The sequence below is a fragment of the Carlito syrichta genome, unplaced genomic scaffold, assembly GCF_000164805.1.
Source record: "Carlito syrichta isolate Samal-C Ts95f unplaced genomic scaffold, Tarsius_syrichta-2.0.1 Scaffold301786, whole genome shotgun sequence".
Taxonomy (NCBI): Eukaryota; Metazoa; Chordata; class Mammalia; order Primates; family Tarsiidae; genus Carlito; species Carlito syrichta.
Window position 1 is genome coordinate 423,417 of NW_007245882.1, and position 72,089 is coordinate 495,505.

At 37.1% G+C, this 72,089-nt stretch overlaps 1 protein-coding gene across 2 annotated transcripts; it reads left to right on the forward strand.

The window, feature by feature from the left end:
- Positions 1-8,082: 8,082 nt before the first annotated feature.
- On the forward strand, positions 8,083-41,158 carry RAB21 (RAB21, member RAS oncogene family). Of its 2 annotated transcripts, XM_008055238.1 has the most exons (8): positions 8,083-8,135; positions 8,228-8,522; positions 21,850-21,909; positions 22,575-22,682; positions 25,579-25,642; positions 34,814-34,868; positions 35,367-35,455; positions 39,566-41,158. In XM_008055238.1, the coding sequence occupies exons 2-8, from the start codon at positions 8,376-8,378 to the stop codon at positions 39,706-39,708; spliced, it is 666 nt and encodes a 221-aa protein (XP_008053429.1). In that variant the 5' UTR covers positions 8,083-8,135; positions 8,228-8,375; the 3' UTR covers positions 39,709-41,158. The 2 variants fall into 2 exon arrangements, with proteins under 2 accessions (XP_008053429.1, XP_021566667.1); XM_021710992.1 differs by having other exon boundaries at positions 8,110-8,522.
- The last annotated feature ends 30,931 nt before the right edge of the window (positions 41,159-72,089 follow it).

The following is a 72,089-nucleotide window of genomic DNA, read 5'->3' on the forward strand; positions in this document are numbered from 1 at the left end:
GCTCATAAGAGAGAGTTTATATGTTCAATATGGAATCTAAAAATGGTGGTGGGTTGTGGGGGAGTATGAGAGAGCTGGAGGTAGGAGGATAGAAAGAGACCAAGAGAGGGCTGTTAGATGGACTGAAGGAGGGTTCACTTAGAAGTTCAAGGAATTGGAAGTTTGTATAAAGGCAAAAAAAAAAAAAAATACTGAAAATGAAGGTAGAAGAGAGTTGGTTCTTTGGTCATTTATTTTCACCTACTATGTTGCAGTAATTATTCTGGACATCGGATATAATGGTGAGCAAAACAGACATCTACTACTATAGAGCTTATAGCATTAGTACTGATAAATAAATAGATAATTATAATGCTCAATGATTCACACTAGGAAGTGCTTAGCAAGGGTTATAGAGAATGGTAAGATTTTAATTGAGACCTTTGCCAAGTAGGAATGAGTAGCCAACTGGAGAACACACTCAAGCAAGTGGTGCATAATGCCATAATCCTCAGTATACATACTTGTACTTACAAACTTCCCATTAGGCCACAGCTATCCAAAAGCACTCCGATCTTAACATCCCAAATCTCCCATAAGAACTCTCAACCAAATTATTTCACTGGGGCAAAGCAACCTCTCTGTTAAGAGGCTTTTCCATTCTCTGATTTATTTCTCAAGAAGACGGAAAAGCATAGTCATTCAGGCCTAGCTTAAGTGGACAAATCTCTTTGGATTTCCAGTTCCATATAACCACTAACATCTAATTTTTAAAAAAAGGACATACTGCAGACTGACTTGGTGAGACTGTTACCATTCTGAACTGGACCTTTTTAATAACTTAAAAATTGGAGAAAGATTGGAATACATTCTGTCGCCAATCATGTCATACGTACACCTCCATCAGATACAATTAGGTAGGCTTCATGCTCTGATTATTTCAAAATGCAGTTTATAAGTACAAATATAAAACAGATTTGGCCCTCCGTATCCATGTGTTCCACATCTGTGGATTCAACCAACTAAGGATAGAAAATATTTGAGGGGGGAGAAAAAGTTTGTATGGAACATGCACACATTATTTCCTAAACAATACAGTATAACAACTACTTACCCAGCATTTACAATGTATTAGGTATTATAAGTTACCTAGAGATGATTAAAGTATGGGAGGATGTACTTGGGTCATATGCAAATACTACACCATTTTATATAACAAACTTGAACGTCATGGACTTTGGTGTCCACTGGGAGTTGTGGAACCAATCCTCCATGGATACCGAGGAAAAACTGTACATATTTACAATTACACAACATTTTTACTTCTTTACTTGTACTCCTTTTTAAACTCTGAAGATGGTATATTTTTAGTAGCAGTGGTAAGACTTAAGCATCTGAATATTTGACTCAAATGCCTTCTTTGACAAGAATACGTAAAATTTCTTAAGATACTTTTAGTTAGCTTCTGTTACTTCAGAGATCAATGTCTTGTGAACTGTACCTTCCTCCATCTTTCATCCAAAAGGCAGGCTTTTGAAATATTTTTTGTTTTCTACAACTCAGAAGAAAATCTCAATAGCTTCCTTCTTTTTAGTGTATGCTGGCCAACCTGGTTAATTTCATCGAGCTGCTAGTGCCTCTTTGTGGCCAGTGCTTGCAATTGCAGCTCATGGTTTTTTTTGGTTTGTTTTTTTCCAGTGAGAGGCATTTGAATTGTTGCTTGAGGTGGAACAAATAGTGAAAACTGCAAAGAACACAGAAAATGAGACTAGAACTGATCTGATAATGTGGGCATGTGGGCTGCAACAGAGAGGGTGCAGTATCTGAGCAGGGATTCTGATTGAAAGGAGAGAGAGGTGTGGATGCTGGGTTGGCCTCAAACATGACCACTCACTATGCATTATTATAAAATTGTTTCTGTGTTGTCTCCCATACTAGAATGCCAGCTCCATAAAGGCAGAGATAACTTGCCTGTCACTAAATAAAGGCTGTTTAGTGATTGAACAAATAAGGGAACAAATGGGATTTATAGAAAGTTCACATTCATTGATAGCTGTTATTCTCTCTGTTGTATATCCTCTCTATTGTATATTACTCTTCTTAGATGCTTAAAATGAAAAATGCTTTGAGTGAATTTTATTTACCAGTGTACCATATGCCCAGGAGCATTTTTCAAACCTTATTTCCAACACACAGCATTTTATTTTATTTTTTGAATCAGAGTCTCACTGTCTTCCAGACTGAAGTATAGTGGCATGATCATAGCTCACAGCAGTCTTCACCTCTTGGGCTTAGGCGATCCTTCTGCCTCAGCCTCCCGAGTAACTGGGACTATAGGCACATGCCACCATATCGGGCTAATTTTTTTTATTTTTTATTTATTTATTTTTTTTGTAGAGACAAGGTCTAGCTATGTTGCCTACGCTGCTCTTAAACTCTTGGACTCAAGTAGTCTTCCCACCTTGGCCTCCCAAAGTGCTGGGATTATAGGCGACAGTCACCATGCCTGGCTGTTTTATTTTATTTCGTATTTTTTTAAGCTTTAAATAAAGGTGGCTTGGGCTTCAGAAAATCAAAATCCCAGAACTAACATCTTTGTTCTACTGTGTTCTGCTATCACAATCTCCCTTGATACATAGGTTGCTTCATGGCACATAGAAATATTAGGAGCAAATACCCATAGAGTAAAATGTCAAATTATCCCACCCCAATTCATGCATCAAATGTTTCTTGCATGACCATTATATGCTGGGCACAATACTAGGCCCAGAAGGCTCAATAGCATACCAGACATCGAAATATCTGGTAGAGCTTATAAACATGGAAACAAACAAATATTAGGAATATGATAAAAAGTATGTAGAAATTAAGGTCACTTTAGAAAATATGGCAAGGTAGTCTCCCCGAAAAAGTGATATTCGAGGTAATATTTGGAGAATATTGAGATTGAGCTAGCTATAAGAAATGCTGACGGTAGAAAATTCCGGATAGAAGGAACCACATTCAAGAGCCCAGAGGTAGAAAAGACTAGGCACGTAAGAGGAGTAGAATGAAGGCAGGTATGACTGGAGTGTAGTGATGGAAGGGGAGGGTAGTATAAGAGTGGAAAGTAGGCAATGTCCTGATCATGTGGGGATGTTGTAGATCATGGTAAGGAATTTGAGTTTTGTGTTTTTTTGTTCTAATCTCTCTGGCAGCTGCTTGGAGAATAGATTGTAATAGGTGCTGGGGCAAAAGTAGAGGCAGGGAGATAAGTTAGAAGGCTATTGTAATAGCCTAGGAAAAAGTTGACAGTGGCTTGGACTAAAGTGAGGGTGGAAATGGGAGTTGATGGATTCAAGATTTATTTTGGAAGTAGAATTGACTGGCATAGTAGTGGATTGGATGTAGGGAGTCAGAGAAAACAGAAAAGATGCTGACTAGGTTTTAGCTGCAGGAAACAGATGCATAATATAATATTTACTGAGATGGGAAAAACCAGGAGAGGAGTAGCTTTTGGAGGAAAATTAGGGAATCCATTCTACATATGATGCTTGAGATATCTATTTTATACCTAAGTGAAGATGTTAAGTGGGCAGTTGCCTGTACATACCTAGAGCTCAGGAGAGAGATTAGGAGTAAAATATGTAAATTTAAAAGTCATTAGCATATAGAGAATATTTTACACCATGGGATTATATGAGATCTTCAAGGGAGAGAATTTCATTGGAGAGACCTGAGCCTGGAATCCCTTTAACATTTAAAGGTTGAGAGCAAGTGGAGGAGACAGCAAAGAGATGGAAAAGACGCAACTGATGAAATAGAAGAAAAGGAGAGGATTGTGATGACCTGGAAACCAAAACAGAGGAGCATGTGCCATGAAGGAGAGAGTGGTCAGCGGAGTCAAATCTGCTGAAGTATTAAAAAAAAAAAAGCATATAAGGAAGCATGTTCATTTGATGAGAGGCACCTTCCTTTGGAAAGGCTGGGTTAGTTGCTGCTCCTATGTGATTCTATTGTTCCAGGTACATGTTCTATAGTATCACTATACTTTATTTATTTATTTATTTATATTTATACTTTATACCACTGTACTTTATTGTAACTGTTTTAATCATCTGTGACTCTCATTAGATTTATAAGCTCCATGAGGACAGGGGCTTTTGTCTGATTGGGCTATGTTTGTAGCATGGTGCCTGGCATATAGTAGAATCTGAATAAATAGTTTTTTAATGGAGAATGAATGAATCAAAGATGTATAAAGGCCATTGGCAATTCTCCTTCCCAAGTGAAAAATAAGAATTATCTTACTCTTCAACTGTAGGCATTCCACCAAAATTGAACAACTGAGGTATCCACATGATGACACTGGAGATCATGAACTTGGTTTTCATTCACAAAAATAGAGCAAGAATGGAGGAGAAAGGAGAAGTCATTCCAAAAACCAGGATTCATATACATTATGAATGGTCCACAAACTCAATCTTACAACCATCACAAAACTAGTGAGGCTGTTCTTCCCAGCCTCTTCTTTTTTTTTTTTAGTTGGAGTCTCACTCTGTCGCCCAGACTGGAGTGCAGTGGCCGCTCCCAGTCACCGCAGCCTTGACCCGCTGGGCTCCGGCGATCCTTCCATCTCAGCCTTCCAAGTAGCTGGAACTACAGGTGCACGCTACCACGACTGGCTAATTTTTTGATTTGTTGTAGAGATGAGGTCTCACCAAGTTGCCCAGGCGGGTCTCGAACCCTCGGGTTCAGGCAGTTCACTCACCTCAGCCTCCCAAAGGTGCAGGATTACCGGCTGAGCCACCAAGCCCAGCTCCCTTCTTATAGAAATAATTGAGCAGTACCTCTTTGCATCAGTTTTTTCTATTTGATATTGAAACATGTTCATTGTTAATTTTATTTCACCTGTACAATTATTCTTGGGTGTTTTTTGGGGGAGCAGCTTGTTTTTGGTGCAAAGGAGCCTAAAGAATTTGCTCCCTCACCCAGTCAGGATTCTATTTAGAGTTATGTACTCCCTGAAGAGTCCTCACATTTTTGCTCTTCTTATCTAAGGAGGAAGTAGAGTTCTAATTCCTTGTGGCATTCTCTACCAAGTTTATACAGACCAATCATAGTTGACTCCAAGATTTGACCTAAATTCTTAACACAGAATCTATTCCAGAATTGGCTGGAATTACTTTCAGTGCTTGGACTAATGCAGGCTACTAGTTTTTTCCCAATACACTTATGTACAGTTTCCTATGGCTGTTATAACAGATTATCACAAAGTTGGTGGCTTAAAACCACACACATTTATTCTCTTCCAGTTCTGGAGATCAGGAGTTCAAACATCAGTTTTATTAGGCCCAAGTCAGTATGTCTACAGGGCTGTTCTCCCTCCAGAGGCTCTAGGTGCTCCTTGTCTTTTCCAGCTCTGGTGGCTGTCAGTCAGCATTCCTTGGCGTATGGCTATGTCACTCAATCTCTGCCTCCATTATCAAATTGCCTTCTCCTCTTCTGGGTGTGAATCATCTTCCTCTGCTTCTCTCTTATAAGGGTTCTGGGATTGAATGTAGTGCTCAGTCAGAATATTCCCCCATCTCATGATTCTTAACATAATCTCACCTAAAAAGATCCCTTTTGGCCTGGTGAAGTGGCTCACACTTGTAATCCCAGCACTATGGGAAGCCCAAGAGGGAGGGTTGCTAGAGCCCAGGCGTTCAAGACCATCCTGGACAACATAGTGAGACCTTGTTTCTACAAAAAAATGAGAAAAAGGTTAGCCAGATAGAGTCCCAGCCTGTAGTCCCAGCTATTCAGAAAGCTCAGGTGGGAGGATTGCTTGAGCCCAAGGAGGTCAAGGCTGTGGTGAGCTGTAAGTATGCCACTGCACTCTAGCCTGGGTGACAGAGTGAGACCCCAACTAAAAATAAAATAAAATAAAAATAAAATAAAGACCCTCCTTTCCCAAACAAAGAAACATTTACGGTCTCCACAGACAAGGATCTGATATTTTGGGGGGCCATTATCAACTCACCACAATTTGCATCTACATTTACTCACTCTATGCTCAAATGTATGCCAATCTACATAGATATGTACAAAATCTATGAAAATTGGCAATACCCCTTAAATCTCAACGTGAGCTAAACATGAAAAATTATTTTAACTTTAAATCTTTTTTTACAGTAAAAAAGTGTAAAAATTGTTTTATTCAGTGATAAATGCAAAGTATTACATGCAGGTTTTAAGAAGATCAAGCTATTAAATGATCTGGGATGCATATAATTTGAACAGTGGTTGAAAGGATTGGTTATATTGAAAAGAGAAGAAAATAGAAGCCTTAAAGGAAGACCATATAGCTTTCTTCATACATTTAAAGATGTTTTCCAGAGACTAGGGATTAGATACATGCTGTATAAATTGAATCAGAAACAACTGGAGAGAGGCATATTTTAATCCAATATGAGGAAGAACTCAGCATGAACAATGGAAAGGGCCCCTCAAAATGAAGTACCTCCTTAGTTCTAGAAGTGTTCATAAATATGCAAAGGCCCTAAGGGAAGAATGCAGAAGGTAGAGGTAGAAACTACATCCTCAGAAAGGATCATGAGGATATTTTGTGAAACATAGAGTCTCTTTAATGGTTGATTCTAAATAAATCTAGGTAATATTATCTTTCTCCAATACACTTTTCAAATCACAGAATGATTTTTAAAAATCAGAGATGATTATGTCAATCCCCTTGATTAAAAGACCCTTTCAGTATTGACCACTGGCTTTCTTGCCATCTCTTCTAGAGTTTTTTTCCTTTATCCATTCTTGTCCCACTTTTAATCGCTTTTTTTCCTTTATCCATTCTTGTCCCACTTTCAATCGCTTTAGATGCTCCTTCCTACTTGAAGTCATTGGACATTTGCTAGCAAAGCTTTCCTCTCCTTCTTGCCTAAGCTACTCCTACCCAAGATAACTTTCTCCAGGAAGGTTTCTCTAGCATGCTAAACCAGTTGGGTTCCCATATATGCTTGCAAAATACTCTGAACTGTTTAAGATGAAAACATTTATTTTGTAATTGACTATGTCTGTCTCCCCTGCTAAAATGTAAGCTCTGTGAGTACAAAGACATTGTATCTTGTTCAGCACAGTGCCTAGTATATGATATGATAGGCATATTCAAGTATTTTTTTGAATGAATGAATGAGCTTTCTTTTTTTGTGAACTGGCTTGAAGTGTGAAAGAAGTCTGATTAAAAAACATATGTATGTGTGTATGTTTGCCTAACTGACACCAGATTTGTAGTTGCAAAATTTCAGAAATACGTTTCTTGGAGGAGTGTAGTTCAAAGGAAGGTGAAGCAGATGAGGAAAAATAGGTAATTCTCAAACAAGCCAGGTTCGTTAAGGTAGAGTCAGTATGGAATGCCAGAATCTTCATGAAAGACAGAAAAACTGAGGAGCCAAAGCATAATGGCTTAGGAGGTGCCGTTTATTCATACAGTCCCAAATATTTAGAGGGGGGTTAGTATATGTGTTTGACACTTGGGCTTGCACAGACCTTGCCCTTAACAAACCCACAGCCTCAAGAGGATAAAGAAATACTTAGCATAGTAATTTCCAGGGCTTGCGGTAAGCCAGTATACCAGTAGTCATGAAATACCTAACTCAGTGGGGAGGTGAAAGGGAGGAAGGCTGGGGATAAGGATTGGGTGATCAGGGAAACCTTTCCGGTTTAAGCTGAGACTTGAAAGATGAATAGTAGACCAGGCGATCGGAGTCGGGGACAACTGAAAGGCGTTCAATAGCTATGATTTGGGATCGTTGAGAAAGAGATGCAAGATTTGGCTTACACTGACCCCTGGTGTGAGAGGTCATTAGTCTTGTGGACATGCCCTGGGCGAGAACCATGATGTTCGGCACTCCATTCCACCAGAGCCGGGCTTGCCTCAAACTCCGGGTTCCCCACTCCCGCAGGCTCCCAGCAACTGCAGAGCGGCGGCAGCTCGCAGACAGCGGGGCTGGAGCCTAAACCGCCCGTCGCGCTCGACTCGCGTCCAACTCCACCCCTGGAAGAGGCCCAGAAGCCCCGCCCACGTCCGGGCAGGCTCTGCTGGGCCGAGTCCCAGGGGCCGCCCGGCCGCGGCGGTCACGTGCCCCGAAGTGTGACGTAGGAGGAAGGAGACGCCATTAGAGGTAGGCGGAGAAGGTTCGCCGTTCGGCTTTCCTGCGGTGCCTGACGTGGTGGCCGGGGCCCTTCATTCTCGGACTTTCCCCGGCCCTTCCAGGCCTCGCCGCGAGGAGAGAGCGGAGACGGCGCTCGGGTCGCTGGGGCCGGCGCGGCTGGGGCTGAGCCTGCCGCTGCTGTGAAGGCGCTGCCGCGGCTCTAGGGAGAGCTGCGCGACTCTCGGACGCGGGCGGCCGGGAAGCGACGGGATGGCTGCGGCCGGCGGCGGGGCGGCGGCGGGCCGAGCCTACTCGTTTAAGGTGGTGCTGCTGGGGGAAGGCTGCGTGGGGAAGACGTCGCTGGTGCTGCGCTACTGCGAGAACAAGTTCAACGACAAGCACATCACCACTCTGCAGGTGCGGACCCCGGGGAGCGGGGGTGGCGTCGCAGGGCCCCTACCCCTCGGGGCTGTGAGGACTTTGCCGCCTCGGCCCCCTGGATCTGGGCTGGCAGACCGCAGGCCTGTCTCCTCCGCCTTCTGATCGCCTTTCCGAACTCGCCCTGGGGACTCGCCGGGTCAGGGCAGCCGGTAAACGTAAGGACAGGCTGTTGGGAGGGCAGTGGAAAGGCCCTGAAAAGTCCCTCCACATCCCCCCTTGGTGACTGCGCACGTCGTGGAGTCCCGGGCCGCGGTCTAGTTTTCCCCCTCTCGATGCGCTTCCGCTTGGGCCCCAGGTTGTCTTCAGCACTCCACTTTCCGAGTGCTAGCCCCTTTTCTTTCTTTCGGGATCAAGAACTTAGCTGCGAATTTGATTTTGCGAACTAGGTGATTTGTAACTTCGGCGCTTGCTGATGACTAAGTGTTTATGCAAGTTCCATTTTGTCCTGTCTTCGAGTCACTGGAACGGCAAAACAGCCGTCTCTGGAGGTTATTTTTTGAAATGACCGCTTGCCGAGCAGAGTTACGCAGTTGCATTGCAGCCTGCGGGGTCAGTCTTTCTGCGAGCTCTGTCGACCCGCGTTGAAACATCATGTGACTGTCGGCCCGGAGTTGGTCCCCAAACTAAACGCTTAGCCTCTGCTGCTGTTCATTTTCTTTACTCGTAATAAAAGGACAGCTTTTTGCTGCCGTTACGTCGGAAAGGTGTCAAAACGTAATCATTAGAATGAAGCCACGCATTTGAGGGAGTTGTTGTCTCCCCACTCTCCCAGAGAAATCAGTTATCATGTGTTAGAAGAAATATGCCCTCCTAATTTGACTTGTTTGGTCAGAGGCAGTAAAGTCTAGTGGATGTTTCAGCCTAATTGTCTAGGTTCGTAGCTCACTTCATCCATTTAACTAGCCGTGTGGTCTTGGGTAAATTACTTAACCTGTCTGTGCCTAAGTTTCCTCTCCTGTTAGAATAACCATAATAGTAGTATCTAGCTCATAGGGTTGTCAGGATAAATGTATGTAAAAGCACTCACGACCTGGTCCAGTGTACACTTTCTATTATTACTGCTTAATTTGCACAGTAGATCTTAATTAGTAATTTTGTGGTGTGCAAGAACATGGACACTTTAGTAGAATGCATAATCTCCTAATTGTTGTGACATTTGATGTTTGATGCTATTATTAAACTACAGAGTCTAGAATTTACAAAGATGCTCTGGTTCTGATTCCATGTTCTATTTTTACTCCTCTTTTCACTCCTATGTGAAACATCTGAAAAAGTGAATGTTAAGAAACTGCATTAAAAAAAATAATTGTACAAGAGCACTTACAAGATTTTAATAGTGACTTGTTATCATTGAGTGTCATTAGTGAGAGCCTTGTGTTTTAGATCAAGGAAATTCATAGGATAAATACTATGATCATTTTGAAGTTTGGAAATTCATTTAGTAAGTAAAAACAATAGCTAACATTTAGTGAATTCTAACTTGCCTTTTGTCATTTAATTCTTATAACAGTCTGTGAAGTGGATAGTTTAGTGGATAGTTAGTCTCATTTTACAGGTGAGGAAACGGGTTTAGTTGAGTAACTTGCTGGTGGTCATGTTGCCAAAAGGCAATGGTACAGTGGTCCCAAGCTCATATTTAGACCCCATCTGCCTTTAGATTTTCAGCAATTAAGTCACACTGCTTCTGGATATTGGTAAACAACCCCTCTAGCATTTTTCTTTGTGCTAAGACATGAGATTAAAGAGAAAACTATTGTAATTGATATCTTGTTACACTTTCACTATACATTTCTAAAACATTCTCAGAGCTAAAAGCAGACTCAAGATTTTAAATATGTGAGAGAAGCCACTGCAATCCCCACAGGAGAGGATGAAGTTATGGTAGATCTCCAGTATTAAAAGCATAGCAGTTCTGATTTTAATAAATAAATGACTCACACAGTCAGTATCTAGTTTATATTACAGACTTGAGGGTTGTTATATATTAACATATGGGAAAAGCACTGTATCTAATCTCTTTCTCTTAGCTGTCCAGTTCATCTCAGCTTAACAATTTTTTCAGAGAAATTTGTGTGACCTGTAAGATACAACCTAGTGTCCTTTAAATTTCCAAATGGGGAGAAGATAATCTCAAGATATGAGAGGGAGCGGTCACCTTTTTTTCTTGTAAACAAACTACCCCTCTTTGTAAAATACTTTGTGTTTTGCAAAACACACTCCCGTGTATTCATATTTCAAAGAATTGCAGAACTGACAGGAACTTAAGATAGTTTGTGGTTCACTATTTCAGTCTTTTGTTCAATAGTTCAGTCAAGTGGTTGCTCACTTTTTTAAGATCTTGGAGGTAAAATGAACTGATGTCGTAGAAAGTGGAAAACTCACTGTGTCCTAAGGTGGCTTATTTCTTTTTTAGACAGGTCTAATTTCTGTTAAGTTTTTCTGTAGTTTCCAGTCCTCTAAATCTTAGTGTCTTGTATTACATTCCTTCTGATAGATGAAGATAGCTATCGCATCCCTTTGAGTCTTGGGTAAACACCTCCAGTTCCTTTAACTGGATCTCTAGTGACATTGTTTTAAATCCTTTCACTATATTGATGTCTCTTCTAGACACTTACCATTTAATAATTGTCCTTCTTTCCTTAAAGTGTGGTGCCTTGAGCTGAAGAAATAATTCCAGGTATGGTCTGAACTATACAGAGAAATGCAGGCCTTCACCCTCCCCTGTTGATAAATCTTTCCCAACACTGAAGTAGAAAAGATGCTATGAGATTTTTTGGCAGCTGTCACATTGATACATGTTGAATTTGCTCTTACTAAAAAATAAAAACAACTTAGTCTTAATTGCTTTTTTTAAAAAGGCATTATATCCTTACAATTCTTTTTTGATTTTGTAGGGTTTTTTGTTCTAATGTACTTAACCCATTAAAGTTGGCTTTAATAGATTTGCTCCAATGGTTAAAGCCTCTTAGTGTCATTTTAAATCTTTTTTCTGTAATTCACGAAACAGTAACTGGGCTTCTGTGGACTAGGCACTGCCTGGGGTCTTGGACATGCAAAGAAGAAAAAGGCATGGGACCTACTGCCTACATTAGCTACTTTTTGACTTTGTCATCTGAAGATTTGGTACCAATGCCTTTTGTGTTCTCATCAGGTCATTAATAAAAACTTTGAAAGAAAAGGGAGAGAGGGTCCAGTTCAAACCTCTGCAGCAAGTCTTGCTGTAGTCCAGTGATGCATGGCCAGAGGTGCATGCAGAATCTTAGGGTGGGTCTTTTTCAGATTATGATGAGCCACAGGCCATCCACTCGTCTTTACCCTTGCTTGAGAAACACAATTTGTTAATGGAATATTGTACATATTAATGCTTTTGATAAAATTTAAACAGTTAACCAGCTTTGCAGTTCTCCTTTTTACCCTAGCCACGTCTGTCTTGCCCACAAGGTTATCATGAGATGCTTTGTCAAATGTTTGTAGTACCCAGATCTATTAGGAGCCCATATGGTGTGGTAGAAGAGAAAGGACTTTGAAGTAGACCTGGATTTGAATTCTGACTGCCACTTCATAGCTTTTGTGATTTTGGCAAGATATTCTAACGTCTTGTTTATAAATGGGCTCCTTATCTATAAACAGGAGTACCTCACTCATAGGACTTTTATGTGGCATATATACGTGGGGGACCCAAAAAGCCCAGAATTTGTTTATAAGAGAATTGTCTATTTGTTCTTAAATGTTAAACTTCAGTTATTTTCAAAGTACTCTTTTTGATGCAGTACCCCTATCGAGATGCTTTTTTCCACTGCTCAAAAAGTTTTTGAACTTGTCAGTTTTGATGCCTTTTTAGTGCTTCTGCTGTTTTTTGTTTCACTTCTTCCATATCAACATAATGTTTCCCTTGAAGGACTTTTTTCATCTGAGAAAACAAAAAAAAAATTGCTTGGGGCGAGATCAGATGAATAGGGAGTATAGCGCACAGGGGTCATGCCATTTTTAGTCAAAAACTGCTGAACATTCAGCAAGGAGTGTGCAGGTATATCACCTATCATGAAATGGGCAAATGCACTGAAAGAATCTCCAAAAAAATTCTCTGAAGTCGAACGCAGCCTCACAATAACACTAGCTATTACACTGATGGCAATGGGTTTGGTTCCAAAAACACCTAGTGGGGGAAGCCTGTACTACAAGGGACCCATCCTTCAAAAGATAATTTTGTTTTTGGGGGGTGTCCTGCTTGTAGATAGCTATCATATATAAAGCTGCTAGTACAAAGCCTGGCACATGTTTGTTTAATAGGTGTTTGCTATTGAATGGACAGATGGTACGTGATTTATGTTTGTTTCTTTCTTCATGATAACACAGTCAAAAAAGTTAATGACTTAATTTGACATTAATTCTTTTGAGACCCCATATTTTTTTTTTAAAAAAATGTTTAATTATTCTAGATTTTTGACTGGGATTGACATTTCTGGAATTCACTTTTCATTTTTTGAAAATTATGATGTTTGCCATACTTTGGTGTTTTAGTACTGCTCTCTTTTTTTCAAAGCTTCTCCAAGGTTACTGGTACTTAAGGAGTAATTTTGTAGGTAAGCTCTCTGAACTTTATATTATATATCGAGTCCCCAAGTTCTCTTGTGTTATTTTCTCGCTTATTTGAGACTTTAGTAAACTTGACAGAAACAAGAAAGACAATTGGAGTAAGATAGTTATTCTGAAGGCAATATGGTTGAATCTAAGCAATTAAATTCAAGAAACATTTATTTTATACCTGTTATATGTCAAAGATCGTACTAGGTGGGGAATGTAAAGATGAGTAAGGTACTTTAACCATCAGTTACCTTTCTTGATTTTATTCTTAAAGGATTGTGCTATTTTGTTGTCACTCCCTTCTGTCTTTGGTGTGTCCTATTTATGCTCCTGGGTGATGTACCTCTTTTTTCCTTATTGAAGGTGTTTATTGAAGATTATACACTCTAAAGTGCCTTCTTTTGCTTTTGACTAATCTCCTCTGTAAAGGGTAACATTTATAATCAGAACCAGCAGTCCTTCTTCCTTTTAGAATTCTAACTGTGAAGTTCTATCAACCTCCTGAAATCTAGGGTAGGTGCCTGGCATTTGATTAGCAAAGTAGTGCTGTAAGGTTGGCAGGGTCAGGTAGTAACTTGACAGTTTGGCAAATGGAGAAACTAAGACTTGGACTAAATTTCTGGATCCCACAAATAGAAATGGTGTACTATTTTTTTCTTAAGCTAAATCTAATTTTTTTTTTTTCTTTAAAAAAAAAAAAAAAGCAACCTTGATTCCGGGCAAGACCTGGTATTCAGGTTCTCTAGTAATTTTACACTTTGTGTCATAGCCTTTGGTCTAGAAATCTTGATAAGATTAATATTTTGAATGTCTGAGATATCTTCTAAGTAACTCTGAAAGCCACATCATTGTTGATTCAGGCAATTTATTACAATATCTGTGTGTGTGTGTGTGTGTGTGTGTGTGTGTGTGTCGAGGTCCACTGTGTTATCTAGTCTGGAGTGCAGTGGCATGATCATGACTGCTCACTCATGGCTCATGGCTGCCTTGACCTGGGTTCAGGTGATCTTTTCACCTCAGCATCCATGGTAGCAGGGACTACAGTTGCCCACCAACACACCCAGCTAATTTAACAAAATTTTTTTTTGTAGAGACAAGTTTTCACTACATTGCCCAGACTGGTTTCGAATTCCTGGGCTCAAGTAATCCACCCGCCTTGGCCTCCCAAAGTACTAGGATTACAGGCATGAGCCACCATGCCCGGCCTATTACAGTATCTTTATACAGTATAATATTTGAAGATTAAAAACAATTTTTTTCCCCTCAGTATTTTACTGGATGCATGTGGGCTATAGAAGGATGGTTTAATTTTTTTTAATAAAAGAATTTTTCTGAATTGTGGTCATAAATCTCTAATACACAGAGGGTGCCCCAAAAGTATACATTTTAAGACAGGAAAAACTGTATTAAAATTGTAATATTCAGCATACACCAAGAACAAAAGATGAATACAAGTCACGTTTGAATTCTGCAGTTACAGGAGGTGCTCAAAGTGGTTACCATCGGCATTCAGATACTTCTGATTATGGCAAACATCTCTTAACATGCATTTTGTGACTGGGTTTGGTGGCTCAGCCTGTAATTCCAGCACTTTGGGAGGCCGAGGCGAGTGGATTGCCTGAGCCTGTGGGTTCGAGACCAGCCCAGGCAACTTGACAAGACCTCATCTCTACAATAAATCAAAAATTAGCCGGGCATGGTAGCACGTGCCTGTAGTTCCGGCTGCTTGGAAGGCTGAGGCGGAAGGATCTCCTGAGCCCATCAGATTGACGCTGCACTCCAGGCTCTGTGACAGAGTGAGACTCCAACACATTTTTTTGACATCCCTGGTATAAGTTTTCCATATCTGACTGGCATTTTCTGCTTTGTGCTTTGAGCTACTCCTTAGAAGTGACTTTTTTTCACTTTCCTTTTGAAAGTCTTTGTTTGGACTTTAAAGTGATTGTAATCCCTCTTTTTAGAAACTAAGAACAGGAAACACAGAACTGTTCACACACCCAGTTTAGTTTTTCTCTATTTTTAGTTTAGTTTTCTGATAGCTAATTTTTATTGTCTTGTTACAGAGGGCTAATTTTATAAATTATATGCCTGAATTCTGTCATGTCTTAAGTCTGGAAAGGATAATAGGTTATTTTTATTATTTTTTAATAATTGTACATTATACTTTAAATACTTAAGTTTGCCCCAGTGTTAGTGATTAGCAAAAATAATGCAACCATTTCTCTCTCTCTCTCTCATACACTCATACACATACATATACTCTTACCCCATTACTGAAAGTTTGGTAGATAATAGATAAAGACAGAAAAGTATTTGTTCACTATTCAGTTATTATATTGCTTTCAACAAATGCCTTATAGTTATATAATACTGCTTTTTAGGTAGTTTGCTTTGCCAGTTACAGTAATTAGCAAGCACAGCAAATGATCTGGCTAACAGAATTTAAAAAAAAATCAGTTAAACAAGTTATAAAAAGTTATAATTTTTTTCTTATTTCTCTTTTATAATACTTTTTTACATTTTTAAATTTGAATTTTTTTCCTCATCCCTGTGATTACCTGGAGATTTTATTAAAAATAGAATTTAAAAAAATGTTTGTTACTACGTTTCGGATAAGATGTTGGGTAACTAAGAATCAGGTACAAATGACAGATGACCTTCTGAGCTAATAAGATTGTTAATTTTTTTAATACCCTAAAGTTTGTAAGATGAACCTCATTGGTATTAAAAGCTGTAATTCAGCATTTGGAAAAGTAGAGTGGAAAACGTGCCATTACTTTGACCCTTGTTATTTTGTGCCTACCCTGAGAATATTTTGGGAGATGAGCTGGTATCCAGGAACACTTACTGTCCCAGTGGAGGAGTGTCCAGTTAAGCAATATGTGTATGATCGAGAATAGGCAGCTCTGTGCAATGGAAAAAGCATTATGGGTTCAGACAGGCTTTCACTTGCTGCAGCACCCGGATGAGTTGACTGACCTTGAGTGAGTCACTGTATTTCTTTAAATCTCAGGTTCACAACTGTAAAATAGTGCTACTTTCCAGAGGTTTTCCAAGTGTTAAATGTGCACAATGCTTGACACATAGTATGTACATTTCCCCCCCCTTCCTATAGTCCTAGAACCTTTTGAATTGCCATTGTTTAATGTCCCTTTCCCTTCTCCCCTTCTTAGACTGGGGGTTCTCTTCTGAGATATTGCCAGGTATTTATAAGTCTCTTGGAAGTGTGTGGAAATTGTTTTTGGTATGTGCATATGAGCAGTTTTTTTTGGCGGGGGGTGGGGGTGAGTAGGTCCATGGCTTTCTTCAGATTCTTAAAGAAGTTCTTGATTACTTTCTTCTCCCACCCCAAGTAACAGAATTAAGAACTATTCCAGTGCCCCAGAGTTAAATATTATAACCACTAATAGCATCTCAATCAATAGTCTGGCCAAATGAAGAGTGCCTGATAACAATGATTAGAAAGTAAAGACAAATTTCAGCCTTTTGATTGTTGGCTGCTATCTTGATATTGTGTTCAGTCTTTCAGCTTTATTCTCAAGTATAGTTATATTTTTAGAAAACAGATTTGTTTACTCTTGAAGAAAATATCTGTCAAATATTAAATACTTAGGATGTAAATAAAATGAGATGCTTTATAATCCATAGACTAGGACTTACTTTTTTATTATGAAGAGGAAAAAGATTTAATGGGATCTTTTGATGATAATGTTTTTCTTGTGCATCACATATTATTTGATTATTTTGATTTGTATTGAAATAATATGATTTATAAGGAAAAATTTAAGAGAACATCTGTTACATAAATCGAGTTGTACGTGCATTGATTTACCTGGGCACATTATAGATGTGTTTATCTACAATAACAATATTTGACTGTCTATTATAGGCAGAGGTACTATTATTCCCCTCTTTTCTTCTACTAAAGAAGTGTTGGAGAGCTCACTTCTTGGTCTGGGAAGTACCATAATATAGTGGTTGTATTTCATACTTGAAACTAGACTGCCTGAATTCAGATCTCACTCTTGTCCCTTATTGTGTGACCTTGGGCAAGATACATATCCTGTTTGTGCCTCTTTCCACATCTGTCATACTTGGATCATAACTATATCTGACTCACAGTGTGTTATTGACACTTGTGAATTAAATGAGTTAATATTTGAGCAGCTCTTGGAATACTACCCATTTCATTGTAAGCACTGTGAAAGTGTTAAATAAAAACGTGTAGTCTAGTTAATAGAATACTTATACCCATGAAAAGATAACTTTACAGTAAAAACAGTACATACTACAGTAAATACAGATTAGGTTTCCCAAAAATTGCAAGTAGATAAATTGCATGTGAATTGTATGTATAATATAAGAAAACTTGAAAATTAAAGGAAGAAGAATATAGTCATGAGCTGGATTTGGATAGGTGAAATTTAGCTAGAGAATACAGAATAGATCCAAATTACAGAGAAATTTTATGTACAGGAGAATTGGAGGGAATATAAATAAGTCATATAAGTTGGAGAATAAGTAAAGAATTATTGGAAGCTATCCTAGTAAAATAGATGTGAACAAATTGTGAAGCTCTTTAGATAAAAAGATGAGGTGTTGAAACTTTTATTTATAGATATGGACTCTTCAACATTTTATAAAGGAGAAGCTTATGAATTATTTTGTAAAACATGCTTAGCACAGTACTTGACTGAAAATAAGCATTCAGTAAATGTTAGCTAGTATTAGCAGTAGTAATAGAAATGACCATGTAGTTTTAGTGCATGGAGAAGTCACATTTGTATTTTTTTATTAATTACCTTTTTTTTTTCTTTTTGAGTCGGAGTCTCTGTTACCCAGGCTGGAGTGCAGAGTGGCACGCTCTCGGCCACCACAGCCTCAACCTGCTGGGCTCTGGTGATTGTTCCGCCTTAGCCTTCCAAGTAGCTGGAACTACAGGCCTGCGCCACCATGCCTGGCTAATTTTTTTATTTATTGTAGTGATGAGGTCTCACCCAGTAGCCCAGGCTGGTCTCAAACCCATGGACTCAGGCAATCCTCTCACCTTAGCCTCTCAAAGTGCTGGAATTATAGACGTCAGCCATTGCGCCTGGCCACTAATTACCTATTGATGAACACTAGGTTATTTTACTGTGTTTGTCTTTCCTTGTTATCAATGCTGTGATGAGTATTCTTTCCATAAAATTTTGTATATCCATGGTTCTTTTTTTTTTAAAGTGAGAAAGCAGGATTTATTGAGAGGACAGAAAAGTTCCCCAAAGGGGTTGCCCTATCCGTGAGAGACTCAATACTGTCCTTTAAACTGGGAGGGGTTGTGATAATTTTCGGGGGGGGGGTAGTAGAAAGAAAATGAGGAAACTTTACCAACTCTCATGCACTCCTCTTTGCTGAGAAATCTCCACAACGTTTCTACCATCAGGGATGTTGTTCAAGCATAAGTATTAAAGCTGACAACCTATTCCTAGGGAACTCTTTTATGGTTGTAGGATTTTTTTTTCCTAAAGCAGGGAAGCTTTCGGAAGATAATTTGGCATGCAAAGCAGAATGTGAGGTGAGACCAGAGGTGTTTACATTATGACATAGTATGAGACTGGTGGCCATAGACCCTCCCCCAGAGGAAATATGAATATGAGGCTTGGTAGGTTTTGTGGGGGGGGGATATGGACAGATGAGGGAGAAAGAAGATATTTCTAAGGTTCTAAACTTCAGTGACTTGGAAAATGTGATCAAAATGCTAAAGTCAGAATGAAATGCCTATTTTGGAAAGAAGATTGGTTGTTTTAAATATATTTGAAAAAGAGAGGCATTTAAATTGACCTATCTATTAAATATTTGGATAGGATTCAGAGTTTGAGTTTCTTTTATATGGCAACGATATTGAAACTGTAAAAATGATTGTGTTCAAGTAAATTACACAGCTCATCATATGTGGCAAAGCTGAGAGTCACATCCAAAGTTCTGTTCTAAAGTTCATATTCTTAGCTGCTATGCTGTAATGAATGAGAAGAGGTCTTTATTCACATTTATTGTCGAGCATATATTTGGCCTTTTTATTTTCCAAGTTATTTATTTTGTCATTTTCCCATTTAATTTTTTTTTTTACCCTTTTCTGTACAATTTTTGTCTTATTTAATACAGTCTCTTAAGTAGTATAGCCTGGGCCTGAGTAGTATTCCTGAGTTTGATCCCAGCTCTGCTATTTATCTGTGGTCTTCTTAGTTAATTGCTAACATCCCATGGCCTTGCTTAGTTCTAATTTTCCTTGGTATGCCCATAGCAAAAAGTCCTTCCTGAAATCTAGGTTTCTTCTCCTTCAGTGATTCATCATCCTAGCCTTTTCTGTTTCACCTTTCTTCTCTGCACTTTCTTCTTCCATATACCTAAATATGGCTACTTCATATATCTCTGAACTCAATTATCTTCCTTTTTAAAACATGGCAGCTGACTGGATTCTGAGAACTTTTCCTCTTCAATAACTCTTAATTCTGTTCTTTCTTTCCTATCTTCATGATCTTACTTCAGGCCTTCTTTGTTTTTCTTTCCAGCTTTGTAATAGCATCCTTTCTCTTAGATCTTATCCTGTCTTTTTTAGTCCAACCTTCCCTCCTATCCCATACTGATTCTCTTAAAATATAGATCTTCTGTTTTCCCACTGCTTAAAACCCTTCAGTGATTCTCTGTTGTCAGTAGTAATATTTCTTAACAGTTATTCTGTAAGATGAATTAGGTATTTCTCCAGGGAAAAAGTTCAGTGCTATACAGAAGAAACTCTGAAAAATAGTTCAAATGAGCTTGGGAAGTGCTTATATAAATGCAGTTAGCTATACTTCTTTTTGGCAGAATCCTATTGTGCAAATGTGAATTGTGAATGTACAAAGAACAATATATAGCATTTCCTAAATGCACCTGACAGTAAAATGTATGTGTGTATTTAAATGCATGTCTACTGTCTTGGAACAGGTTTTATTAGGACCCAGAAGGTAGAGTCCATACTTTTAGACATGGAATTTTAGAACTTTTTATTCGGCCTTTCCCTGATTATGTCCTCTCATCTCTGACATTGACTGTACCAATTTGAACTTTCCCATGGGGCGAGGTTATGTGTTTCAGGCTTTAGTGCCTTCACCATCTATCAGGAAAAGCCCTACTACTCTTAAAGATTAGATCATGGCTGGGCTAAGTGACTCAGCCTGTCATCCCAGCACTTTGGGAGGTCGAGACAAATGGATTACCCGAGTCCACGGTTCAAGACCCACCTGGGCAACTTGGCGAGACCTCATCTCTACAATACATAAAAAAATAGCCAGGTGTGGTAGTGCGCACCTGTAGTTCTGGCTACTCAGAAGGCTGAGGCGGAAGGATGACCACAGCCCAGCAGGTCATTGCTGGGGTGGCTGTGAGTGTGCCACTGTACTCTCGCCTGGGCGACAGAGTGAGACACCAATTCAAAAAAAAAAGAGGCTTCCCTCTGAAGCCTTTTTTTTGACTCATCCAGGCAAGCGTTACACTTTCTTTCTCATTGCTATCCTTATAGTGCACTTCGCAAGACCCTTTATTTTAACACTTATCACGTGGAATTATAATTCTCTTTACATTTTTATTTCTTCAATAGAATAATAAGCTCCTTAAAGACTGGAACCATGCCCTTTCATGTCTGTGACATTTTTACTTAGAATAATTATTGACTATACTACAGGGCCCCCCAAAAAACCCGAAATTATTTATATATATATTTTTGGAGGGTAGGACCCTTTGTAGTACAGGCTTCTCCTACTAGGTGAGTGTTCTAGGAACCTGACAGTACCAGTATACCAGCTAGTGTTGTGAGAAGCTGTATTATGCTTCAGTGAATTTTTTATTGGAGATTCTTTCAACATGTTTGCCGATTTCTTGGTGGGTGATTTATGAGCACACCTGCCCCCACCATGCTAAGTATTCAGTAGTTTTTGACCAAAAATAGCTTGACCCCTATTCCCCACCCTCCTATTCACCTGATCTGCCCCTAGCGACTTTTTTTGTATTCCCAATGAAAAAAAGTCCTCAAAGGGAAACATTTTGCCTTGTGGAAGAGGTGAAACAAAAATGGTGTAAGTGCTAAAAGGTGTCAAAATTAACAAGCTCAAAAACTGTTTTGAGAAGTGGAAGGAAGCATCTCAGTAGGTGTATTGCACCAAGTGAAGAGTAGTTTGAAGGTGACTGAAGCTTAAACATGTAAGAATAAATACACAATTTTTTATAAATAAATTCTGGATTTTTTGGACCCTGCCTCATATGGTAAACAGTTGAGTTATGAAATAAGTGCAGAATTATTTAGAATAATATTTATATTTACACAATAAGTAAACTACTTATTCTAAGTAAAATATTTTTCTTAGAACTCTTTATACTGTTTCTCTAAGTAGATAAAGTGGCGTCAAATTACATGCTCTAGGAAAAATTTTGTTCTACATATATAGAAGAAAAAAAAGAACAAAAAGTACTTACCATATTCTATGTATTTTTCATAATTTGTGTTCATAAAACATTATTTTTTTTAAAGATAAAAATGTAAACAGTGTTCTGTCTTCAAAGAAAGTGATTTTGGTCATTTAAAACTCAGCGATTCCTGTTTCTCCATGATAATTTAAGTTTTACCTTGAGATGACTCATTCATTTATAGTTGTTAAGGAACATTATTTTATGTCAAACATTGTTTAATGTATATTTCTCTTCTTAGGCGTCATTCTTAACAAAGAAGTTAAATATTGGTGGGAAAAGAGTAAACCTTGCTATATGGGTAAGTTAATCTTTCCAACTATGTAAGTGGAGGCCTCTTTTTTTTCTTTTTAGTTAGCTGAAGATATAGCCAAAACTTTTTTTAAAATCTGATTAAGAATTATATCTGGAATACAATTGTGTATCTGAATATTGCTGTCATCACTTTTCAACTAGAGAAGGGTCAACTCAGGGATTCTACTTCAGAGGCAGGACAAGGATGTGGACAGCCTGCCTGGCCTTCCCCCCCCCTCACATCTCCATGTTCCAACCTTCTAAGGGAGTGACTGGTAGAGAATAGATCCCGGGAAATGTAGTAGAATACTTGTTGTAAGGTGGTTTTGAAATATGCTCTCTTTTGCTGTCTTTTCTCCCTGCTTGGGGAACCTAAATTGAGGGTAGGGCCTATTCTGTGCCATTCTGAACCTCTAGCAGTGGAACTTTTTCTTTCAGTGGGGTTGGAGAGTTTGCTGGGAGGGTTAAAGTAACCTTTGTATGATAGTAAAGCATTACGTATTGGTTATAATTTGACTTAAAATTTTGTTCGTAATCTGTTTTGTTTAATGGTGTTTTGGGGTTATCTGACTTTTTATGTCCTACTTTACAATTAATCAAAAGTTCACTGCAGTTTCAATAGCAGATGTGTATTTTTCTTCTGATCTAATAATCATTTGATGTTTTATTTAGGATACAGCAGGTCAAGAGAGATTCCATGCATTGGGTCCAATTTACTACAGAGATTCAAATGGAGCTATTTTAGTTTATGATATAACAGATGAAGATTCTTTTCAGAAGGTATTCTATTTAATTTATGGGTAGATTCCTTAATCAGAAGGACAACACTGATTTTTCAAGTCTTCATTAATATGCCTTTGTTCACTAATGTGATCAGTTTTGTTTTTAAAAGTAAAGTATATACTTTGTGTATAAATGGTGACTAATATTTTTTTCCGTTTTATTTTTGCATTCATATTAAATGAAGTATTTAATTCATATTAAATTGTCTTGGAATTATTAATGGTTTATTGTATGACTTTCTAAAACATTAGGAAAGGAAAATATATGAAGGTAGGCTTCAGAAAAATATAGGGGCTTTGTTCTTACCTCTTAAAAATCACATTTCTTTGATTTTATACATATTGGGCATCTGAAAACTTGGTGAGGCTACATGGGCTACCTTATTGTGAAGAGAAAAAAGGAAGAGCAGAATCACATTTAAGCTCTTTCTCCTTACTAAATATCCTGGAAGATATCACATAAAATTTAAAAGGACAATCCAATGTTTATTTTAAAACTCCTTAATTTTTTTTTTTTACTCCTCTTCAAACATACACTACCAACATAAGATTTTAAAAGTTGTTTGGGACCAATAATGAGTTAACATTAAACTTGCCTCTGAATTCTCATTACAGTCAGGATAGGTTACTTATTTGAACTTTCTTCCTAAAGCATTTCTTAGAATAAATCTTTCAGCAATGTGTAACTAAAGGGAGTAATTTCCAAGGCAGAAACTTCTCTTGCTTTAAATTATAAGTTTGTTCTTGTTGAAATTACTTGCCTTATTAGTTTAGCTTTTTTTCTCTTCATTTTTTCCCAGTTAAATCTGATGAAGCAGATTCTCAGCCCTTGGATTATTAATGATATGTGGAAAAACTTCATTCAAGGAGTAGGAAAATGAAATGATAGGTAGCTTACAGATTTAATGATTTTTAAAAGTTATTTTGGGGCTGCTGTTTGGTGCTATTTGTTTTTCTACCCAGGCTTTTTGCATAAAAAGAAATTATTTATTGATTAAGAGAAGATTGAGTATTTTAGGTTGAAAAGTGGGCAGTTACCTATTGGAACATTAAAAATCTCCCCAAAACTTGGTGACTCAAAACAACAGTTCATTGTTTCTCATGATTCTGTGGGTTGACCAGGCAGGTTTTCTGCTCTCTGTGGTGTCAGTGGAGTCACTCATGCAGCTGCATTGAACTGGGAATTTGGCTGGTCCTGGATCTGAGAAGGCCTAGTTTTCCTCCACATGGTTTCTCACTGTATCTGTTGTCCTGTCCTCCAGTACTCTCTCCACATGCTCTCACAGTATTCTGTACTCTAGCCTAAGCTATTTATGTGACAACTGGATCCCAAGAGTTAAAAGTAGAAGCTACCAGGCCAATATAAGGCTTAAATCTGGGACTGACACAGCATTGCTTCTACTGCGTTCTCTTGGTCAAAGCAAGTTACAAGGCCGGCCCAAATTCAAAGAGTAGAGAATCCAATTTTACCACTTGATGGAAGGATTGACAAAGAATTTGTGACTATCTTTAGCTTACCACAAAATATATGGGGGTAAGGAGTAGGATACATGTGGAGTGTATCTAATTGGAGAAGAAAGACAAAGTTTTTAACAATTGATTTGATTAGTAGGTTGTGATGCTGTGTGTGCAGGGAGTAGAGTAATGCATAATTGGATTCTGGCATGTTTCTTTTGAGGTTGATAAAGATGTATGTTTTATGCCAATACTGTCAATTTTTCTTAAGTGAAATCAACTTAAGAGTGGAAGTTATATGCTTTGAGAACTATGCATTTATGTGAATGAAACAAAAGGATGGAGTTGTACTGAGAAAAGGGGTTCATTGCTGTTCAGTGCTTTTATAAGTATGTTGGGTTTGTTAAAGGCAGTTCCTCTGCATTCTTGCAGAGAATAGGATGTGGAACTCTTGTACCATAGAACCAGATGCACAGTAAGTGCTTACTTCATATCTAAAGTAATTTTTGTAACTTACAGACGTGTGTATATTTTTAAAGGAAAGTATGTACGTTCTGTGTGATTTGATACAGAAAGCAGGTATCCAAATTTGTTTTTTTATCCTTTTTTAATTGTAAGCAACATATTTAAAGTTATAAGTTCAAAATATTAATTTACTTAATTTAAGTTTACTCCCAACTGTGCGTATTGCTATGCTTCATTCATAGCGGAGAATCAGTTTGTAACTGGAGTCATTGTATACCAATGGTTCTCTACCAGGGGATGGCAATGTTTGGTTGTCACAGCTGAAGGGAGCTACTGTCATCTAGTGAGTAGAAAGACGAGGATGCTGCTAAACTTATATTGCACAGTACAGTTCCCTACAACAAAGAATTATCTGAGCCAAAGTGTCAGTATTGCCAAGGTTGAAAAACTCTGTCATGTACTAAATAAACAAAATTTAGTTTACCACTCTCTTTTTTTTTTTGTGCCCATTACATTTTTTTTTCTCCTTTAAGTGTATGACACAGAATCTCCCATGCCCTCTATTTAGGAACCAATTAGGGTATAAAAGATTATTTTAAGCCCTTGTATTCATAAGTCTAATGTTTCAACGCTATTTCTGTTATAAAGCATCCATTATCAGAAGCTGGAGTTGACATTGCTCCTGCAAATAGCTTTACTTGGATCTATGGGAGATTGATGAAAATTTGTAACTAGAGATGCTTCTGTGTATACCCATGTGTCGATATTGAGAGCATTCCTTCCATTGTATGTTTATGTGCATGAGGTTTGCAATAAACCTGGCAACAAATGATTCTTCAGTGAATCATTTCTAGTAATAACTAAATATATGCACTCTTAGAATCTTGAGGTATTTTGACAGTGTTGAGTTTTTCGGTGTTATAGTAGTAATTCTAACAGGAATTGTTTTAATATGTGCTCTTTTGTATACACAGGTGAAAAATTGGGTCAAAGAATTACGGAAAATGTTGGGAAATGAAATCTGTTTATGTATAGTAGGTAAGCATCATTTTAAAAAGTTCCTTTGTTTCCTTAATATTTTAGTAAAGACATAATAAACAAGTAATTTTTGTTTTAAAGTTATATGGGAAAGGAGGAAGAATGGCAGTTTCCATATTAAATATTTTATAATAATTTAGGGCTTTGGGAGGCTGAGGTGAGAGGATTGCCTGAGCCCAAGGGTTCGAGACCAACCTGGGCAACTTGATGAGACCTCATTTCTACAATAAATCAAAAATTAGCCAGACCTGGTGGCCCATGCCTGTAGTTCCAGCTACTTGGAAGGCTGAGGCGGAAGGATCTCCTGAGCCCAGCAGGTCAAGGCTGCAGTGACTGTGAGTGTGCCACTGCACTCCAGCCTGGGCAACAGAGCGAGACTCCAACTCAAAATATTAATATTAATAATAATATTTTATTATTATTATTATTATTATTTAGGGCTTAGAAGGAACTTTTCTGGAAACTCTGTGCTTCAAGAAATACCTTGGGGAGCTAGTGGAAAACTTAACACATGAGACTTCAAGTTTCCCAACCTTGCTTTCATTTGACCTTTTTCACCATGAGATTTTGTTTAGGAAAAAAGTTTAGGAACCACTACTAAAGCCAGTGTTCATGTTCTATATATTTAACTATATACATTTTTAAGTAAAGGGCGGTTATTTTTTTTAAAAATTTTTTTCAGTGGCTTTAGGGGAGTACAAACAATTTTTGGTTACATGAGTGCGTTGTATAATGGTGAAGAAGTCTGGGCTTTAAGTATACCCTCCACTCCTTTGTGTACGTTGTACCCAAGAGGTAATTTTTCATCCTTATACCCCCCTTCTTTTTTTTTTTTTGAGTTGTAGTCTCACTCTGTTGCCCAGACTAGAGTGCAGTGGCATGCTTCCGGCCACCGCAGCCTCCACCTTGGGCTCCAGGGATCTTTCCACCTCAGCTTTCCAAGTAGCCGAAACTACAGGCGTGTACTACCACACCTGGGTAATTTTTGACTTATTGTAGAGATGAGGTCTTACCAAGTTGCCCGGGTGGGTCTCGAACCTGCGGGCTCTGGCAGTCCACTTGCCTTGGCCTCCCAAAGTGCTGGGATTACAGGCTGTGCCACTGAGCCCAACCTGTACCCCTTTTCTAAGTCTTCAGTGTCGTTATGCTGTTCTTATGCCTTTGCAGTTCTAAAAGGCAAATCTGGCAGCAATAATACAAGCAGATCATGATTCTGAGGTGGAGGAATATTCTTAATGAGTAAAGTTAAGGAACTATAGTACTTACTCTTAGACTTCTGGAATTTCTCCTTGGTTCCCTTTTTCTTTAGGTTATTGCTACGGTATCACAATTAATAATGAAGCAATGAAAGTATACTAGACACTGCTGTGTACTCAATAGATATTATCTCATGTATTCCTTATAACCCTATAAGAGCTTTATAGAGGAAGCTGAGTCCTGGAGATACTAATAACTTGAACAATGTCAGGCAGCTATGAGAGATTGTATTTGAACTTAAGTCATTCTGACTCTTATGCTTATGTTATTAATCCTTATGATGTATAGCTGCGTGCTGTTTTCTCTCTCCCTTTCTACATAGCTGGTAATAATTTAGAATGACCTGGGAGAAATCAGGTTAATTTTAGTGGAGGACAAAGCTGGTATTTTGGGAAACAAAAGAACAGAGTGGTCAACATGGAAAAATTCTGCTTATTTTATTTTATTTTATTATTTATTTATTTTTTATTTTTTTGAGTTGGAGTCTCACTCTGTCACCCAGACTGGAGTGCAGTGGCACACTCCCGGCCACCGCAGCCTCAACCTACTGGGCTCCAGCAATCCTTACACTTCAGCCTTCCAAGTAGCCCGAACTACAGGCGTGTACTACCACGCCTGGCTAATTTTTTGATTTACTGTAGAGATGAAGTCTCGCCAAGTTGCCCAGGAGGGTCTCGAACCTATGGGCTCAGGCAGTCCACTCACCTCGGTCTCCCAAAGTGCTGGGATTACAGGCTGAGCCACCAAGCCCGGCTGCTTTTTTTATTTTCAAGAAATTTTTTTTTAAACTTTAGTTTATATTTCTCGTATCTTGCTGCCATTAGATTGGTAACTTTACAGTCCCAGATCAGGATGCAAGTCTGGGGGAAGAGGTCAATTAGATGTTATCTCCTGCTTTTTGGTCTAGATACTAGATATTAGGCAAGATGGCAGGAATATTTCCGCCCTAAACTCTGGAGTAGTAGACTACATGGGAGTTTGGGGCCAAAGCTGCAGTTAGTCATTATTTAGTTTTGTGTGGCACTTGAGACTTACTAGGATGGAAGTGGTTACAGTAAATGATTGACTGAAAATTTAATCTTTTGAGATTCAGGTCATCTTCTGAAGACAGAAAGAAATTACTGACATTATATAAGCTTGTTACTTGACTGAGCTTACAAAGTGACATTTAAAAAAAATCAGCTGAGTCCAATATGCTTAAGATTAGTTTCTTTAAACTGTGTATTTTTCATGTTCATGTTTTAAGAAGGTTTAGGAATTTGGGTCTGGTAGCTTTCTGCTTCAAATAGGGTCAAATATTCCTCATTTAATATTATATAGTGTCTTTTAGTGATTAGTATAAAAAGCTTTCACTCTTCTATTGGAAGTATGACATCGAATTTTAGTTGTAATTCAGAGTTAGGAGAATCTTGAAATCCCTTTTACTATTTGTTTTAAATCTATATTTGATTGCTTGATTGAGTTGGAATCTTATTCTGTCGCCCAGGCTGGAGTGCAGAGGCACACTCACGGCCACCCCAGCATCGACCTGCTGGGCTCCGGCGATCCTTCTGCCTCAGCCTTCCAAGTAACTGGAGCTACAGGCATGCGTGCTACCACACCCAGATAATTTTTGATTTATTGTAGAGACAAGGTCTTACCAAGTTGCCCGGGCTGGTCTCGAACTTGCGGACTCAAGCAATCCTCTCGCCTCGATCTCCCAAAGTGCTGGGCTTATAGGCTGGAGCCACAATGCCCAACAGGCCTAGAATTTTTTTAAGTAAGTTTCTCAGTCCTCATTTCAGGATGGGACTAGGAATTAATTCCCTCTTTTTGCCTGACTTTTTTTCTTCTACGGATATTTTTGAGTGGCTCCTTTGTGCTAGGCATTGTGCTGTTATTTCTGATGTGGGTGACTGGAAACAACTTATCAATTCTGACACAATGCAAGAATCTAATTTAGATCATCATGTTACTGCTGTATGAAGACTTATAACTCTGTGCTCTTATCAGAAAGGCAACTACTTTTTTTATACTAATTTTGACAGCTTTTTTTCTCACAATCTGAAATCATACTTCCTTAAGTCTTCACTTACTCATTTTTTGAAGTGAACTTTTAATTAAAATATGTATACAGAAGAGTGTACCAATCTTTGTAACAATTTTCATAAAATGAAAATTTCACAAAGTATAAACAGTATTCTAGAAGTTCTGTTTGTGCTTCTTTTTCATCCCAGTACTATCAGAGTTGCCATCCCCCAACCCCAGCCATTATTTTGACTTTTTACTGTAAGAATTAGTTTTCTTTTGAATTTCATATAAATGGAAACATATAATATGAACTTTTTTGTGTCTGGCTTTTTTGGCTTTATGTTTACAAGGATCCTCTTTGTTGTTGTATATGGTTGTAGTTCATTTTGGAGTTCTTTTGCTATCTAATACTTTATTCTAGGGGTATTCCACCATTTATCCATTTTGCTGCTGATGGCCACTTGCATTATTTTTTTCTTCTTGATTTTATTCTGTTCTCTGTGGTAGTATATCCATGTTCTGTTTTATAAATAACTTTGAAATTATACTACCTCATAGAATTGTGATGATTTCTTTATTTTTATTTTTTGGTCAGATTTTTACTCTGTCACCCAGGCTGGAGTGCAGTGGTACGCTCACAGCTACTGAATCCTCAAACTGCTGGGCTCAGGCAGTCCTTCCACCTCAGCCTTCCAAGTAGCGGGAACTACAGGCATGCACCACCACACCCAGCTAATTTTTTAAAAAATTTATTGTAGAGGCGAGGTCTCACCAAGTTGCCCCGGCTGTTCTCGAACCTCTGAGCTCAGGCAATCCTCTTGCCTCTGCCTCCCAAGATGCTGGAATTACAGGCGTGAACCATTGCACCTGGCATAGGATTGTGATGATTATATAATGATTTGGAAAACATTTGGCATAGAGATAGGCATTTATATAAAACAACCTTCAAGCATTGAAGCCTACTTGAGCAGTTCACTGATACTCTTGTACTCGCCAGATCTTCAACTTTTTCATGTGACCTGCCTTCCAGACATTCTCATCATCCAAACCATTCTCCTATGTTTATTCTAGTGTATCACTGTGTCTCCAACACTGGGAAGTAAACACCAGAATCCAAATACACTTATAGACCCTCTCTCCTCACACTGGTTTTTTTTGTTTTTTTGAGTCGGAGTCTCACTTTGTCACCCAGACTAAATTGATTGCAGTGGCACACTGCTCACCACACTGGTCTTCTATCAAGATTGCCTAAGATTGCATAAACTTTTTAGCAGCCATGACAACTGTAGTCTCATTTATATAGATCAGTGGTCTCCAACCTTTTCGGCATCAGGGACTGGTTTTACGGAAGACAATTTTTCCACAGGGGTGAGGGGGTGGTTTTGGGATGAGTCAAATGCGTTATATTTATTGTGTATTTTATTATTGTTACATTGTAATATATAATGAAATAATTACAAAACTCACCACAATGCAACATCAGTGGGAGTCCTGAACTTGTTTTCCTGCAACCATGTGGTCTGGGGGGTGATGGGAGACAGCTAGCATTATCGCCTCAGATCCACCTCAGGTCATCAGGCATTTGATTCTCATAAGGAGCGTGCAACCCAGATCCCTCCCATGTGTGATTCACAATAGGATTCACACTCCTGTGAGAATCAAATGCTGCTTCTGATCTGACAGGAGGTGGAGCTCAGGCAGTCATGTAATGGCTGGGGAGCGACTATAAATACAGATGAAGCTTCATTTGCTCACCCTCCGCTCACCTCTTGCTGTGTGCAGCCCGGTTATTAACAGGCCAGGGACCAGTATATAAACCCCTGATATAGATTATAATGAGCAGAAATCTGAATTTCATTTTTGTGGGTAATTGCTGTTCAATCAAGTTTTTCCCAGTTCTTATGTAATTAAGTTATTTAAACCTAAGTATAGAAACTTCAACTTGTCACATGTTTTTGAATTTTTATGTTTGATATACAGTCTATTAATATTTTCATGTGTAAATTGAATACTTAACCTTCCAGGTCCTCATCTAAGCTACTGATAACCAAATGCTAACCAGTAACAGAGAGCCCCGTAACTTCACTAGCAGAGGCTTTTCCCTCTAGGTTGTCATTAGTCTATTGATCAGCACTCTTGGTTATGGTTGTTATACTTGCTAGTATTCTGTGCCTCATCTGTCCTTAACTTTTCTATGTTTGTTAAACAGATATTTATTAATCATAGTTACCATTTACTGAATGCCAGGCACTGTTCTAAGAACTGCACATTTATTGTTCATTTAAACCTTTGGCAGTGCTTCAGGAAGACCATTTTTCCATTGTGTAGATGAGGAAATGGGCTTAGAGAGCTAGATACTTCCCAAAGTCACAAAGCTAGTTAGAAGTAGACCTGGGATTTTAACTCTGGTCTTCAAGCCACTTCAAACCCATATCCTTAATAAGCACTATATGTTGCTTACTGTATACCAGGCTTTGAGAATAGTGTAGTGATTAAGTAAACACATTAGATCTGTTCCTTGTCCTCCCAGAGCTCTTTGTGTAGAGAGAGAAAAAAACAAGCTACTATTAATATAGTTATGATAATGCTATGAAAAGGGAAGTATAGAATACAGTACAGTGAAAGCACAAAAGCAAACCTAACTAGATTTGGGGGGTGGGCAGTGGGGGGAGAGGGGAGTTGGGAATAAGGAAAGATTTATTTAAGTAAGTGTTGGATAAACTAAATTAGCTAGATGAACCAGCAGGATGAAAATAGAAAGTAAGTTACCTATCATGAACTTTAATTCTCATAATAATATGATTTTTCCATCTGATCGTTCACTGTAATGAATATGGCTTATATTTTTGACTGCTCTTTATTGAGTGTGTACTACTTGCTAGGCCTTTTACATATACCTTATTTTCTCATCTACCTCATGAAGTTATTTGTTATATTTGCACAAAATGAGACTAAAAGAGGTTAAATAATTTCCCCCAAGTCTTACAGTGATGAAGTGAGCCAGGACTTAACATGTTTTATTTAAAAACTTTTTGAAAGCTTCTTTCCACTGTGCCCCACAGCCACAGTCTAAGCAAAGATATATTCTAGCTTTTTAATCACTGTTAGACCATCTGCCCTTAGCAGTGAGCATCTCCCTTTTGTGCTCTTAATTGAAATATGTATTTAGAGAAAATTTTTACTTAGAGGATGACTTTGTTCTTTTTTCCTTTATAGTACTGCTACTTTGGTGATTGTCTTTGTTTTGAGGCATTTTAAACCTATTAGAAAGTTCTCTACAAAGCTGCCTATTAGTGTTGAAGCAGATATGAGCCTCAAAACCTTACTTCCTTAGCTGTCTTGCTTTTCAAAGAATATAAGAACTGAAAGGTTTTTGAGCTTTGGAAAGATGTATCACTACTAGCAGACAGGTTTTTTGCAGTATATTTTGTGCTATTCATTGTGAACACTGTTCGAAGTAGTGGTTATTTAGTAGAGATATTTCAAATTTTTTAAATTTAAAATATTAGGTTATTAAAATAGTTTTAATAATGACCTGATTTATTAAATTTGGCAGGTTTAAAATATTATTAAATAATAAAGCAGTGTCTGAATAATTTCCTCTAAATGTTCATTGAGACTAATTGATTGTCACCTTCCCTGTTCTTCCTTATTTATTTCTTTATTTATTTTTTGAGTCAGGCTCTCACTCTCTTGCCCAGACTGGAGTGCTGTGGCGTGATCACTGCTCACCGCAGCCTTGACCTCCTGCACTTCCAGGTGCATGCCACCACACCCAGATGATTTTTTGATGTTTTGTAGAGATGAGGTCTCACCATATTGCCTAGGCTGGTCTCCAACTCCTGGGATCAAGCAGTCCTTCTGCCTTGGCCTCCCAAAGTGCTGAGATTACAGGTGTGACCCATTGTACCCAGCCTCTATCCTTACTCTTTTTTATAGGTGTTGGTGACTCTGGTGGAATTTAGAAAGTGAGACTTTTTGGTTTTTTTGACCATATTAATTTTTCTTTTGAAGATGTGGGTTCCAATTGAGGGTTATGTATACAAATGCATAATGTACCCTTGTTGATGAGGTGGTCCTCCCTCCCCCGGCAGTTTCCAATTACTGCCAGTCCCTTTCTTACAGTATTATGATAATTGAAAATGAGACTTTAAAGATCTAGAAAAAAAATTCTATAGGGTTTTAGTTCATTGGAACATAAGTCATATTGCTAGGGGACTATCCTGTTTTATCTTTTTAGGTAGAGGCTGTATCTTGTGCCTGTTTGTTGGTGCCATGGCCACAAGATGGTGCTTCTTGCTTACTTTGTAGAATAAAACAACTTGTTTGTTCCTCTGGTTACTGTCAGATATATTGACTATAATATTCAGCACGTTAAAAAATATAGTGTAGGAAATCAGAGCTAACATGAAACTTCTTGATAAGGTAGACAGATAACTGTTCAAAGAAGGAAGCGCTTGTTACTGATTATGTTAGTACTCATTGACCTTTAAATATTGTCCACCTCTCTCTCTCATCCTTAGGCTATGGTAGCAGACAGTTTTTTGCAGCGTCCAGCAATTACGTGCTTAGATTATTTGAGATTCTCAATATACAGAACCTCTGGATTTAATACTTCTTAGTGCTAGACATTGCATCTTTCATTGGATGTTTACTGCAGTGCTTTATCTGAAATTGTCTTCTAGACTCGGAAAGGTCCAAGAAAAAATGACCTTGTTTATAAGGTTTTCTTTTTTCTTTCTAAAAATTATAATAGAAGAAATGAAAATATTTGTTTGGAGAGTTCTTCTTTAGGGTATTTTTCCACATTCCTATCTATTGTTTCTATTACCTTTAGTATTGTATGTGTCTAGCCAACTCATCTTACTTTCTCTCTTGTACTCAAAAAGGAATCTGCATTTTTCAGTTCATTTTTGTTCTGGTGGCTTTTTAGCAGAATCTCAATTTGGTTCCATTGTTTAAGGAGAGCTGACCTTATTTTTAATAATTTTAATCTGCATGACATACATATATTAAGTTCTAATAAGTCACTAAAATTCTTTTTTAAACAAACAACACAGTTTTGCCCCATAGTTGTGGAATACTTAAAGATCTATACATTTTAATTTTTATCATCTAGAAAACTAAAGTACTCATAGGGTTAAAGAAACTGGCCTCATATATTTTAGTAAACACAAAGATAGCCGTACTTGATTATCTACTGACTCTAAGTTGTTGTTACTGTTTTGTTTTGTTTTGTTTTGTTTTGAGTTGGGATTTCACTCTTTCACCTAGGCTAGAGTGCAGTGGCACACTCACGGCTTACCACAGCCTCAAACTCCTGGGCTCAGGCGATCCTTCCACCTCAGCCTCCCAAGTAGCTGGAACCACAGGTGCTTACAACCATGCCCAGCTAACTTTTTCTTGAATTTTTGTAGAGACTAGGTCTGGCTATGTTACCCAGGCTGGTCTCAAACACCTGGGCTCAAGCAATCCTCCTGCTGGGCCTCCCGAAGTGCTGGTATTAATTACAGATGTGAGCCACTGCACTCAACCTTGCTCTTATTTCTGATCACTTATACTTGGTTAGGTCATAGGTTTATTTCTAGATTCCCTAGAGAATATTAATCCCTGGTATACCCCAAATCAAAGAAGAATGCCCATGTCTTTGGAAAAGTTGTGTTCTCTGACAGAGGCTGCAGATTCAGGAAGATATGCATTGAGCCATTTGAGGGAGGATGAGGTATGATGCAGCCCTCACATCTCTGGTGTTAACCTTATGATTTCAAGACACTTAGAAGTCTTGTGGGGATTTGTATTATTTTTGCAAGTAATTAAAATGGCATTTGTATATTTAGAATTGGCTTAATTTTGTTATAACAATGAATCATTATTAAAGATTAGTATTTACTTTTCTCAAATTAGGTAATAAAATAGACTTGGAAAAGGAGAGACATGTTTCTGTTCAAGAAGCAGAATCGTAAGTGTTGTGCCCTCCCCACCTTCACTCTTCCCCAGTAGAAGTCTTTCTCTTTGTACAGCGATCTTTACCATTTAGGTATTATTCAAACCTCTTAATGTAGATTGAGCTATTGGATTCTATGAGGCATGTTTACATAGTAATTTCTGAATTGGGGGCAGGAAAGCTTTTGCACACTCATTTCCCTTTTTGATGTCAGTTAAAAAAATAAGAATATTGTAAAAGAAAATTGTCATGATCAAATAGTGTATAACAAAAACTTTTCAAATAATGTATTTCTAAATTAATCTATTAAAATGTAAAGTCTTGTTATATTTGTGTTATTTAAAATTTGATTAAATGTATATAGAAAGGCTAAACAGCTGTGTAACCTTAATTTCACTAAACTTGGGTAAATAAGTCACTAAAATTGTTACTGTAAAAAGGTTCAAATAGTAGTTATGACAAAAATCATGAAAAATATTTTATATCAATCACTGATTTTTTTTTTTTTTTAAGATATGCAGATTCGGTGGGAGCAAAACATTATCACACTTCAGCCAAACAGAACAAAGGAATTGAGGAACTCTTTCTTGACCTTTGTAAAAGTAGGTATATTCAAATTTAATATGTTTGGGAATGCTGCTTTCCTTTTTTTGTTTTTTTTTTTAGTCGGAGTCTCACTCTGTCACCCAGACTGGAGTGCAGTGGCTGCTCCCAGCCACTGCAGCCTCATTCTGCTGGGCTCCAGCCATCCTTCCGCCTCAGCCTTCCAAGTAGCTGGAACTACAGGCGCGTGCTACCACACCCGGCTAATTTTTGATTTATTGTAGAGATGCGGTCTCGCCAAGTTGCCCAGGCGGGTCTCGAACCCGCAGGCTCAGGCAATCCACTCACCTCAGCCTCCCAAGGCGCGGGATTACAGGCTGAGCCACTGAGCCCAGCTGGAATGCTGCTTTCTTAAACTGTTGGCAATATTTCTAAAGTGCTTTTTTACCAATCTCTGTTAATGACCACATTGATAATTTGTCACATCTACACATGCTATCATTTGCTTAATATTTTTTAATTCATTTTTTTAAAGCTTAAACAGAGCTTTAGCTCTGTTTCAAGTGGAAATTAATGGTTATGAAATCATATGTGTGGTATGGGCTTAATGCCTTTTAACTCTTTGCGTTCAGATGTTCCCCCCTCGGGGGACATAAAGAAATATAGCAAACCACTCAGATATCCCCTCTCGGGGGACAGAAATTGCTGGTGATTTTGCAGGACAGACCTATGCCAGCAGAAATTTTTCAAAAATGTATGTTTACTTGAAGTTTTCCATTCAGATTGCACAAAAAAGCAAATAAAGAGTTGGAATATATACTGAGATATATGTTTTTAAAAAAACAGGCATTACATAGTAAGAAAATGTGCTCCACATCATCTTCAAACAACAGACTGAACAATAAGTTATAATATTAATAATGTAGGAGGAAGAAAACGAGATTGCATTGTGTGATTGAAAAACACCAGGTGGGGCGGGCGCAGTGGCTCAATCCTGTAATCCCAGCACCTTGGGAGGCCGAGGTGAGAGGGTTGCCTGAGCCCATGAGTTCAAGAACAACCTGGCCAATTTGGTGAGACCTCATCTCTACAATAAATCTAAAAATTATCTGAATGTGGTAGCACACCCCTGTAGTTCAGGCTACTTGGAAGGCTGAGTCAAAAGGATCGCCTGAGCCCAACAGGTCGATGCTGGGGTGACTGTGAGTGTGCCACTGCACTCCAGCCTGGACAACAGAGTGAGACTCCTACTCAAGAAAAATACCAGGTGGAAGATGTCAAATTACTATTGCACAACATGTATCAATGAACCTGCAGTGCATGTTGGTGACTGTTTCACACATTGCTACACATTAGAAAAATATAAGATATACAATTTTTATTTTTTGTCATAAGTAAATTCCTCACTTTCTAAAATTCCATTATAAGCCAAATATCATTACAGTAAAGTAATTGATCCCAGTGCTATACTATTTAATATGAAGTGATTCGTTTTTCACTATTTTGTAAAAATGTGCAGTCAAGTCGCTGGTAGGTGATCCGCAAGATGTCTCTGATTGCAAAGAGTTAAAGATATATGTGTAACTCAAAAAGTTAAAATGGAAGGGGAATTTACATGCTAAAACAGATTTAAGACCTGTAACAGCCTATGCAGTGAATGGACCTTATTGATTTGACAAACTAGTGAAAAAGAACATTTGTGAAGCAATTGGGAATTCACTGGATTTTATATTAAGATTATATGGTATTGTGGTTATGTTTTATAAAATTAGTTCTTTCAGAGGCACATATTAAAATAATTTGTGAATAAAATTATGGGTCTGGGATTTGATTAAAAATAATGGTAAGGAATGCTTGGAGTATGGATAAAATTGGATGATAATTTTCATTATGCTGTTTTTCCTTTTTTTGTATGGGTTTGAAATTTTCCATATTAAAAAGTTTCTTTAAAAGAGAAAGGAAAATAAGTTTATTTATACATAATGTGAATGTCATTGCTCATATCACCAATAGAATGCATATGCATACTACGTTTAGGAAAACTCTAATCTATAGAATAATAGATGGAAATTGCTTTGTCAAATTGTATTCCTTGTATTTGTGGACCTCAGATTTGAGAATTTGTTAAAACTTTTTTCTGCCTAGAAAAATACATGCACAGACTTTGTATATATGTTTTATGAAACCTGTATACACTTATATGTAGGTTGTATATATGTTTTATGAAACCTATAATAGTTTTATGAAACCATGAAGCCATTCATAATTCTTGTAGAATAGTGATTATCTAAGTTATGTCCTCTGATCAGCAGCATCAGCATCATTTGAGAATGTGTTAGAAATACAGATTCTTGGTTTCTATTCCATACCTACTGAATCAGAATCTCTAGATATGTTGCCCAGAATCTATGTTTTAACAAGCTCTTCATATGATTTTTACACACACACCAAAATGTGAAAGCCAATGCTGTCCATAAGCACATGAAGATCTTGTTAAAATGCATGTTTTGCTGTAACAGGTTTGGGGTGGCTTGGGGTCCTCATTTCTGTGAGCACCCAAGTGGTGATGATGCTACTCCCCAGAATATACTTTGGTAGCAAGGCTCTGGATCAGTGACTTACAAATGTTATGAGTCTCACATCTTCAACATTTTTGAGTATTCTCCATATATTTATTTAAAAATTATATAAATATTAATACATGTAAATACTAAGGTATTTTGTACATTTAAAAATATACCTAAAAGATAGAAATTTTGAAAGGTGGAGAAAAATAAACAGAAATAGAATTTGTAATATTTTCTTATTTCGTCTTGGTGGACTGTCCCACATACCTCAGTTTGGAAACCATTGTTCAGGTTTGGTCTCTGGACCCAAATTTCAGAACCCTTGTTCTGTTTCCAGAACTCCCTCTTTTCCTCCTTCATCTTGTCAGATATGTGTTTTGTGAGTATTTTCTCCTGGTCTTGTGTTTTGTATTTTCATTTTTCTCAAAGAGCAGAATTTTAAAATTTTACTGAAGTCTAATTTATCAGTTTTTCTTTTATGATTCATGTTTTTTGTCTTAATATGAGAAATCTTGGTTTAAGCCAAAGTCATAAAAATTCTATAAAGATTTTTCTCCTATGTTTTCTACTGGAAATTTTGTTTCACATTTTGCATTTAAGACTATAATTCATTTTTCATTGGTTTTTGCGTATGGTGTTAAGGTGTTTATTTTTTACATATAGATGTCTAATTCTAGTCCTGTTTCTTGGGAACATTGTTGTTTCTTTATTGAATACCCTTGGCACATATGTCAAAAATTAAGAGACCATATATGTGAGAGCCTATTTCTAGATTCTCTTTTCTGTTCAATTGATCTCTGTTTTTCTCCTATCATCTCGCTGTCTTGATTAATGTAGCTTTATTTTATATCTTTAAATCAGATAGTGTGTGTCTTCTAGCTTTTTTCTTCAAAGTTCTCTCATTTTAAACTCTGTTATTCTTTCAACTATCACTTGCTTTAAAGTATTACATTTCTAATTAAAGAGTAAATTCTGAACCATAACTATCACTTGGACTTGGAACAATTTAAATTTTTTGGACATATTTATTTTTTATATATATGCAACTTTATTTTATTATAGAGATGTGGGGTACAAGTCAGGATAAGGTTGATAAGTAATCTATATGCAGGTGAAGTTTGGACCTCCAACTGGTCCTCACTTCCCCTGGTTTAGGACCAGGTACCCTTTGTATTGTTATGTTCCCCCTCCCTCTACCACCTGACAGTGTCCTGCAGCGGCCGATACCTCCCTTGTGCTATTGTGATTAATATTCAGGTCTCACTTATGAGTGAGAAAAAATATTTACTAATTGGGTATCTGACAAAGGCCTAACATCCAGAACTTTTTGACATATTTCTAAGTATGTTTGGAAAATCTTAAGGGTTATACTTGTACACAATTATTTGTTCTAAGTCAAAAAACTTTTTTTGTTGATGTCACTCTAGCCATTATATCCCTGTATAAATATGCTTGCTACTTGATATTTTTTTAAAACTTACAGATAAAGCTGTTTTAGTAAGCTGACACAATGGTCATTATATTTGTTTTCAAGTGTTATACTGAAATTATAGAAAACTCAAAGATTGTCGTCCTAATAATTTTTGCTTTTTCCTCTTCTAGGGATGATAGAAACAGCACAGGTGGATGAGAGGGCAAAAGGCAATGGATCTAGTCAACCAGGAGCTGCAAGGCGAGGTGTACAAATTATCGATGATGAACCTCAAGCCCAGAGTGGTGGTGGAGGGTGCTGTTCTTCTGGATAACTGTTCACGCCTAAGAAATTGAAAATCAAAACAAAACTGTGGATCATTGCCCTCAACATGAAGACTGCCATATTCCAAGTCACATTATTTTACCAATGGAGTTATAGAATTAACAGTATTTTAAATTACGTTTATAACACTGCAGAGACCTTAAGTGCTATACTTAGTGAAGTTTGTGACCAGAGAATTGGCATTTTCTACAAATGTTAACAAAGCAATTACCAATGGCCTTTTTACATATTTTTTCTTTAATGAGGAATAATATGCATGTAGAAAAGACCTACTTAAAGCCTTCATTTATATTCTTTTAAATCAAATCTTTATTTAATAACTTATATATGTTGTTGGAATGGTATACATTTTTGCAGCCCTTTGTATTTTGTGGTAGTTTGAATTGTATCACTTATAAACAGCAAACTATTTTATTTGTTTTGTTTTTTTTTAATTAGCAGATACCTGAAGTACTATTTTTGCAGGGTTTGCACAGGCCCCTAACTGTCTACTACTTTGATATAATCTGTATACATCCTGTATGCTGAGCTGGTAAAATACATTGTAAATTACATATTAAATATTTTATCTGCTTTTACAAGCGCAAGGTGCAAAAATATATACAGTAGACTCATTGATGACTGTAAAGTGAATTAACATTTGGTGATAATGCCTAAGCTTTTTGACTCTGATATAAAGATCATAGGTCCCCTTCACTTTTGTCTTAACTTGAACATGGCGTGTTTAAATTTTCATACGTACTTTACTTGAATTATTGCTGTTGTCACATATTTTGCCTCTGTGAGTCCACCTGATGATTGAGCAGCAGCATTTGCCTTTGGTTTGGGGTTTTGTTCTTATAAAAGAGATGACTTCTGCTGATCTTGCTTTAGAATGGTTACCTTAAAAGAATTTGAGTGGAGCATGCGGTTTCTCTTCTGCAATAGCTTTTGTTTTCTCTTAGGTTTTATATGAGATGGGTTCGCTGGTGTAAAGAGAGGAAGAGATCCAGATGATAGCCACTCACCAAGATTCATTCATGTAGCACATTAGTGGTAGTATGTGTTCCTGAGGCAGCGCTTTTAGATCCTTTGTGAGCAAGTTGTATTTGTTCATTGCTTGCCAGAGATGAACACAGAATATTCTGTTTTGTTTTATAAGAACTATCCTTCTGAATTTCTGTGGAGGGAAACATGACATGTAATGCAGTTATAGCGAACACTGGAAAGATTTATTGTAGAATTATATTCTTGTATACTTTAAATTAGTTCCTCATTAGATTTTTTTTAAGCATAGGGCTGAACTTTAAATTTGTTAATTTTAATAGAATCAGGTGCTGCTCACAGAAGGGACACAGATTGTGGAATTAACATAAATTGTTCTTGTTCTAATATATATATTTTTTCATTTCTGTCATGCCTGGAAAACTAGTAAATGTTATGTCTAAGATAAAATGGAATGGCCCCTGGATTTACTTCTTATAAGAAGCAGTAATATACAATAAAACTATTAGCATGAGCAACTAAGAGGATATATAGAGGTATAGTTACCGAGGGAGTACTGCCATATTTTTACGTTAATAGCTTAAACCTTCCCACGTGGGTTAAAGCTTGAATGAATTGACACTTTGATGTTATGATGTTAGAGTTTTAACATATTATTAAGTGGTCTGTGAGCCTTCACCTTAACTTCTTTATTATCCTTGCCAAACTCAACACACTGACCTCTCTGTTATATGTGTTTGAAGAGGGTGGGGTGGGAAGAGTCAGGGCGATAAAGCTAAAATTGCCTTCTATGGGATAATTGTACTCTGTATAATCTCTTGGTTTCCTGTGAAGTTAGTGTTTATGTGGGAGTGGGGGAGACATTGGGGATCTGGAGTATCACAGGATAATTTGTTTTTGCCTTCCTGGCTCTTTCAGAGTGAGAAAAGAAAGCTTTGCTAGTCTTACTGTTGTAGATGGGAAATAAGATATTCTAACTGGAGTGAAATATGTTTTTAAAACTAGTTAGAGTAGTTGAGCATGGTTGTGTGCACCTATAGTTCCAGTTACTTTGGAGGTTGAAGTGGAAGGTCACTTGAGCCTAGGCATTTGAATTCACCCTGTGTAACATAGTAAGATCCTGTCTCTGAAAACAAACAAACAAAAAACCTTCCAAAAACAAAACTAGTTAGAGATTAAATTGAGCTTTGTTCCAAAAAATTTTTATAAAACCTGATAATAGGAGAGCTGTACTTCTACTTTGACCCCACTTTAATGGTATAAAGTCCAGATAGGAACCTCTTCTCCAGAGTTGCCCAGATGCTAATTGGTAGGGTATTACTTTCTCCATATTAGTATTTCTTTATGCTTCCTTAGTTTCTGTGTATCTTTTTTAACTTCATACATTTAATTCTCCCCCTCCTTTTTTTTTTGCTTGTAATTTAGACTAATTCAGCAGCAACAATAGATTACATGATATGCCTATTGTTGCTTTAAAGACCAAAAGGTCTTTAAGTAGGAATAGGGTGAAAGTGTAATGAAAGAGTACCAGTCAACTGCAGTATGTATACAAAGGAAAGATAAAGACATGATAAGCCAAGGCACAGGATATTTTTCTGATACTGTCTTCATCTCTTAATCTTTTGTGTTCCTATTCTGATAACTGTGCTGTTAGGAAGAAGACACAAGTTACCGTGTTGTGTATTTAAAGTAGTAGGTAGAAACAAACATTTTTTCCAACTAGTAAGCATATACACTTAACATATATAAAAATTGGTTTAAGATAGTCTTTAAAAAAAACCTGAATATTATTATGTTAAAAGTATACAATCATTGTTTCTGTAATGGTGGGTATTCTGCTTCTTGTTTTACTTTGTGATTACAGGGCAAGATTATTGTTTTTAAAAATGTATATTGCAATGCTTTGGGGGTAAACAGTAATCTGAAAAGAAAAAAGCATCATGTTATTGTATGAAATATGATCGTTCTAATTTGTTTTGTCTGGGGTATCTCCAAAAATACCCTAAAGTTGTGGCTGTTACTGCATTGAAACCTTTTTTCTTTTTTTTGACTTGTTATTAGTGGAGTACTTTTTATTTGACATTAAAGTAAGGAAGAAGAATGACAGTTCATTTTTAGATTTTTAGTAATAAAAGAAGAGGGAAAAGTAGAATGGAAGTCAAGTAGATATAAAATTCTACAATCCGACAATTTTAAATCACTTTGAAAATGACATTACTTTTATCAAAGACTTTCTAAATAAGGCAACCTATTTATTATGCTAAATATTTAGAACATTTTTAAAAAGTAGATTGTGATACTTTTTATTTCTTTTACTATATAATTTGCAATCTTTTGGAAGTACTACCAAGAATCTAAGTCACTGATCTTATATAATATCTTCAGATAATATGGTTTGCCCTTATAATTACCAGTTATGTAATCTCTAAAAGTAGTTTCATCTGTGCTCTTAACTTCCTGAATTTATCTTTTGACTTCTGTTTGTAGAGTTTTCACAGTTTTCTTTGTAGATACAGTGTGACAGAGGGAATACATGATTTCTTACCATTTAAGTTCTTGAGATTTTTCTGGAAAAGGATGTAATTAGTGACAGGAGAGCCTCACAGTAATGTTTAAAGATATAGAGACTGAGCTGATCCTTAAGTACTCTTTCTAAATTACAAAATGCATTACCTAGATTTTAATAATTAAAAGCTGGAATTCCTTTGAATTGCATTGATTACACAATAGGCATTGATTTAAGTATGTTGCAGTTCTGTTACTTATAATCAACTATAACAGAGTAATATATTGGGTTTTGTGAACCAAAATTCATGCTACACATATCTATAACTTTGGTGGCCTTTTCCTTCTCAAGAAAACAATTACAATATTGAGCAAACTTTTCCTAAATATATTTTAGTAGCATCATATTTAATGAAAAATATTAGAAATACTCTTAAGAGTTTTCAGTTTTAAGCAGAAATACTTCTCTTCAAAACAAACACTACTTCAGTGTGATAGATCTTTAGCACTGATTGTGCTGTCCCGGATTTGTATACTATGTCTTTTCTGAAAAACTGTGCTTTTTGTATGCTGACCTTTCTACTGCAACATTTTTTTCTTCAGTGGATGAGTAAACATGACAAGTTAATGTTTCACAGCACACCTGTTTAGACTCTTAAAGCATCTTTTCCTCTTTATAAGTCCATAATGTTTTCAAATGTATCACAATAACACCAAAAGTCAAGAGATAGTTGCCTATTTAAATAGCCTTTATTCCCACTGTAACAGTTTTCACTCTTGATTTTGGTACTCCTGGCAACTGTGTCATCTCTTCATTATCAAGTACTTAAGAAAAAGCGAACATGATTTCCTTAAATTGAACATGTGTAGAGCAATAAGAGAAAAGTGAGAGATAGCAAGGATAAAGTTTGATGATGTTGAAAAATAGAAAACAGTGGTATTTGCTAAACTGTACCTTCAGTAGCAAGTTATTTTAAGGAAACTGTCATATGTAGTACTTCCTAGAAGTGTGAAAGTTTCTCGTTTTGTGTTTAATTATGTAAGACTATGTTCTAGGAAAAAGAATAAAAAATACAGTTATTGTCAAAGTGCCTCTTGGGTGCCCCCTCCCAAATGGTGACTATTACACTCTAGTATATACTCTTTAAATGCCTTTTTGCCATACATTAATATACCTATATATTTACATATAGAAATGCATGGTCTTGTGGGTTTTAAATTTTTACATAAATTGTGTCTTACTTTGCATATATTTCACAACTTGCCTTGTCTCTTACCAACATGTCTAGGAGGTCTTCAGTAAATACAGACTTTTTCATTTTATTTTCTCCCACATCTCTTTGGTTATGTTTTGCCTTTTCTAAAAAAAATAGCTTCTGACTCACCCTGAAACCTTCTAAAAAGGAATCTGGTCAATTAGGTGGATCTCCGTAGTATATAGAATTTAAATGCAAGCCAGTGCTTAGACAGAATCTCGGTTTTTTTAAAGAATGTGAATCGGGGAACTAGAAAGGCATCTTAAAATTCATTTGAAGTTCATTACTTTTGACCTGTGACTGACTGATTAGTATATAAAAGCTAATCGCTAACTTAGCAGACTCACTACTCAGAATACATTTTCATTTGAAGGAACAAAGAAAAAAGGAAAGGTATAGTTGATGGGGAAGGAATACAGAGCAAATGAAAGAAGTCTGTATGACTCTGAGTAGTAATCCTGTAGCATAAGACTTCGTACTGCCAAAAATTTAAACTTATGTTTGATCTGTGCCTTTAATATAGAGTAAAAATGGAAAGTCCCTTTTAGATCTTCCTTCTCTTACCATCCCACATCCCTCTTTAGAAGTAACCATTGTGAGCAATTTGTGTCTGTATCTCTGTTATAGATATCTCTAAATTTATATTTGGCCTTATTCATTTTCAGTTTCCTGAATGCAACTTCTACCCTATGTCAAATTTGATCCTCAACCGAGCAGCTTACCGTGAACAAATTGGAATCACACTTATTTAAATAAAGTTAAATCAGACCAGGCATGGTGGCTCATGCCTATAATCCCAGCTCTTTGGGAGGCTGAGGCGAAAGGATCGCTTGAGGCCAGAAGTTTGAGATCATTCTCGGCAATGTAGTGAGACCCTCTCTACAAATTAAATTATTAAAAGTGTGCCTTGCATAGTGACACGTGTCTGTAGTCCCAGCTGCTCAGGATGCTGTGGTGGAAGGATTGGAACCGTTGCTTGTACCCAGGAGTTCGTGGCTGTGCCACTGTACTTCAGCATGAGCGAGAGTGACACACTGTCTCAAAAAAAAAAAAAAAGTGGTTCTGGAACTAGAAGTTAATTACCTGATTCTTAAGATGCTTTATGTTTATCATAAATCAAGCTTAAGAACCAACTGTAGCATTCTGGGAAAATAAAATCAAATTTGGTTTCTAACCCCTGTGGAAATAGAGTTGGCAAAGAGTGTGCAAGTCCAAGCTCATTAATACCCATGTAACTCTGGGTTGGGCTCATTCTCTTGGTGTATATTCCTACTTGAGGAGCTTCTTTGCACTATCAAGGCTATAGCTTAGCAAATGAGTGTAGTGACTCAAGGTTAAACAAATTTATTCATATTTGACTTGAAAATTTGGGGGGCAGTTTAAGCACAAGCTTATGTAAGTTTAATAATTGTTTCTGTATGGTCTTATAAAGAATTTAAAACACATTCAGCTCTTTATGACTGTTCTATCAATCTTGCCTACTTGTTGAGCGCCTGCTTCATGCACATACAGCAGGGGGACCAGATAGCCAAAGTGCCTTACTTTTTAGTTGCAGCTTAGAGAATGGGTACTGGTGACCATCACCCATAGTCCAAGATACAAGGGGGGACCCCCAAAATTCTGGAATCTGTTTATAAAACATCGTGTATTCTTAATGTTTAAACTTCAGTCACCTTTGAAGTATTCTTCATTTGATGCAATACATCTAGTGAGACTTTCCACTGCTCAAAACAGTTTTTGAGCCCATCAGTTTTGATTCCTTTGAGTGCTTCTGCTGTTTACTGTTTCACCTCTTCCACAGCAAAAACATTTCCTTTTGAGGACTTTTTTTCATCTAGGGAAACAACAAGTGGCTCAGTGCAAGATTGGGTGAATAGGGAGGGTGGGGCATGAGGGTCATGCTGCTTTTGGTCAAAAACTGCTGAACACTCAATGTGGTGTGGGCAAGTGTGCTGGTAAATCACCTATCGTGAAGTCGGCAAACTGGAAAAAAATATCAAAAGAAAAATTCACTGAAACTGAACGCAGCCTCTCACAGTGCTAGCTAGTACACTGATGACATGGGTTCCTAGAACACTTACCTAGCAGGGGAAGCCTAGGTATTACGAGGGGCCTGCCCTCCAAACAATAATTCCTGGTTTTGGGACGTCCCCCATCACACAGGTAGTTTATCTGTGGATACGAAGTCACTCATGCACACATGTTCACATTCTCTATTTGATCAGATTGTTACCAAACTTCTGGAGTGAGATCAATAGAATGGACAGTAGTTGAAGTTGACAGTGAATTTGAGGTAAAGCTGGTCAGGATGTTTTTGAGTCTTGCAAATAATGCATTTTCAAGTCAGATTAAAATTGGATAACACATTTTCTTGCTTCAAGGGAGTAATTTAAGTGATCCTATAGCCCAAATTGCTTTTCCAAATACTGGGGATGACACTGTTATTCATCTTGTCCCAAAACTACAATGTAAACTTCTCATCCTGAATTCCATATTGATCTTTTTAAACCTGAAATTGTTCTTTAATTGAAGAAGTGGCATGAATAACTCCTCCCCATCAAAAGATTTTAGCCAATAGTGGCACAAAAATTTATGAAAGATGTAATTTTGGGTGAACTTTATTGAAGATGGTCAGGTAGGACATTATTAGGGGAAGGAGAGGTAGATTCTGGGTTCTTGGTTCTAGGCTAACAACTTACTGAATACTTATCTTTGGTAGGTTACCTTGAGGCTGACATTTGACAGTTCTTATTCTTCAACATTTGGTTTGCTGCTTTGCCAGGACTAAACTTGACTTTTTCCAATCAGAAATGTTAAAAGTTGTTAACTGGACATAGAATTGTTTGCAAAGTATTACCATGAAGCAATTCTCACCTATGAAATGTTTGACAAGGATAAGATTATAAAAAAAATTGAGGGGAATCTTCTTAAATGCAAACTGAGAGCTAAAGCTTAAGAGTGCAGTGTTGATTGAGGATGCAGGTCCATCTGATAAGTGGGTTTTATTTTTCCTTTTCTGTTGATGATTTCTGTAATATGGATAGGTTTCATTAGAGAAATAAAAATGAGCAAGAGTTTTGATTCAGAATCTTATAAGGTGAGAATCCAAAAGTAACCATTTAAAAATATTGTCAAAGGATCATAGTATATGTAGTGGAGCTAAAAAAAAAATCTGTATTTATAGAAAATGGAGACATTTGGGGATGTTCTTAGTGTAATAATGACATTATCTAAAGTCAACTTAAACATCATTAAGAAAAGTTAAGACTGATTCTATGACCTTTAGTCACTTAAGATTAATATCACTTTTTTGACCAAAAAAAAAAAGCATTTCTCTGTGCTTAATAAATTACACAAAAGCTTCTAGCTACCTAGTATTTGTATGAAGAATTCTGAATTTTTCATATGACATAATTTTTACTAATACTGTCCTTGAATTCTCTTACCATCTCTGTTCTGTGTTTTTTCCTAAAACTCATTAGAATGATACTTGTTATCTTTTGGAAACCCTAGAACTAGAGAACCAGAGCTATTTGCTACCATTATTGCCACATTGTTGAAAACTGAGTAGAATTTAGTGTCCCAAAACTCTTAGTCTCTGATAGAAATGTAAAAAATACATGTAAAGTTTTTAATTCTTCAGTTTTTCAAGATAATTTTGCTGTGTTTGTTTTCTGGTTTCTTTGCAATTAGAAGCTGCATGTGCCTAGTCAGGCATGGTGGCACACGCCTGTAATCCCAGCACTTCAGGAGGCCAAGGTGGGAAAATCACTTAAGACCAGGAGTATGAGACCAGCCTGAGCAAATAGTGAGACCTCATCTCTAAAAATAAAATAGCTGGGCATGGTGATGTGCAGGCTGAGGTGGAAGGATCATCTGAGCCCGTGGGGTTGCAGCTACAGTGAGCCATGATGGTGTCACTGTACTCCAGCCTGGGGAATAGTGACCCCAACTCAAAAAAAAAAAAAAATTTTTACATGCCAATTACTGATAGTTTAATGTATTTAAGGAGCGATTTAAAGCAAATCTTTACAATTACCCTATAAGCTCAAATGAATTTTTATGGCATTTTAAAATACATGCTTGCCAGAAATGATAGAAGGAAACTCTGTAGTGCCTGAATGTGCACTTGAACTGAGAATTAAACAGGGAGGAGACAGGAAAAAAAGACAAAGCATAAAATAACTTTAAGACATAACCCAGGTTCTCAAACACTGGTTAGCCTTGTAGATAGACTTTATTTATTCAAGTAAATAATTAAAAATACTTTTGCTTATTTGAGTACAGTGGTCAGGATTTACATCCTGGTGTGATCATGAACTCAGGTTAGACCTCTAAATCTCAGTTATCTGCCTTTGATGAACTAATGGTAATCTTAAAATATTAGCATACTTAGAAATGGATACCTCATTTTTTGAGAGTTGGGAGTGTGGTATGCGCATAGTCAATATAAAGTCCAAGGAAGAATTGGTATTGAAGTAGTGAAAGAATCTCACCATGTGATTTAAGAACTTTAGAGTTACTTGCAAGAGTATCCCATGGCCCTACCAGGGAAATCTACAAATATTTATCCATTTTGCTGGGCCATTTGTGAGCAACTTTGTACTTTTCCTGAATTTTCATCATCTTTCTAGCTTTTACTTCATCTTAGGAAAGGTTAATTCTGAGATTAGAATTTTTACAATTTTGAAAATGGCCTGGGGGAAAACTGCTTTATCAAAGTGGAATTTCTGGTTTTATCTAGTATTTTTTTTTTTACTATTTCAAAATATAGAGATGATGCCTTGCTATGTTGCCCAGGCTGGTCTTGAACTCCTGGCTTCAAGCAATTCTCCCTCCTTGGCCTCTCAAAGTGTTGGGATTGCAGGTGTGAACCACTGTGCCTATCCTTATGTAGTATTTTAAAGATGGACATATGGTTGGTTTATTTTTCCTACTTAGATAACTGATGTAGTTTGGAAATACTTTAATATAAAATACCTAACTATAAAGTAAGAAAATTGATATTGTTGTATAGTTTATAGCAATCTTCTATTTTAATGTTTGGTTTTGATCTATTTGATTTTAAGCTTTACTAATTATCCCTCTGACATTATAACTAATAAGTTTGTAGTTTTAAAATGAAATCCTACATAATTTCAGGAAGACTGCTAGGAACAATGAATGAATATCACCTAAAATGTTGAAGCAAATCTGAGTACTAAAAACTTTAGTTTTTGCCTACAATATCATATATAAATCCAAGAAAAATACACTATAAAGATCTGTTGTAAAAGAAAAAAATATACAATACTTTAAAAACTTGGTTTTGAGAGGAAAAAATAATTAGGTACTATAAAGAAACAGAATTGATTAATCTCTTTTTAGAAGAAAACCATTTCATTTGTGGGTGGTACTTACAAAAAGTAGTTTAAATAAGTAAATCGGGCAGATTCGTAATTTAGCAGGCACTTTGTGTTTCCATTTTCATAATAGGAGTTAGTCATAAACCATTATACGCAGAACATATTACCAGTGCCCTGAAAGGTATACAAAATACAGTATTATAATTTGTGTCCTCAAGAAACTTAAAATCATAGGAAAGAATTATTTAACAAATGTGAGAGAATGTGGAGTCATTAAGAATAAAGGAGGAGGTAAAGTTAGTATTTGTAGATAATAATGCAAAGCTTAAGAGAATCAACTGAACATCTCTTTGTTTTAGAGACTGGATATTGCTCTGTCACCCAGGCTGGAGTGCAGTGGTGCAGCCTCAACATCCTAGGCTCAAGTGACCCTCCAGCCCTAGCTTCCTGAGTAGCTGGGTATTATAGGTGTGTGCCACCATGCCTGGCTAATATATATATATATTTTAAGAGATTGGGTTTTGCTATGTTGCTCAGGCTGACCTTGAACTCCTGGCCTCAAGTGATCCTACTACCTCAGATTCCCAAAGTGCTGGAGATTACAGGTGTAGCCACTGCACCTAGCTTGAAAGTCTCTGAAAACTAATATAGTCACTGGGTATAAAATTAATTGCAGATACCGAGAGCTTTCATTTTATGTAAACAACAGCCAGTTATATCTTGGTAGAAGAAAAGGACCCATTTGAAGTAAAAACAAAGGAGAGAAAATACCTAGGAATAAATAATATGCAAGATCACAGAAACAAAACTTTGTATTTCACTTGAAAAGAAGGCTCAAACACATGGAAAGGCATATCATAGTCTTGGATAGGGTGACTTATTATACACATTTCTTGTTCTGCAAACTTCATACAATCCCAATAAAAATAACAGAACTTAAAAAAAAGACAGACCATTCCAAAGTTTCTTTGAAAAAGAAGACTAGCCAGGAAAACACTGAAAAACAATGAGGGCAAACTCTCCTTATGAAATATTAAATAGCTCAAATAATTAAAAGTTTGATAATGGCATATGACTAGATGGACTATTAGAACAGAAGAAAAATGTCAAAAATAGACTCAGATATGGGAATTTAGTACAGGATAAAGATGACATTTCCACTATGGGGGAAAATATGGTTTATTCATTAAAAGGTGGTAGGACACTGGGTAGTTCTAAAAAACAAAGTTGGGTTCATACCACATATACCAAAGTAAATTCCAGTTTTAGATGTGAAAACTGGCTAGATGTGGTGGCTTATGCCTGTAATCCTAGCACTTTGGGTGGCTGAGGTAGGAGGATTACTTAAGCCTAGGCATTCAAGGCCAGCCTGGGCAACATAGCATGATACCACCTCTACAAAAGTAAAAATAAATTTGAAAAATAAATGTGAAAAAATGTTATTAAAGTCTTCAAAGAGGCCATCAGAGAATTTTTAAAGATTTTTGTGTGGTAAAGCCTTTTCCAAATCTAAAATCCACAATAAAAATGATAATGTTTCACCATAAATCTATAGCAATACATTATATCACCATATAAACTACTCTTGACAAAAAACAAACAAACAAAAAAAAAACCCTGAGCATAGTCGGAAGAAATATGACAAATTTGGAAAAAATAATTGCAAATTAAATATTATGTATTTCTTAATATATAAAGAACACATAATTCAATAAGAAAAACTCAACAATCCAAAAGTAAAAAACCCGAAACTATAAACAGAATTTTCACAGAAAAAGAGTAAAATGACTTACACACTGGGGAAAAAAAGTTCAACTTCACCATTAAGAAAAATATAAAACTATACTGAGATACTGATTTTTCACCTATTTGATCAATAAAATTTTTAAAATTTTGTAAAACAGTCATATGTTAGATATTTTTGGTAAGAATGAGGAGACCAAGTATATTTGCTGATAGAGGGTAAATTGGAACAATCTCTAAGAAGGGTGTGCCATGAGTTATGGATTTACTGATGTGACCACCAATTAACCCTTCTTCAAGTTGGAGAGGTTGGAAAATAAGTACTATATCTTTCAGAATTGTTTTATGTAGGTGGAGTCCTGAATGCTTATGAGGTTTTCCCGATTATATACTCTCCCTTCATGATTTGAAAGGCAGGTGTGAAGCAGAGTCCATCTTTAAGTTTTTTTGTTTTTTTTTTTTAAGTTGGAGTCTCACTCTGTCGTCCCGACTGGAGTGCAGTGGCACGCTCCTGGCCACCGCAGCCTCGACTTGGTGGACTCCGGGGATCCTTCCGCCTCAGCCTTCCAAGGAGCCAGAACTACAGGCGTGCGCTACCACGCCCAGCTAATTTTTTGATTTATTGTAGAGATGAGGTCTCGCCAAGTTGCCCAGGCAGGTCAGGAACCCTCGGGCTCAGGCAGTCCACTCACCTCGGCCTCCCAAAGCACGGGATTACAGGCTGAGCCGCCGAACCCGGCTTCTTTAAATTCTTGAATGTTGCAAGGTAGTGAGAAATGTATGCAAGCAGCAGCGATCAAGTGTCCTTCCTCCAGCTTCCTGAATATAGAGAAGCAGTAGTGATGACAGCAGCTTCTTAGTCTGATGTTTTTGGAGTGAGAGGTTGTAGTGGTTGCCTTCTGCCTTCCAGCATGGCTCCATGATGATCCCAGAGATTGTAGTTCCCCCTAGTGAATTATTTCTGTGTCCCTGTGGGATTCCTTCTTGTGGGCTCAACTTAGATTGCTAAACCCTGCTCCTTCCACCTTTCCAATGACCCTATAAACACCAAATTCTCTATAAAAAGTGACTTCCTGTTTAAAACATCTATGATAGTTTCTGTTCCCTCAATTGAAAACTGATTTATCTAGGACAATTTGGCAATAGCAATCAAAATTGTAAATGTACTTTTTTTTTTAAAACTTATACTTCCAGGAAAATACTTGTATCCTGTAGATATGCTTGTATATGAAGGAGATGAGTTTGTATGAAGTTTTTCAATGCTGCATTATTTGTAAATTGACATCAGTAGGGGAATAGTAAAATTAAATATTATGCATATATATAATAGAATTCTAGATAGCTATTTCAAAAGAATGAGAAAGCTTTGTATATTTAAAAGAAACAGTCAAGAAGCATACTAAGTTTTTTTTTTAATGTCTAGGGAAATCAGTGTGTATACTAATCTTAAAATTTTAACAAGACTTGTTGAAGTATAATATACCTAAAATTAATTGCACATACTTTAAGTGTACAGTTTGACCAGTTTGACTTGTGAAACCACCATCACAGGGCAGATAATTAAAATATCCATCATCACCCAAAGTTGCCTTATACGTTTTAAACCTCCTCCTCCCTCCAATTCCTGCTTTCTTTTATTATAGATTAGCTTGAATTTTCTGAATTTTGTATGAGTAGAATCATATAGTGTGTGTGCTTTTGAGCCTGGCTTCTTTCACTCTGCATAATTATGTTAAGATGTATTCACGTTGTTGCGTATATTGATAGTTCATTCCTTATTATTGCCAAGTAATTTCCCTTTGTATGAATTAATTTTTATTTATCTCATTCCCTTGTTGATGGACACATCTGTGTAGTTTTCCATTCAAATAAAGCTACTGAAAACTTTTGTATACACATCTTTGTAAAGGCAGTTGTTTTATTTCTCTTGGGTAACTAGGAGTAGAATGGCAGGATTATTTGGTGGGTGTATGTTTACCTTTTCAAGGAAATACCAAAGTGTTTTCCAAAGTGGTTGTGTACCATTTTACATTTCCACTCACGGTATATGAGAGTTTTGATTCATTCACATTCTCACCAGCACTTGATATGGTCAATCTTTTAAATTATATCCATTCTAATAACAGTCTTATTAATTATAACTAGGTATCATTGTACTTTTAATTTGCATTTTTTAATTAGCAAATGATGTTGAACTTTTTCATGTGTTTATTTGATTTTTGTATATCTTCTCAGTGACATGTCTGTTTAAATCTTTTGTCCATTATTATTGGGTTGATTTTGAAAGTTATATAATTGTGAGACTTCTTTATATATTTTGGATATAAGTTCTTTACCAGACATATGATTTGTACATATTTAATTTTGATGAGGTCCAACTTAATCTTTATCTTTATGAATTGTGCTTTGGTGTTGTTTGTAAGAAACCTTTGTTTAGCTCATAGTCATAATAATTTTTTCCTATGTATTCTTTTATAAGTTTTACAGTTTTAGGTCTTACAATTAGGTTTATGATTCATTTGGAATTATTTTTTTAATATGGTACAAGGTAACAATTAAAATTCATTTTTTTGTTCCAGCACCATTTATTAGAAAGACCATCTTTTCTCTATATTGCTTTTGCACCTTAAAAAAAAAATCAGTTGTCCATATGAGTGGTTCTATTTCTGAATAATATTCTATTCTATTGATTTGTTTGCCTGTCTTGATGCCAGTATCACACCATCCTGATTACCGTAGCTTTTTTTTTGAGTTGGGGTCTTGCTCTGTCACCCAGGATGGAGTGCAGTGACACTGTTACAGCTCACTGCAGTCTTGACCTCCTGGGCTCAGGTAATCCTTCCACCACAGCTTCCATAGTAACTGGAACTGCAGGCACACACCACCTTGCCCAGCTAATTTTTAAATTTTTTTGCAGAGACAACGTCTACCTATATTGCCCAGGCTGGTCTTGAACTCTTGAGCTCAAGCAATCCTCCCACCCCAGCCTCTCAAAGTGCTAGGATTATAGGTATAAGCCACCATGCCTGGCCTACTGTAGCTTTATAGTTGATTTTGACATCAAGTTGTGTTAATCCTCCACCTTTGTTCTTCTTCAAAGTATTTTTAGTTAATCTAGGTTATTTTCATTTTCTTATGCATTTTAGAGCCAGATTAATTTCTATAAAATAATTTAAAAAGGGCTGCTAGCACTTTCATTAGGATTGCATTGAGTCTATAGATCAATTTGGGAAGAGTTAACATCCAATAATATTGTGTCTTATCCATGAAGATAGTATAACTTGCCACTTATTTGGGTCCTTTAAAATGTGTCTTAGCAAGGTTTTGTGCTTTTTTAGTGACAAGTCTTGCACATCTTTTGCCTGATACATTTCTAAGTATTTCATGCTTTGATGTTATTATAAATGGTATTTTAAAATTTTGACTTTCAATTGTTCATTGCTAGCATGAAAAATATAATTTAGGGAGCTTAAGATGGTAACTAAACAGGTTGGACTGTCTCGGAGAGTCTCCACCAAGGCAAGTGTCCATAAAGACTCTCTATGTGTATAGGTGTACGATGGTGGGAGAGTGAAAGTGTGTCTGAGGGGACACTCAGGTTCATGCACCTGCCCCTCCCTCCCCCATGAGGGCAACTGCAAACCCTCACTGCCCTGAGATAGGAGTGCAGGCATGCTTGCAAGATCATCAGCTACTTGTAGGACTCTCCTGCTGAATCATTGCCTGACACCTGACCTGTAATAGTGGATCAGCTGGAGCCCTGGATGTGATCAGTGGAGAAAGAGGATCAGGGAGAACCAGAGAAGTGCTCCATGTTTGGTGAGGAAATGCCTACCACAGCCATTTTCTCTTTCCCAGGACCAGGCAGAGACTTGCATTGCCCTGCCCAGCTTAGCCCAGCCTCCAACTTGGGACCTAAGGTAATCTCATCAAACTGGGGGAGACAAAAGCCCCTCCCCCATGTTGGATGGGACACAGACAGGTCAGATCTGAGTGGTAGACTTGACAGGCAACAAGCTGGCTGAGTCCAGATCTGATCCACCCTCCTTCCAAAGTAGACCTGGGCCATTGGACCCAAGCTGTGAGCAACACTATCTGCTTGCTCTGAGAGCAGAGGAGAGGGGCTGGAGATCAGAGCTGAAAGGACATTGGACTTATAGGAATGACCTCAGAGTGAGTTTGGTTCCTTGTTTTTATTTTTATTTTTTGAATGTTTGTTTTGCTCATTTCTGTTTGTTTTTGGTTTTAGTTTTTTTCTCTTTCTGATTTTGATAATGGTTTCATACTTGCTTTGTTTCTGTTGTTATATGGATTCTTTCTTTATTCTTTAGACATCCTGTTTGTGTATGGGAGGAATATATCAATAGGCTGATTTTTGTTGGACGGTGTGTTTGTATGATTATCTGTATGTTTTGGTTATTTTTTCTTTTTACTTTTCTTTTGTGTCACTTTTCATTTGTTAGTTGGTACATCTGTCTGTTTTTCCTCTTACTCTTTTCTCTCTCCATCTTCCTCTTGCCCCACCTTCTTTGTTCCATTCTTTTCCTTTTTCTTACCTCATTTTGCTTCCAGGGAGTGAGAAGTGGGTTCTGGGGTGCCCATACACCTGTCAGTGGGTACTGGGATCTGCAGATATATTTTGAATCACAGCCCCCCCCCAATTAAACTGCAAAAAGTACAGCCCCAAAACCACAGTCCAGCTTCAGAATTGAACAAAGCCAGAGGGTCCACATAAGAAAGACTAGGAGACTGAGCAAACAGAAGTAAAAGCAACCCCACAATCCCTGAACAACAGAATTAAAGAAGAGGGGGGAAAAAGGTGGGAGGCAGGAAAATCTACACAAATGAAGAAAAACCAAAAGAATATGGGTCTCACACAGATTCCTGGGAGGTCAGACACTGAGAAAACAGACTTCAGAACACAAATATTGAAGAGCCCCAAGTATAACTGGTCTCAAACTACAAACCCAGATATCAAGACATTAATAGAGAGAATAAAAAGGACTGAAGAGAGACAAGAGGAAAATAGGAAAGAGTTGGTAACTGAGATAACAGTAGTAAAGAATACTGTGAATGAAATAAATAACAAACTGATAAGCATGGAAAGCAGAATTAGCCAAGCAGAAGAAAGAATCTCCGAACTTGAGGACCAAAATAAAGAACTAACCCAAACTGTCAAAAACAAAAAGACCAAACCTAAGAGTATTTTGGACTTCCTGAGGCAGAAAGAGAGACAAAGACTACCCTGGAACAAACATTCCATGAAATTATTCAAGAAAACTTCCCTCATCTTATCAGTGGATACAACCATTCAAACACAAGAGATTCAGAGAACCCCTGCAAGACAACAAATGAGAAGACCAACTCCTAGACACGTAGTAATTTGCCTAAACAAAGTAGGTATAAAAGAAAAAATATTAATGGCAGCAAGAGAAAAAGGTCAGACTACTTACTGGGGATGACCAATTAGAATAGCAGCAGATTTATCTACAGAAACACTTCAGGTTAGGAGAGCTTGGAGTCCAATCTTCAAAGTTCTCAAAGATAAACAATTTCAACCAAGAATAATCTACCCAGCTAAGCCAAACTTTATCGGTGAGGGAGAATTAAAATCTTTCCCAGATATTCAATCCCTAAGAACTTAACGCTGCCTCTAGACCACCTCTACAAGAAACACTTAAGAAAGAATTGCCAGGCTCGGTGACTCAGCCTGTAATTCCACACCTTGGGAGACTGAGGTGTGTGGGTTGCCTGAGCCCACGGGTTCAAGACCCACCTGGGTAACTTGGCGAGACCTCATCTCTACAATAAATCAAAAAATTAGCTGAGCGTGCGCCTGTAGTTCCAGCTACTTGGAAGGCTGAGGCGGAAGGATCTCCAGAGCCCAGCGGGTCGAGGCTGCGGTGGCTGGGAGCAGCCATGGCACTCCAGTTGGGGCGACAGAGTGAGACTCCAACTCAAAAAAAAAAAAAAAAAAAAAGAAAGTATTAAACACAGAAAAAAGGGAAGAAAGAACAATGTTCTTCACAAGAGTGTAAGAAAAAGATTGAAAACAAACATAAATCAACCCAGAAATCAAAAGAAAGACAACAAACAGGAACTGTTATGACCAAGTAAGTGAGAAGAAGCTACGCCAGCAAGCTGAGTTTAATTAATTATGAATTTATTAAATGTGCAGGTCAAGAGTAGGCAAATGCCAGAAAAACTCTTGGCAAATTCGTGCAGTTTGCAACAAGCTTTTATAGGTAAAATTTGCAGCATTGGAAACATAGCAACATAGTGACCATAGCAACTATTAGCTAACAACTTGGCAACAAAAATGGGAACTTTGATTGTTAGGGAACTTTGATTAATTTCATGTCAGGTAGGTATAGCCAGTGCCCAGAAAGTCCCTGGAGTTCTGCCATTAAGATATAGCTTAAGGTAGTTACATAGAGACAAGGAAGAAGAATTATTATACAATGAAGTTACCTTGGTTAGGTCACTAACAGAATATAAGGACAAACTATGAAAATGTCAAAGTGTAACATTTGATTTCAGTTAACAAAGCATACAATTACATGGAAGCTATGGCGAAGGAGTTCTGTAAAGGTCAGCAGGCAATGGTCAGCATAAACTGCCCAAAGGAGACAAAGCTGGGGTCTGTGGTCATGGGAACATTACTGTAATCACACGTAGGCATTGATTCTTAGGTAAGATAGGTAACTAAGATGAAAGTTTTAAACAAAATGGAGTAAGCTGGTTAATATTATTACTTTGCTAGCAATTGGATTTTATTAACTGATTTAGCTTATTTCAGAATAACAACAACTCTATAAGAACTTCATGATAGGATAAACTCTCACATTTCAATAATTAGCTTGAATGTGAAAGAATTAAATGTACCACTGAAAAGACATAGAATGGCAAAATGGATAAAATATCATGAGGCAACAATATACTGTCTCCAAGAGGCTCATCTCACCAGAAAGGACACTCACAGACTCAAGTAAGAGGATGGAAAGAAAATTTCAGGCAAACAGAACACAAAAGAAAGCAGGAGTTGCAATCTTTCTATCAGACAAAATACTCTTTAAGCTATCAAAAATTTAAAAAGATACAGAAGCTCACCATATAATGATAAAAGATTCAATCCATCAACAAGAAATATCCATCCTAAACATATATGCACCCAACATAGGAGCACCAACTTTCATAAAGCAACTTCTAGGCAAACTTAAAAAAATATTGACTCTAGCACTATCATAGCTGGGGACCTTAATACCCCACTCACAACCCTAGACAGACCATTGAGACAAAATGTCAGCAAGGAGATCTGGAACCTCAATGTGACTCTTGACCAAATGGACTTAATTGATACCTACAGAACACTCCACCCAACGATCACAGAATATGCATTCTACTCATCACCACATTGAATGTACTCTAAGATTGAACACATCCTTGGCCATAAACAAAACATAAACAAATTTCATACAATTGAAATTTTGCCATGCACCTTCTCAGACCACAGTGGAGTAAGAATAAATATCAACACCAACAAAGTTCTCCCCAAACCCACAAAGACATGGACACTAAACAGCATATTGCTAAGCAACTCCTGGGTCAGTATGGAAATCAAAACAGAGATTAAAAAATACCTGGAAACAAATGAAAATGAAGAAACATCTTACCAAACCCTCTGGGATGCCATGAAATCAGTAGTAAGAGGGAATTCATATCTCTATAAACACACATGAAGAAAATGGAAAGATCAAAAGTTAACAACCTAACAAATCACCTAAGGAAGCTGGAAAAGCAAGACCACCAAAACCCTAACTTCAGCAGAAGAATCCAGATCAGCAAATAAAAGCCCAAATCCAGGACAGGGAAGACAAAAAGATAACACAAAAAAAGATCAATGAAACAAAAAGCTGGTTCTTTGAAAGATTGATGGTCCCCTAGCTAGACTGACCAAGAAAAAGAGAGAAAAAACCCAAATAAACACAATCAGAAACACAAAAGATGAAGCCACAACTTACCCTGAAGAAATACAAAAGATTATTAGAGACCACCGTGTATACTTGTATGGAAACAAACTTGAAAACCTAAAGGAAATGGAGAACTTTCTGACATCACACAACCTCCCCAGGTTGAAGCAAGAAGAAATTGAGACCTTAAATAGACCAGTAATAATCCAGAACAATTGAACAGAACAATCGACTATGTCATAAGAAAACTACCTACAAAAAAAAAAAAACCCTGGACCAGAAGGCTTTCCAGCAGAATTCTATAAAACATACAAGGAGGAACTGATACCAATCCTATTGAAAATATTCCAGGCAACTGAGAAAGATGGAACTCTCCCCAAATCATTTTATGAAGCTAACATCACATTGATACCCAATCCAGGTAAATATCCAACAAAGAAAGGGAACTACAGTCCAACATACTTGATGAACATAGATGCTAAAATTCTCAACAAGATCCCAGCAAACTGGATTCAACAACATATATCAAAAATCATCCACCATGACCAAGTAGGCTTCATCCCTGGGATGCAAGGCTGGTTCAACATTCATAAGACCATTAACGTAATTAAATACATCAACAGACATAAAAACAAAACCACATAATTATATTATTAGATGAAGAAAAAGCTTTTGATAAAATCCAGCACCACTTGTAAAAAACCCTCAAACATCTAAGCATAAATGGAGCATACCTCAAAATATTAAGAGCCATCTACAAGAAACCCACGGCCAGCATACTGCTAAACAGACAGAAATTGGAACCATTTCCCCCTGAAAACTGGAACAAGACAAGGATGCCCACTCTCACTCCTCTTGTTCAACATAACTTTGGAAGCTCTAGCTAGAGCAATCAGAGAAGAGAAGGTGATTAGGGGTGTCCACATAAAAAAAGGGGAAATCAAGTTATCCTTCTTTGCAGATGACATGATTCTGTAGCTCAAAAACCCAAGAGAATCTGTCATAAACCTCCCTGTGCTAATAAAGGACTTTGGCAGTCTCAGGGTATAAAATCAATGTGCAAAAGACAATTGCATTTCTGTACACTGGTAATAAACAAACAGAAACCCAAATAAAAAGCACAATTCCATTCACAATAACCACAAAAGATTAAATACCTTGGCATCCTCCTAATCAGAGATGTGCAAGAGTGTTACAATGAAAACTACAAAACACTACTCAAAGAAATCAAAGATAACACAAACAAGTGGAAAAATATTCCTTGATCATGTTTTGGAAGAATCAGCATTGTTAAGATGTCCATTCTACCAAAGGCAATCTACAGATTTAATGCAATACCCATCAAATTACCAGCAACATTCTTCTCAGACCTAGAAACAACCATATAGGAATTCATATGGAAACATAAACAACCATGAATAGCCAAAACAATCCTCAGCAAAAAAAGAAAAAACAAACAAACAAAGCAGGAGGTATCACACTCCCAGACTTTAAACTTTATTATAAAGCTACAATAATCAAAACAGCCTGGTATTGGTACAGGAACAGGCATATAGACCGATGGAATAGAACTGAGATTTCAGAAGCAAAACCTCAATTTCTCAGCCAACTCATCTTCAACAAAGCCTCCACCACCTACCACAGGGAGAGGAGATCCTACTCAGTAAGTGGTACTGGGAAAACTGGCTGGCTACATGCAAAAGATTGAAACAGGACCCCTACCTATCTCCATACACAAAACTCTAAATGGATCAGAAACTTAAACGTAAAACCTCAAACTGTAAGAACCTTAGAAAAGACACTCTTATGGAAACTGGAACTGGCAACCAATTCGTGATCAAAACCCCAGGTGCCCATGCCAACAGAGATAAGATAGACAAGTGGGACCTTATCAAACTGACAAGCTTCTGCAAAGCCAAAGAAACCATCAAGAGAGCAGGAAGACAGCCCCCAGACTGGGAAAAAATATTTGGCAACTCTATATCTGACAAAAACCTAACATCTAAGATCTACAAGGAACTCAAAGTGCTGAAAAGAAAAAGACAATCCGCCCCATTACAAAGTGGGAAAAAGCTATGAATAGACTTCTCAAAAGAAGACATACGAGCAGCCAACAGGTACATGAAAAAATGTTCAGCCTCACTAGTCATCAAAGAAATGCAAATTAAAACTACACTGAGATACCACCTAACTCTGGTCAGAATGGTCATCATCAATAACTCAAAAAATAACAGATGCTGGAGAGGATGTGGTGAAACAGGAACACTTCAACACTGTGGATGGGAATGTAAACTAGTACAGCCTCTGTGGAAAACAGTGTGGCGATTCCTAAAAGTTCTAAAAATCAACCTTCCATATGACCCCGCAATGCCCCTACTGGGAATATACCCAGAAGAACTCAAGTCACTCTATAAAAAAGATACCTCACATGTATGTTTATTGCAGCATTGTTCACAATAGCAAGAACATGGAACCAACTGTGCTGCCCATCAAAAGAGGACACAATGGAATATTACATAGCCATAGAAAAGAACAAAATCATGAACTTCGCAGCAACCTGGATGGACTTAGAGTCTATAATACTGAGTGATCTCTCACAGAAACAAAGAACTGAGTATTGCATGTTCTCACTCATAAGTGGACCTTGAACAACTATCGTAATACTATAAGAAAAGGATTGACAGTAGTGGGAAACTGTAGGGGTGTGGTAGGACAGTGAGGTGAGATCGGCAAGAGTGGGAAACTGCCTGGGGAAGGGGGAGCACACCTCATCAACAAGAGTACCTGCACAATGAATATTTGTATACCTAACCCTGAATTGTATCCCACAATTTTAAAATAAAAATAAAAAAGAAAATAATAAAAAAAGAAAAATGTAATTTATATTGTTCTTGCACCTTACAACTTAGTTACACTGTCTTATTAGTTCTAGTAACTTCTTTGTAGAGTGCATATAATTTTCTATATAAATGATTATGTCATCAATTAATACAGACAGTATGATTTATTTATTTATTTCTAATTTGCATGTGTTTTACTTATTTGTCTTGCCTTGCTGCAGTGGTTATAACCTCCAGTATGCTGTTGAACAGAAGTGGTGAGAATTGATGTCCTTATTTTATTTCTGATTTTTTTTTGCTGTTGAAAAAGAAAAAAAAGAAAATATGTAAGACCTGTAATATCTTCACAAAGATACATAAGAAACAGGTGATATTGGTTGCCTCTGAGAAGAGAAAGTAGGTGTAATAAGGGAAGTGGTAGGAAGCAAGCCTCTCACTGGATACCTTTTTGTTTTTTTAAAGAGGGATGCAATGTGTTGCCTATTCCACAAAAATAAACACAAATATATAAAACTTAAGAAAGCATAGATATATAAGCAGCATATACTTAAAACCTAAATATTTCTCAAAACAACAACAATGAAATAGTGAATTCAGAAATAAAGCCAAACTGATCTTCAACAAAGCAGACAAAAAACAGACACTGGGGAAAAGACATTTTATTCAACAAATGGTGCTGGGAAAATTGGAAGCCACATGCAGAAAAATAAAACTGGATCCTTACCTCTCACCATATACAAAAATTAAATCAAGATGGATTAAAGACTTAAATGTAAGACCTGAAATCATAAAAATCCTAGACAAAAGCCTAGGAAAAACTCTTTTGGACATTGGTCTAGGTAAATAATTTATGGCTAAGATCCCCAAAACAAATGCAACAGAAACAAAAATAAGCGGAACTTAAACTAAAAAGCTTATGCACAGCAAAAGAAATAATCAGCAGAGTAAATAGGCAACCTACAGAATGGGATAAAATATTGGCAAGCTATACAGCCAAAAAAGGACTCAAATCAGCAAGAAAAAAGCAAATGACCTCATTAAAAAGTGGGCAAATGACATGAACAGACAGCTCTCAGAAGAAGATATATAAATGGTCAACAAACATATGCAAAAAATGCTCAACATCTCTCCTCATCAGGTAAGTGCAAATTAAAACCACAGTGAGATACCACCTTAACCAGTCAGAATGGCCATTATTTAAAAAATTAATAAATGATAGATGCTGGCATTGATGCAGTGAAAAGGGAATATTGTTGGTGAGAATATAAATTAGTACAACCTTTATGGCTATCGGTATGGAGATTTCTCAAATAACTAAAAGTAGATTTGCCATTTGACCCACCAATCCCACTACTAATCCCAAAGGAAAAAGAGATTGTTATACAAAAAAAGACACCTGCACTTGCATGTTGATTGCAGCACAATTTATAATAATAAAGAAGTAAAATCCTAAATGCCCATCAACTGATCAATAGATAAAGAAAATATGTTATATACTGTGGAATACTATTCAGCAATAAAAATGAGCAAAATAATGGGTTTTTTTTGTAGCAACTTAGATGGAATTGGATGTCATTTTCCTAAGTGAAGTAACCCAGGAATGGAAAACCAAATACCGCATGTTCTCATTTATAATCGGGAGCTAAGCTAAGGGTCTGCAAAGACATATAGAATGGTATGATGGACATTAGAAACTCAGAAAGGAAAGGGTAGGAAGAGAATGAGGGATAAAAGAATCACCTATTGGGTACAATGTACACTGTGGGGTGACATATACACTTAAAGCTTAGACTTCTTCACCACTATACAATGCATTATTGTAGCCAAAACCCAATTGCACCCCTAAAGCTTTGAAATAAAAAACAAAACTAAAACAAACAAAAACAATAGAACTCACACAAAAATATCACCAAGTAAAAAATACAAAAATAGATTTAATCGTTCAAGAGATCTTGAGATTTGCAATGGACTTTGAAACAAGGGAGACCTGAATCGAAGGTAAAGCAGACATTTTAAGAGGAAGATATATGCAAAGGCATAATAATGAAAAACTAAATTTTATCAAGCAAAATAATTTGGTTGGGGCATTGGTCCCATTAAGGAAAATAAAAAGGACAGGTAAAATGGGTGAGTGCTTTGCAGAAGAATAAAATCTAACTCAAATTGCAATTTCATATGGTTCAACCCATATCTCAGATACATATTTACCTTCAATTTTCTTAAGTCAGCCAACAAGCATTTAATAACTGCCTATTCTCTATGTCCAGTGCCACGTGTTTCCTGTGTTTATAATGGTGAACGAAATGGACTTGATACCTATCCTAATGGAGCTTTCAGTCTAGTGGGCACTTCTGGGCCCTGACAAAATGAGCCACCTCTATATTTCCTTTTGTTTCACAATCCTGGTTATGCCTTCAGCCTTACACTTTCTTTGAAAATCACTAACTCTTTGTCCATTCTTAAACACCTTCATCTATGTAAAATTCAAGCCATTCCTCAAACTCCTTGAACTCCTTCCTCCTCTCTCCTTTCTCTCTTATCAGTGGTGGATAGAAATTGAGACTGCGGACTCTGAGGCCAGATGCCTGGTTTGAAATTTTATTCTGCATTTTTCTGTATAGTAGGGCAATTAACAGTCTTTGTCTCAGTGTCTTCGCTTATAAAATGGGGATAATTTACCTCAGAGGTTGCTGAGAACATTAAATGAGTTATTACATATAAAGTGATAAAGTGTTTAGAACACCTTGACATATGGTAAGCTTTTAATAAATATTGGTAATTGTTACTATTAGCAGAGAGTTTGCTTATGTCATTCTTCCCCCTAGGACTAATACTCCCCATGACCTCCATTCTACCCCCTCTTTCACCTGGTGGTCTTTTTGTAGATGATTCCATTTTTTTCACAGTATATTGAACAACAGTCTCTCCAATGGCCCTTTTCCTAGAATTGTAAACATGGTCAAGTTCCTCCACTAAAAACAAAATTCAGATGGGTGCGGTGGTTCATGCCTGTAATCCCAGTACTTTGGGAGGCAAAGGTGAGAGGATTGCCTGAGCCCAGGGATTCGAGACCAACCTGGGCAATTTGGTAAGACCTCATCTCTACAATAAATCAAAAAATTAGGCAGGTATGGTGGCATGTGCCTGTAGTTCCAGTTACTTGAAAGACTGAGGCAGAAGGATTGCCTAGCCCAGAAGGTCTAGGCTGCGGTGGACCTGAGCATGCTGTTGCACTTCAACCTGGGCAACAGAGTGAGACGCTGACTCAAAAAACAAAATTCATCCTTTGGGAGCCTCTCTTCTTGTTTCCTGTTTTATAGCTAAATTTATTGAAAGTCTACACTGGTTCCTCCCTGTTCTCCTGCTCCCTTCATTTCTCAACTTATTCTAACTTTTGATCTGATCCCATAACTCCAAAAAATTGCTTTTACCTAGGTCAAACACAATACAACATTTTCAAGATGTCTCTCCTGTGTCTTTTCATTGAATGCTATGACTTCCTATTCATCTTTTTTAAATTAAAAACTTCTTCACCACTTCCTATTCCTTCCAACGTAGTGTAATTTGTGGTCATTTTTTTTATGTCTGTTTTCCCTGGTTAGAATATAAAATCAGAGAGGATAGAAATTTTGTCTACTCTGTTTACTGCTATATCCCAAGCATCTACAATAACGCCAAGCACATCATAGGCACTCACTAAATGTTTGTTGAATAAACATTAACTTGTGATGGTTTTCTTGTCTTTTACATTGGAGCAGAAACTTCTTTGAAGACTGGAACTGTTGTTCTTGTCTCGGCTTAGAGTCTGCCCCATAGCTGAACATGAGTAATGAGTGCATGGGGAAATCAATATGTTGCCAGTATTTTTTGTAAATGCGTCCAGATAATACTCAAAGGCCTGAGAGAGTGGTTTTTAAATTCCACTCTACAGCCTTAGAGTTCCAAAGATGTGATCCTAGGATTTTGCAAACTATGGTAATATAAAAAAACTTGTTATCCCTTAAAATTCTATTATTTATTGAGATTCCTTCAAACAAGTTCTGCTAAAGTAAGCTTGAAATGATAGACCTAAACAAAAGACAGGAGAGGAAAAGTACAAAGAAAAAAAAAGAAAGCATAGTTCTCAACCTTGGAGGAGCACATTAGAATCATTGGGTGCTCAACACAAGAGCACTAGCATTTATAAAGCAACTACTAAGTAAACCAAAAAAAGATATTGATTCTAACACTATTATAGCAGGGAACTTTAATACCCCACTAACAGACCTAGATAGATCATTGAGGCAAAAAATCAATAAGAAGATCCAGAACCTAATCTTGACACTTGGCCAAATGGACTTAATAGATACCTACAGATTATTCCACCCAACAACCACAGAATATACATTCTACTCATCACCACATGGCATGTACTCTAAGATCAATCACATCCTTGGCCATAAATCAAGCATAAACAAATTCCATAAGGTTGAAATCTTGCCATGCACATTTTCAGACCACAGTGGAATAAAAATAAATATCAACACCAACAAAATTTCCCCAAAGCCCACAAAGACATGGACACTAAATGGCATGATGCTGAACAACTATGGGGTCAACACTGAAATCAAAGCAGAAATTAAAAGATTCCTGGAGCCCGGCTTGGTGGCTCAGCCTGTAATCCCGCGCCTTTGGGAGGCTGAGGTGAGTGGATTGACTGAGCCCGCGGGTTCGAGACCCGCCTGGGCAGCAAGACCTCATCTCTACAATAAATAAAAAAATCAGCCGGGTGTGGTAGTGCGTGCCTGTAATTCCGGCTACTTGGAAGGCAGAGGCGGAAGGATCGCCGGAGCCCAGCAGGTCGAGGCTGCGGTGGCCGGGAGCGGCCACTGCACTCCAGTCTGGGCGACAGAGTGAGACTCCAACTCAAAAAAAAAAAAATTCCTGGAAACAAATGAAAATGAAGAAACATCTTACAAAACCTCTGGGATTTCATGAAAACAGTTCTAAGAGGGGAATTATCTCTACGAGCACACATTAAGAAAATGGAAAGATCACAAGTTGAGAACCTAACAAATCACCTAAAGGAGGTGGAAAGAGAAGACCACCAAAACCTCAACGTTAGCAGAAGAATCAAAATCATCAAAATAAGAGCCCAAATACGAGACATAAAAGACAGAAGTATTATAGAAAACAACAACAAAACAAAAACCTGGTTCTTTGAAAGAATTAACAAGATTGATGGACCCCTAGCCAGAATGACCAAGAAAAAAGAGAGAAAAAGCCCAAATAAACACAATCAGAAGAACAAAAGATCAAATCACAACTGACCCCAAAGAAATACAAAAGATTATAAGAGATTACTATGTACACCTATATGGAAGCACATTTGATAACCTAAATGAAATGGAGGACTTTCTGACATCACACAAACTCCCCAGGTTGAAACAAGAAGACATTGAGACACTAAATTGACAAATAACAACCCAGGAAATTGACTCTGTCATACAAAAACTACCTACAAAAAAAAAAAAAAAAGCCCTGAACCAGATGATTTTCCAGCAGAATTATACAAAATATACAAGGAGGAGCTGATTCAATCCTATTGAAAGTATTCCAGGCAATTGAGAAAGATGGAATTCTCCCCAAATCATTTTACGAAGCTAATATCACACTGATACCCAAACTGGGTAAAGACCTAACAAAAAAAAGAGAACTACAGGCCAATATCCCTTATGAATATAGATGCAAAAGTCCTCAACAAGATTCTAGAAAATCAGATCCAAAAACACATCTCAAAAATCATCCACCATGACCAAGTAGTCTTCATCCCCAGGATGCAGGGCTGGTTCAACTTTTGCAAGACCATAAATGTAATTAAATACATCAACAGATGTAAAAACAAAAATCACATGATTATCTCATTAGATGCAGAAACAGCTTTTGATAAAATCCAGCATCCCTTCTTGATAAAAATCCTCAAACACCTAAGTATGGAAGGAATATACCTCAAAATAGTAAGTGCCATCTATAATAAACCCACAGCTAACGTGTTGCTAAATGGACAGAAACTGGAAACATTTCCCCTGAAAACTGAAACAAGACAAGGCTGCCCACTCTCACTCCTCTTGGTCAACATTGTGTGGGAAGTCCTAGCTAGGGCAATTAGAAAAGAGAAGGAAATCAGGGGTATCCAAATAGGAAAAGAGGAACTCAAGTTATCCTTCTTTGCTGATGATAAGATCCTATATCTTGAATATCCAAAAGAATTTGTCAAAACCTGCTTGCACTGATAAAGGATTTCAGCAAAGTATCAGGGTACAAAATAAATGTACAAAAGACAGTTGCATTCCTATACACCAAAGAAAAGCAAGCAGAGACCCAAATTCAAAGCACAATTCCATTCACAATAGCCACACAAAAAATGAAATACCTCGGCATCTTCCTGAGAGAAGTGAAAGACCTTTACAATGAGAACTACAAAATACTGCTCAAAGAAATTCAAGAAGACACAAACAAATGGAAAAATACTCCATGCTCATAGATCGGAAGAATCGACATTGTTAAAATGCCCATCCTACCAAAGGCAATCTACAGATTCAATGCAATACCCATTAAGTCACCAACATCATTCTTCTCAGACTTGGAAGTGACAATACAGAAGTTCATATGGAAAGATAAACGACCACAAATAGCCAAAACAATCCTCAGCAAAAGAAACAAAGCAGGAGGTATCACACTTTCAGTCTTCAAACTTTACTATAAGGTTACAGTAATCAAAACAGCCTGGTATTGGTACAAGAACAGGCACATAGACCAATGGAACAGGATAGAGATTTCAGAAGCAAAGCCTCAATTTCTCAACAACTCATCTTTGACAAAGCCTCCAATAACCACCGAGGAAAGGAGAACCTGTTCAGTAAATGGTGCTGGGGAAACTGGCTGACCACATGCAGAAGATTGAAACAGGCCTACCTGTTACCATACACAAAAATTAACTCTGAATGAATCAATGACCTAAATGTAAAACCTCAAACTATAAGAATCTTAGAAAATGCAGGAGACACCCTTGTGGAAGTTGGAACTGGCAACCAGTTACTGATCAGAGCCCTAAATGCCCATACCTTAAGAAATAAGGTAGGGGAATCACCTCTAATCCCCTTCCACTCTGGGAGCTTTTCTGTCCTCTCCATAAATCTAGCTTTCTAAAAAAAAAATAATAATAAGGTAGACAAGTTGGGCCTCATCAAACTAATGAGCTACTGCAATGCAAAACAAAACAAAACAAAAAAAACCATCAAGAGAGCAGGGAGACAGCCCATAGAATGGGAAAAAATATTTACCAACTGTATATCTTTCAAAGGCTTAACATTTAGGATCTACAAGAAACTTAAATGTGCCAAAAGGAGAAAAACAAATAGTCCCATTAAAAAGTGGGCAAAAGACATGAATACACACATCTCAAAAGAAGATATATAGTCAACAGTCAAGAGGGCAGCCAACAGACACACGAAAAACTGCTCAGTCTCACTTATTATCACAGAAATGCAAATTAAAACCACACTGAGATACCACCTAACTCCAGTAAGAATGGCCATCATTAATAAGACATACAACAGATGCTGGTGAGGATGCCAAGAAAAAGGAACGCTTCTACACTGCTGGTGGGAATGCAAACTAGTGCAACCTCTTTGGAAGACAGTGTGGTGATTTCTAAAAGTACTAGAAATTGGCCTTCTATATGACCCAGCAATTCACCTATTGGGAATATACCCAGGGAACTCAAATCATTCTACAAATAAGATACCTGCACATGTATGTTTGTTGCAGCTCTATTCACGATAGCAAAAATATGGAATCAACCATTTTGCCCATCGAAGCTGGACTGAATGACAAAAATGTTGTACATATACACAATGGAATATTATACAGCCATAAAGAAGTACACACATTTGGACTTTGCAGCAACTTGGATGGATTTAGAATCGATTATACTCAGTGATCTATCACAGAAAAAAAGAAAGTACCATAAGTTCTCACTCATAAGTGGACCTTGAACAATTATAATACTATAAGAAAGGGATTGGCAGAAGTGAGAAACTGTCAGGGGAGTGGGGTGGGATTGGCAGTTGAGGGAAACTGCTAGGGGAGGGAGGGGCACACCTCATCAACAAGCCTGCATAATCAACCTTTGTATACCTAATCCTGAATTGTACCCCACCTCTTTATAATAAAGAAATAAGAATTATTGGGTGCTTTTCTTTTTTAAAAAATTTTTATTTTAAATATCTGGGGTACAATTCAGGGTTAGGTATGCAAATGTTCATTATGCAGGTACCCTTGTTGATGAGGTGTGCCCTCCCGGCAGTTTCCCTCAACTGCCAATCCCACCTCTCCTCCCCTGGCAGTTTCCCACTACTGCCATCCCTTATTTTTTTTAATTTAATTATGATGGTTGTTCAAGGTCCACTTATGAGTGAGAATATATGGTACTCAGGTCTTTGTTTCTGTGACAGATCACTCAGTATTATAGCCTTTAAGTCCATCCAAGTTGCTCTGAAGTTCATAATTTTGTCCTTCTTTAAAGCTGTGTAATATTCCATCATATATATGTACCACCTTTTTAAAATCCAGTCCTCTTTGGATGTGCAGGCAGTTGGGTCCATGTTTTTACTATTGTAAATATTGCTGCAATAAACATGCGTGTGCAATTATCTTTTTCATAGAGTGATTTGAGTTCCTCTGGGTATATTTTGGGGACTTTTCTATACTGATACCAGGACCTCACTCCCAGAAATATTAGGCAGGGCCAGGGACTGAACATAGACAAATTTTTAAACTCTTCAGATGATCCCAATGTGCAGCCAGGTCTGAGAACCGCCTGGTTAGGTAATCCTTTAGAAATGGGGCAAGCTACAACAAGGGAAGATAAAAACAAATCTGGTCACAGAGGCAGAATGTTTCCAACAATTGCTTAAGGTCCTTCTTGGTAATACTGGACCATAGACAGTCTCTGTTATTGGTTTTTTTGTAGCCACGACCAGTAATTGGATCCAAACCCTTGAAGGGACATAAAGCCAGACCAAGTAATTAATGGTTAGTTTATGGGACACTAATAACAACTAAAAAAAATAAAAATTTATTCCCTTGCAGCTTTCTAAAAGGTTAATTATCAACCAGTTCTTTTGACCTTTAAATTACTTTCTGAGAGTGAATTAGAAAGAGGGGCGTGAATTCTATTAGGAGACTGTGGTACCACTGTAGATTAATTCTTATTAAATCGTACTCTGTTGCTCATTTTTCACCACAAAGAGGTTAACTTAATCCTTGTTCTGAGCTTGTATATTGAGCAATTCTGGATAATTGCATGTAGAATGATAACCTTTAAAACAGGCACAACCCAATACAGAGAAAAATTCATTCTTGGAATGCAATTTCAAATTCATAAAGTGAAACTTAATATCTTGGAGAGTATGTGAGTTTCATGGAGTAGCATTATTATTCCTAAGGGAAATTTCCAATATTCTGTGATTCAATAGAGAGTCAGGATAAATACATTCTTCTATTGGCACCACCTGAGGCATGCTAACAACTTAGCCACATTTGACCCATTTGAAGATAACTATGGCTAATCAAAGGTTATATAATTTTGATCTCAGGTTTCTTGTTTTTGTTAATATTCTCTTTATGGAGAATACATTTCAATTACAAACCTGCCCATATAAAGAACATGTTATAATCTAGTTCT

Coding starts and splice junctions, on each gene's coding strand:
- RAB21 (XM_008055238.1), top strand. CDS start 8,376: ATGGCTGCGGCCGGCGGCGGGGCGGCGGCGGGCCGAGCCTACTCGTTT. Junction 25,643..34,813: donor AATCTGTTTATGTATAGTAG/GTAAGCATCATT, acceptor TTCTCAAATTAG/GTAATAAAATAGACTTGGAA. Junction 34,869..35,366: donor TCTGTTCAAGAAGCAGAATC/GTAAGTGTTGTG, acceptor TTTTTTTTTAAG/ATATGCAGATTCGGTGGGAG.